The 71027-nt window shown below is 44.3% G+C and overlaps 3 protein-coding genes and 1 pseudogene across 3 annotated transcripts; all 4 read right to left on the reverse strand.

Moving 5' to 3' along the window:
- Positions 1-8063: 8063 nt before the first annotated feature.
- Positions 8064-9041, reverse strand: LOC122755317 (annotated as a pseudogene).
- A 6130-nt stretch (positions 9042-15171) lies between these two features.
- On the reverse strand, positions 15172-23366 carry LOC122755318 (5-hydroxytryptamine receptor 3C-like). The gene is made up of 9 exons (XM_044003628.1): positions 23300-23366; positions 21615-21781; positions 21094-21138; positions 20488-20597; positions 19862-20031; positions 18158-18318; positions 15928-16132; positions 15511-15726; positions 15172-15401 (listed from the first exon to the last, which is right to left on the reverse strand). The coding sequence occupies exons 1-9, from the start codon at positions 23355-23357 to the stop codon at positions 15172-15174; spliced, it is 1362 nt and encodes a 453-aa protein (XP_043859563.1). The 5' UTR covers positions 23358-23366.
- A 4857-nt stretch (positions 23367-28223) lies between these two features.
- On the reverse strand, positions 28224-37071 carry LOC122725763 (5-hydroxytryptamine receptor 3C-like). The gene is made up of 9 exons (XM_043963037.1): positions 37005-37071; positions 32497-32681; positions 32033-32077; positions 31078-31187; positions 30611-30780; positions 29675-29835; positions 28934-29138; positions 28531-28740; positions 28224-28429 (listed from the first exon to the last, which is right to left on the reverse strand). Exons 1-9 carry the CDS (start codon positions 37069-37071, stop codon positions 28224-28226), a joined length of 1359 nt encoding a protein of 452 aa, XP_043818972.1.
- A 7926-nt stretch (positions 37072-44997) lies between these two features.
- Positions 44998-57789, reverse strand: LOC122755319 (5-hydroxytryptamine receptor 3C-like). The gene is made up of 9 exons (XM_044003629.1): positions 57723-57789; positions 52805-52989; positions 51826-51870; positions 51107-51216; positions 50538-50707; positions 49723-49883; positions 46747-46951; positions 46344-46553; positions 44998-45227 (listed from the first exon to the last, which is right to left on the reverse strand). Exons 1-9 carry the CDS (start codon positions 57787-57789, stop codon positions 44998-45000), a joined length of 1383 nt encoding a protein of 460 aa, XP_043859564.1.
- Positions 57790-71027: the final 13238 nt, after the last annotated feature.

Raw genomic sequence — 71027 nt, forward strand, 5'->3', positions numbered from 1 at the left:
ATATTCCTAGGAGTTTTCCTTTTGGGATCTCTTTCTGGAGCTGATCGGTGGATTCTTTCAATTTCTATTTTACCTTCTTCTTCTAGAATAACAGGGCAATGTTCCCTAAAAATATCCTGGAAGATGATATCTAAGTTCTTTCCTTGATCATGGTTTTCAGGTAGACCAATAATTTTCAAATGATCTCTCCTGGACCTATTTTCCAGGTCAGCAGTTTTTCTCAGAAGATATTTCACATTGCCCTCTATTTTTTATTCATTTGTATTTGCTTTATTGTGTCTTGGTTTCTCATAAAGTCACTAGCTTCCATGTGTTCAATCCTAATTCTTAGGCAATTATTTTTATCAGCGAGCTTTTGTAGCTCCTTTTCCATTTGGCCAGTTTGACTTTTCAAGCTGTTGACTTTTTTCTCATGTCTTTCCTGCATCACCCTCATTTCTCTTTCCATTTTTTTCTCTACCTCTCTAATTTTATCTTCAGAGTCCTTTTTGAGTGCCTCTATGGCCTGAGACCAATTCATATTTTTCTTGGAAGTCTTAGATATAGGAGCCCTGACATTGACATCTTCCTCTGAGGGCACACCTCGATTTTCCTTGTCACTGAAGAAACTTTCTATGGGCCTCACCTTTTTCTGTCTGCTCATCTTGCCTTTCTTTTACTTGCCTTTTAGCTCCTTAAAGTGGGGCACTGTTTCCAGGCTGCAGTATCCCAAGCTTCAGAAGTCCCAGGTGGTATGAATTAAGGAGGATCAGGTTCTTTACTCGCCTGGCCTCTTCCCTGGTCCTTAGATGACCCAAAACCAACTTGCTAATCAACCAGCTTTGTGTGTTGTGGTTGTCAGCTCTGACAAGCCTGTGCCCCTCCCCCACCTGAGCCACTGCTACTCGAGCCTACCTCCTGGTTTTCAGTAGGGGTGTAAAATCCAAGTTCTGCCTCAGCACCAGCATAGACCCCTGTAGTCTCCTCCCCTACCAAGGTCTCAGCCCTCTCACTAGACTGTGAACTTAGTTCTGGACGACACTGGTGCTTCAGCTGATTCAGAGGCTCTGGGGGTCTGCTTTTCTGGTGAAGCCTTTCTGGGACTGGATCTGTGTCAGGGTGACTGTGGGGTTGGGCTTCACTCCTGTTTCAGGACAGCAGCTCCTTCCTTCTGACCTTTGAAGCTGTTGTTGGTTAGAAGATGATTTCAGCACATTCTTCTGTGGGTTTTGCTGCTCCAGGCATTGACCTATGGCATTATTTGGATGTTTTTTTGAGTGATAGTGTCATGAGTTCAGGAGCTCACTGCCTTTCCTCCGCCATCTTTTCCATGTTCTTCTAAAATCATTGAGCTCATCATTTCATATAGTACAGTAGTATTCCATCCCAATCATATATCACAAGTTGTTCAGCCGTTCCCCAGTTGTTGGGCATCCTTGCAATTTCCAGTTCTTTGCCACCACAAAAAGAGCTGCTATAAACATTGTAGAACATAGAGGTTCTTTTCCTTTTTCTCTTATCATCCTTAGAAATAGACTGAGTAGTGGTGCTGCCTCAATCCTATTTTTCTCCTGTCTGTCCTCTCTCTCCTTTTACCCTTTTTCTTCTCACTAGTGTTTTGCTTCTGACCACCACCTCCCTCAATCTGCCCTCCCTTCTGTCAGGTGCACCCCCCACTCCCCACCCCCACTTATTACCTTCCTTTTTTCTTACTTCCCTATACTCAATTGATTATGTATGTTATTCTCTTTTTGAGCCAATTTCAATGAGAGTAAGGTTTAAAAGGTGCCCCTTCCATTGTAATTAGGTCTTTTGTGCCTTTTCATGTGAGATAATTTACTCTACCTCTCCCTTCTTTCTGCTCCTAGTGGAGTCCTCTTTCTCACTGCTTGATTAATTTTTTTTCCAAGGCAATGAGGATTAAGTGAATTGCCCAGGGTCATACAGCTAGTAAGTGTCAAGTGTCTGAAGCCAGACTTAAACTCAGGTCCTCCTGAATCCAGGACTGGTACTTTATCCACTGCACGACCTAGGTGCCCCATGCTTGATTAATTTTTATGTCATTGCCTCAAATTCACCTTATGCTTGCACCTTCTGTCTATATATAGACTTCTTCTAACTGCACTATTAGTGATACAGTTCTTAAGAATTACAAGTGTCATCTTCCCATGTAGGGATGTAAACAGTTTAGTCCTATTGAATCCCTTATGTTTTTTCTTTTCTTTTTACCTTTATATGCTTCTTTTGAGTCTTGATATTAAAAAATTAAATTTTTTGTTGGTTCAGCTCTGGTCTTCTCATGAAACCTTCTATTTCATTGATGACCATTTTTTCCCTTGAAGGATTTTACTTAATTTTGCAGGTTAGGTGATTCTCGGTTGTAGTTCTAGCTCCTTTGCCTTCCAGAATATCATGTTCCATGACCTCCAATCCTTAAGTATTGCAGCTGCTAAATCCTGTGTAATCTTGATTGTGGCTTCCTGATATTTGAATTGTTTTTCTCTGGCTGCTCGAAATATTTTTTCCTTGACCTGGGAGCTCTAGAATTTGACTACAATGTTCTGGGAATTTTCATTTGGGGATCTCTTTCCAGGGGTGATTGATGGATTCTTTCATTGTCAATTTTACCCTTTAGTTCTATGACATCAGAGCAGTTTTCTTTGATAATTTCTTGAAGTATGATGTCCATTTCAGAATTCATTTTGGGGTGCTATTTTATAGTTGTTTGGAGATGAATATGGGAGAGTTCAGGTGATTTCCTGCATACTTCATTATCTTTGGTCCCAGACCAGTGCTTGAAGGGTCTTGAAGGATGCTGTGTCATTAAGAACTTTATATACCAGTACTCCCACTTTTTTTTTTGCCTGTAAGTTTCAAGACTTAGCTTGCTAAAGAAGAGCCCATATGTGTGAAACTATTTATAGAAGCTCTTTTTGCGGTGGCAAAGAATTGGAAACTGAGGGGAGGTTCATCAATTGGGGAATGACTAAACAAGTTATAGTAAATGATTGTGACAGAATACAACAGTATTTAAGAAATGATGAAGAGATCAATTTCAGAAAAACCTGGGAAGACTTGTATGAACTGATGAAAAATAAAATGAGCAAAAACAAGAGAACATACTACAAAGTAACAGCAATATTGTAATGATGATCAAATGTGAAAGACTTAACTACTCTGATTAATAAAGTGATCAACTTTTCAGTTTAATTTGCATTATTATTATAATTTTCTCCATCATTTTCTTAAGTCTAGAAATAAACAAAACAATAAATCAAGCCCTGATTTATGGTGTTTGCTGCTTCCCAAGCTGTAGGTGCTTACACTGAAAATTTAACAACCACCTCCCTTCAGCTGGTTTGATCTGGGTCTAGCACAGTCCAGCTCTTCCCATGACAACCAGAGTATACATTCACTGAAAGCAAAAGATAAGAAAGATAACAGCAAAATAGCAAGGCAAATAACAAGGAGAACTCCCCAGTTAATACAGGGGCACAACTTTCCACAGTTTTCCATTCTAGCAGCAGTGGTTCAGAAGGAACACTCCCCACCCCAACAGTTGGTCCTAGCACTGGGTCTCCTCTGTGACACTTCTCTACCTCCCAAATACCAGCTCACTGCTTCCTTGAAGAGCTGTTACTGCCACCTGCTGCTTCTCTGCTGAAATGCTGCTACCTACTCGCTCACCTTAACTATCACTGGGCTGTTTCTTCCCAGAAAGGAAAGCTCTTTGGGGTATTTTTTTTTTTTTGGGTGAGGCAACTGGGGTTAAGTGACTTGGCCAGGGTCACACAACTAGTAAGTGTTAAGTGTCTGAGGCCGGATTTGAACTCAGGTCCTCCTGACTCCAGGGCCGGTGCTCTATCCACTGCGCCACCTAGCTGCCCCTCTTTGGGCTATTTTAGATCTTTCGCAAGTCATGCCCAAAGTCATACCCATCCAACAAAGCACCTCTGGTCAAGCCTGTCTTTTTGCCAATCTTATTCTCCCTCTGAGAGAATTCTCTTAAGCTGATTTGATATCTGGGTTGGGGATGAGCAAATTCCTCTTAGCTAGGGCCAGGGCCATTCAGATGACCATGGAACTTCCATCAATACCACTGGAAGGGTTGGGTGGGACTACTGGCTTGCTTTACATTTTTGTCGTCCCTAAGTCAATCAGTCAACAAACACTTACTGTGCCCCTAAGATGTACAAAGGCACTGTGCTAGATACTGGGAATACAAAGAAAGGCAAAACCAAAACAAAATAAAACCCAGTTCTTGCTCTCTAAGGACTCCTAATCTAACGGTGGAGATGACACGTAAACAACCAGATATAAAGAAGACATATCCAGAGATAAAAACTAACAGAGGGAGCGTTTATATGGTGCTTTAGGGCTTGCAAAGCCCTTCACATAAATTATCTCTTTTATCCATACAACAACCCTTCAAATTGCTACATCCCCACAGCAGCAGTTGCTCCTGCCTGGCCAGATCTCTGTCAGAAAGTTGGCCGAGGCCTCTGAGCCTATCAAAGTTTGAATCTGGTGTGCCTGATGTACTAGAAGTTTCAGGTCGATGCTCAGCGTCCTGGATTGGCAGGAGGAGCAGGCGGAGGATTTGATTGATTTGAATGGGTGCCCCCTTACAACGTCCCTGGACATTGGGCCAACTGCTTCACTCTGTGATGCTTTTGAAGTCTCCGGTAGAAGCACTGCTCTGATCACTTTGCCCTCCCTACCCCTTCCAACATCTCCCTTACCCTCACTACATCATGGGTCAGGAGGTTACTAGAACAATCTCTTTTTAGGGGTAGAAGAGGTATATGTGGACCTGGGAGAAGCAATAGGTGACCTGGTCATGAGTTGGGGGGGATAATGAGGTTTCGAACTACATGAAACCTCAGGGCTAACTAATTCAAACCCCTCATTTTACAGTTGAGGAAACTGAGGCCCATGCAGGTTAAGTGACTTGCCCAAGGTCCCACAAGTAGTCAACATCAGAGGGTGGATTTGAACCCAAATCTTCTGGCTCCAGAGCCAGGACTCTTTTCCATTCTTCTTCCTAGGATCATGGAGCTAGATCTGGAAGAAAGAGTTGGGAGAGGACTAGCCAGGGGTAGAAAGGACTGGGTAGGCTGTGATTTCAGAGCATCATTGCAGCATGTTGTAGAGACTACCAATCTTGAACAGGAGCAATACTTTCCATTACATCTGATCACTATAATTCTATAGGGAGAGAGGGAGGAGCCCAGCCTGTGGTTTTATTGCTAAAGGGAACGCCTAGATGAGGAAACTCCATCGGCCAGTGTAGGTAGGAACCTTCTCTACAACTTCTAGTCTTAGAGGGTTATCAAGAGCAGGGGTCTTCAAAGTGAGGGCCCATGGCTTGACCACAAGGAATTTATGATCAGCCAATCAGAGAATGAGAAGATGGATCACATCCTGCTCTTTCTCTTAGAACCGATCACAGGGATTTTCTCTAACACAACTACACCTACCCTTTATCCATTACAACCCAACGTTCCATTCCCAATGCTACCTAAGGCCATAATTTTTTTTTCTGAGTCAGCCATTGGCCTTTCAGGGCACTTATAACCTAACCCGAAACACCACAGCTATAATGACTGATAGTAGTGTGGGATCAAAATAGTTTGGAAACCACTGCAGTGTTAGATAATTTGCCCAGGGTCACATAATCAGCATGTGTCAAGGGTAGGATTTGAATTTGGATCTTCTAGTTTCATAGCTGACTCCGTATTCACTAGAGCAGTTGCCTTATTGCAGGAGTTCATGTATAGAAATCATGTATATAATCATGTGTTTGCCATTGGGGATTTTTGTGACTGTAAGTGCTGACCTTTCTCCATGAACCAAAATGAAATGATATTTTTTACTAAAGAACAAATGCAGGCATTTACAGCTATATGGTTTCATTGAATTTTTTTCTCCGAAACATTAGAATCCTTGTGAAATTCCCCCAGGATGCCCTTCCTGCCCTCTAAGTCAACCTTTGTTTGTAGAAATCAAAAGAAAGGCTGTAACTCCTTGGAGCAATAGCTCTGTTGTACTAATTGAGAAGCAGCTAGGTGGTTTGATGGACTGGAGCCAGGAAACTGATTCAACTTTGACCTCAGACACTTACTAGATGTATAACTCTGGGCAAGTCCATTAGCTTCTGTCTGCTTCAGTTCCCTCAATTGTAAAATGAGGATAATAATAGCATCTTACCTCTCAGGCTCTTCAAGCCCAAGAATATAAAACCTGACACTTCTTCCACTTCTTCTCCTTTAATTGCCAGGAAGTGATGGGACCACTTGCCCAAGATCTTCGTGTTTTTTACATTAAACATCAAGCCAGCTTTTGCACTCTCCTCTTTCACCATCCTCATCAAGAAGCTTCTGAATTCCTCTTTACTTTCTGCATCGGCCTGAGATTGTTGATAATCCTCCCAGCAACCTTAATCCCAGCTTTCAATTCATCCAGCCTGGCATTTCATATTATGTACTCTGCCTAGAAGTTAAATAAGTAAGGTGACAATATACAGTTTTGTCATATCCTTTTCGGACCTTAAACCAATCAGTGGTTCCATGTTTGGTTCTAACTGTTGCTTCTTGGCCCACAAAGAGGTCCTGTAGGAGACAAGGAAGATGATCTAGCACTCCCATCTTTTTAAGAACTTGCCACATTTTGTTGTGATGCTCACAGTTAAAGGCTTTAGTATAGTCAATGAAGCAAAAGTATTTCTTTTTTCTGGAACTCCCCTGCTTTCTCTGTAATCCAGCAAACATTGGCAATTTGGTCTCTAGTTCCTCTGCCTCTTTGAAAACCAGCTCACTCTTCTGGTAATTCTTGGTTCACACATTGCTGAAGCCTAGCTTGTAGAATCTTAAGCATTGTTGGCATATGAAATGAGAGATTTTTGGGGGGGTTGGGGCAATGAGGGTTAAGTGACTTGCCCAGGGTCACACAGCTAATGTCAAGTATCTGAGGCCAGATTTGAACTCAGGTCCTCCTGAATCAGCCGCCCCCCCATGCCCATTTTTAATGAAATTTTCCCTTGATATCTCTAATTTTCTTGAAGAGATCTCTTGTCTTTCCCATTTGATTGTTTTCTTCTTCTCTTTTGTTTTTTGAATCACTCATTTAAGAAAACCTTATCCCTTCTTTCTCTTCTCTGGAATTCTGCATTCATTTGTGTATACTTTCTTTTTTTTCCTTTAATTTTCACTTTCCTTAGCTATTTGTTAGACCTCATCAGACTGCAATTTTGCTTTTTTCCTCTTTTTTTCCCCTTTGGAATATGTTTTGTTGCTGCTTCCTGTACAATATTGCAGACCTCTGTCCATAATTCTTCAGACACTTTGTCTCCCAGATCTAATCCCTTAAATCTATTTTTCATTTCCACTTCATATTCATAAGGGGTGTTCTTCAGGTCACACCCATATGGGCTGATGGTTTTTCCTACTTTAGGTCTGAATTTTGCAATAAAAAGTCATGATCTGACCCACAGTCAGCTCCAGGCCTTGTTTTAACTGACTGTATAGAGCTTCTCCACCTTTGGCTGCAAAGTATTCAATCAATCTGATTTTGATGTTGATAATCTGGTGATGTCCATGTGTAAAGTCACTTTTAGGCTGTTGAAAAAGAATGTTTGCTATGATCAGTGAGTTATCTTGATAAAACTATATTAGTCTCTGCTTTGCTTCATTTTGTACTCTAAAACCAAACTTGCCCATTATTCCAATTATCTTTTGATTTCCTACTTTAGCATTCCAATCCCCTCTGATGAATGTGACATCTGGGGGGGGGGGTTATTTCTAGAAAATGTTGTAGGTCTTCATAGATCTGAGTGACTTTGGCTTCTTTGGTATCAGTGGTTGGAGTGTAGACTTGTATTACTGTGATGTTGAATCGTTTGCCTCGGATTTGGACAGATACCATTCTGTCATTTTTTAGATTATACTCCAGTACTGCTTTTCTCACCCTTTTATTGACAATGAGGGCTACTCCATTTCTTCTTTTTTTATCAAAGCACACACAAATGAAGCTTTAATGACATTGAGTCCCAGTAATTAAACCAAAACAGACTGGTTGTACACAGCCTACAAGAAAGCCATGATCTGGACTTGAAGTGGAACATGACTGAACAGGCAAGACGCAGATTCACCATTGTGTGTTCTCTGTATTGCTTCAGCCAATATCATTGAAATGTCAATAACCTGGATTTTAGAACAGTGTTTCATTTTGTCCTCTTGTGGAATTGTATTTGTGACTACCACCACCTCAAATGCAGCATTATTAATCCTGGAAATAACTGGTCCAGAGAAGATTCCGTGAGTCAGAATAGCATAAGCTTTGGTGGCTCTGGCAGAAAGTAACTTATCTGCGGCATGGCATATCATGCCACATCTATCAGCCATGTCACCCACAAGGATGGCTACACAATCCTTCACGTCACCAACCCAAACCATCCTGTCTACCTCATTTGCCTTCTTTTTTGCTTTGTGAATCAAAGCAAATTCCACATTCAGTCTGTCAGCAACTGATGTCACTCTTTTAGCTCCGCCAGCATCTGGAGACACAATGATACAGTTCTTCCACTTTGCAATGTTTTCTCAAATCCATTGTAAGACAACAGGTTCTGCATACAAGTTATCCACCGGAATATCAAAGAACCCTGTATCTGAGAAGCATGGAGATCCATTGTGATGAAATGACCAGCCCCAGCCACTGAAAGCATCTTGGCCACAGGTTTTGCAGAAATTGGAGCACAACTCTTGTCTTTTTTATCGTCTGGCATATGGAAAACATGGCATGACTGCAGTCACTCTGGATGCTGCTGCAATTTTGCAACCATTGATCATAATGAGAAGTTTCATCAAGTTATCATTCATTCTCCCACAGCCACTTTGGATGATATAGACATTTTCCCCTCTCACACTTTCACCAATTTCTAGAATGATCTCCTGGTTACTGAATTTCTTGGTAACCACCTTGCCCAGCTCCAGCCCCAGCCTGTCCGCCATTTTCTGGGACAGGTCCTGGTGCATGCTACTGCTGAACAGCACGATGTTGGGCATGGCGGGGGCTTGGCGTGGGGTGACTGCTGCTTCTCTACTCCATTTCTTCTGAGGAATTCTTCCCCCACAGTATTCAGTAGTATATTTAATGATCACCTAAATTAAATTCACCCATTCCCATCCATTTACATTCATTGACACTGACATTTAATCTTCCCATCTCCTGTTTAACCACATCCTGCTTACCTTGGTTCATAGCTCTTACATTCCAGGTTCCTATGCAATATTGATCTTTACAACATCGGCCTTTCTTTTCATCAGCAGACACATCCACAACTGAGCTTCCTTTTTGCTTTGGCCCAGCCACTTCATTACTATTGGGGCTACTTGTAATTGTCCTCTGTTCTTTTCCAGTTGTGTATTGGACACATGCTGACCTGAGGGGCTCATCTTCTGATGTCATCTCTTTTATTATTTTATTACTGTCCCTCAGCCAGATGGTGAGTGGTCAATCATTGAATAATTCAATGGCAAGTTGGAGGGAGTTTCCTAGTAGAAAACCCTAGAGACCTGTCCTTGGTCCTGTACTGTTTACCATTTTTATCAATGACTTAGATGAAGATATGCTTGTCCAATTTGAATATTATAAGAAGCCAAGTGGAATAACTAACATGGTAGCTGACAAAGTCTAGATCCAAAAAGATCTTACCAGACTAGAATAATGTGTTCAATTGAATAAGCTAAAATTTTAATGTCTAGAAATACTTGGATTTTGAAAATCAAATCCATAAGAGAAGGATGAAGACAATATGGCTAGGCAATAGTTTCAACAAAAATGATTTCTAGGTTTCAGTGGACTTGCCTTTCAGTGTGACTTAGTGCCCATACAGCAAATGCTATTCTAAGCTGCATCACCAGAGGGGCAGTATTCAGAATAAGCAAGATGGCTATTTCCCAATGTTCCACTCTGCTCAGGAAGCATTACATCTAAAGTGATGCATTCAGCTAAGGGTAATATAATTTAGGAAAGACACAGACAAAGCTGGCATATGTCCAAAAGAAGATGTATGGGATAGGAAGAAAGCTGAAGACCAGCCCTACAAGGATTGGTTGAAGGTCAAAATAGTAGTGACTTTTGTTTTTGTTTTATTAGTGAGGCAATTGGAGTTAAGTGACTTGCCCAAGGTCACACAGCTAGTAAGTGTTAAGTGTCTGAGGCCAGATTTGAACTCAGGTACTCCTGACTCCAGGGCCAGTGCTCTATCCACCGCGCCACCTAGCTGCCCCCATTAGTAGTGACTTTTTTAAAAAAAGATTTTAAAGACATCATTTGTACTCCAAGGCCAAACCTGTTGTTCCAACAAAGAGAGCTGGCCCAACATGGAATGGGCAGCCTCAAGAAGGAATGGGGTCCCTACCAGTGGAGGCCTTCAGGTAGAGGCTGGATGATCACTTGTTGGGAATGTTGTAGAAAGGATTCTTGGTCAGGTATGAGTTGAGCTAGATGGCCTCAGAGGTTACTTCTCAGTCTTAGAGCCATTGAATCTGGGAGTATGTCATCTCTGCTGAGCCTCAGTTTCCTCATTTGTAAGAATAGAAACAACAATACCAGCAGTGCTTTCTTCATAGGGTGGTTGTTAGGGTGCAGGAAGATAATGCATGTAGAGTACTTTGCGAAACTCAAAGTATTATATAAATATGTTGGGAACAAGCTAGCTCCTATGACTCCAGGGTTAGAAGACCTGAGTTCAAATCCTTCCTCTGATGCTGATTATCTGGGTGACTTTAGTCAAGTCAGTTGACCTCACTTGGCCTCAGTTTCCTCAATTGCAAAAAGAAGTAATTAGGCTGGATCCCTCATGAGATCTCATGAAGTTCTATATCCAGTATCTTCCTCATAGATGTAAGGCACAGCTCTGCCTCCCAAATCTGATTCACGCACAAGTCAAGACATCACCCTTGTGATGTTGGTCATTTTTGAGAATGAAGGATTAACAACAAGGCAAGTCTCCAGCTTCAGACTGAGCCCTAAATCCTGACTGGGGGGAGCAAGGTGCCATCAAATACAAACTGTTCATCGAGAAGGAAGAGGAAGCCTTGTCACCCACTGGACTCTGATGATGGGCGTGCATCTATGGGGTCATAGAAAACTTAGTCTTCTAGTTTGATCCTGAGGGCATTGGACAGATGAGCATAACTTTCAGATTGCATAGAAGCCTAACTCTGGGAAATGGGGATGTCCCTTTTTGACAACCAGGAAACTTCAGAGAAAGGGCATAGCCAATGGAACAAGACTAGGGATCAGTTGATTAAAAGCCTTGGTTTGGGAAAGGGGCAGCTAGGTGGCCCAGTGGATAGAGCACTGGCCCTGGACTCGGGAGGACTTGAGTTCAAATCTGACCTCAGACATTTAACACTTATTAGCTGTGTGATCCTGGGCAAGTCACTCAATCCCAATTGCCTCACCAAAAAAAAAAAAAAAAAAAAAAAAAAAAAAAGCCTTGGTTCGCTCTCAGACTCTACCAGAGGAAGACCTTTGTCCAGGAGCTCTCCAGGTTCCTGAATTAGTTTTTTTCCCCCCTGAAGCTTTTTGAGAAAGCTGGCCAGCCATTATTGCTTGTCTCTGCTGGCCTTAGATCTTCCCTTTCAGATGTCAACTGACCCATACATCGGTAACCTCTTTCAATCTGCCTTAGATTAGCCACTGTGTTTCAGTTTATTTCAAGACTGGCTATAAAAGGTCTTAAAGGTACATACATAAGAGGTGGCATGACAGAGTAGATAGAGAATAGAGAACGGGTCTCAGAACCAAGAATGCCTGCATTCAGAGGCTGCCTCTGATCTACATTGAATACATGGCCCTGGGCAAGTCAGCAGATGGCTCAGTGTTCCAAGCAACTCTGGAAAACTGGAAGTGACAAAGGTGACAACCTGCATTAGTAGAGGAAGTCTCTTTACCTGGAAGTGCCCTATACCAATAAAATCATAGGTCTAGTCTCTATACCTTTAAATGTATTTATTTATGTATGTAGATATATATGAATATATACATACATATGCATGTGTGTTTGTATGACTTCCCAGAGCCAGCCTGGCTACATTGTGTCCTCAGGGGTACCATTGAGAAGTTGTGGTATTTCTTCTGTAACGCTATTGATTCAAGCATCCATTACAGTGTGATCTGCCTCCTGTTAGCTGTCTGTGATTAGCACTCCCAGTCAATTTAACCAATTAACACCAATTAGGGTTTTTTTTAGTTTGTTTCTTTTTAACCAATTAGATTTTCTTTCTGTTTTTTTTTTGTTGTTCTTGTTTTTTGGTGGGGCCATGAGGGTTAAGTGACTTGCCCAGGGTCACACAGCTAGTAAGTGTCAAGTGTCTGAGGCCAGATTTGAACTCAGGTACTCCTGAATCCAGGGCTGGTGCTTTATCCACTGTACCACCTAGCTGCCCCAACCAATTAGGTTTTACAAGAGATATTTACTTCAAAGAAATAACAGGAACAGAAGGACAAAACCAACATTTCCCCCACAAACAGCAGGGACACATTTCCTCCTTTGCAATTTCAGTCCCTGGGGAGAGTGGGTTCAGACTTCACATAGTTTTGTTTTGTTTTGGGGGTTTTTTTGTGAGGCAATTGGGGTTAAGTGACTTGCCCAGGGTCACACAGCCAGTAAGTGTCAAGTGTCTGAATCTGGATTTGAACTCAGTTCCTCCTGAATCCAGGGCCGGTGCTCTATCCACTGTGCCACCTAGCTGCCCCCTTCACATAGTTTTGCATAGCATTGGTGCAGACTCTGCTTCTGGATCTCCTGGTGGCTTTCCCTCCTGACTTCTCAAAACTAACAAGGTTGTGGCCTGTAATATCCTTCACCAAAATAACAAATCGAATCCTGAGGCAAAGAACCAAGGACATTTTAACAGACCATAAGTAAGGCTAGGATGGGGAGGGTCCAAGGCCCTTCCCTTCACAGCATGGTCTCTCTTCTTTTAGTAGGACACAGACCAGAAGAAGTAGATGATATTCTGGTTCACCAATGCCTTTAGAATGCACCCTAGTTCGGGCTTTGTGCCAGTCGAAGAGAGTCCTCTGTGCCACGTAGTTACCAGAACGAAATCAGTTACAGAAAGGTGATGTGCCTGTGACAGCCGAACAATCTGCATATGCTAATTAGGACTGGGCTCATTAACCAGTACTCCATTATACCCAGTGTGTACTCTTGGCTTGGTGGTGCTGGCTCAAGGAGAGGGGCAGTCCCCTATTACACATATGCATATATGTGCATAGAAACACATATATTATATATGTATATGTGCGTATACATATACACACATCACTCCTACTGCCTGGGCCTTGGGAGGTTATGTATATATACATACATATAGATACACGTATACACATATATTATATATACGTGTTTCCAAATATGTATACTGTATAGATACAAATATAGTTTATATATATACACTCATATATTATATATATTATACTGTAAGTTTGTATATCACATATGTGTATGCACATGTATGTATGCATTACATATGTACACATACACACATGCACGCACTCAAACCCCCTAGGTAGGTGGAGGCAGGTCAGGGCAGGTTCCCTGAAGGAAAGCCCTCTACTGCTCTACTCTTTGGATGTGGAAAGAGATGGGACTCTTGATTATTGGAGAGCCCTTTGAGCCCTTCAGGCTAGCTGTGTAGAAAAACTTCATAGGAAAAGTGAGACAAGTTGAGTTTTAGATTGATTGATGGAGGAGGGGGCGACTAGGTGGCGCAGTGGATAAAGCACCGGCCCTGGATTCAGGAGGACCTGGGTTCAAATCCGGCCTCAGACACTTGACATTTACTAGCTGTGTGACCCTGGGCAAGTCACTTAACCCCCATTGCCAAAAAAAAAAAAAAAAAGATTGATGGAGGGATGAGTGAGAAGCAAGGTGGGATCTTTGGAATGGCTTGAGGAAGTCAGAGCCTGTGGGTAGCTGGAGGAGGCGGCCCCACCCATGACCACCACCTGTGCTCCAGACTTCTCTGAGCAGACTTTCCTGGTGATGGTCTCTCCTTGATTGAGTTGAGATTTGATCTTGCTTCCGTGTTGAAGAGCTTCTTGACTCTCATGGATTCTATCATCTATGCTAATCTCAGAATTTCCCTGATTCCTGTTTAACATTTGCTTAGATAAATATGTTTGCTCGGTCTCTGAGATTATTTTGGGTACAACCAGCATTGGGTTGGAGGAAGCTAAATAGATGGAGAGGAAGTTACCTGGTTCCCTCCCCTTCAGAGAGACCAGGAAAGTGGCTTTTTTTCTGAACCCTTAAAAGAGAATGCAATGGCCCTAGGTAACAAATATATGAAATGTGACAGACAGGGGTCATTCTATTTTTTCAAAAGTTTTATTGATGTGCTTAGCTTTTCTATTACAAACATAGATCACTCCCACTTCACGAGAGGTCTCTTGTAACAAAGAAAAAAAGTTAAGTAAAACTACTAATATATTGACCTCATCTCAAAGTAATGCAACATTTCAAATCTTTCCCCTCATCTGAAAAATGAACATAAATCTATTTTCTCTCCCTCTCACACCAACACCATTGTAAAAAGGGAAAAAACCTATTCCTGGTAACAGATATGCATCATCAAACCAAACCAATTCCTTCAATGGTTGTATATAAAAATCTATGTCTCACTGTGTACCCTAAGTCCATCACCTCTCTGTAACGGTATGTTTCATCCTCTGTCCTCTGGAATGATGGATGGACATTGTACTGATTCTAGTTCTTACAGCTCCAGAGTGATTTGTTTGGACAGCTCTGTTGCCAGTATAAGAATTGATCTCCTGGTTCTGCTCATTTTATTTGTACTATGAAAATGTTAATCCTCTAGGCAAAGCGATTTATTTAAAAATCCTACTGAGGACAAGAAATTGTCCCCAGTGGGTTGGATGCTTGAACAATAAGGGAATTGGAGATAAAGAGAAGGGCTGGGGAAGCTGGAAAGGATGAGAAAAAGCAGCTGCATTGGGGGGTAGACAGAAGTTTTCTTATCAATAGGACTGAGTTGGGCGTGTAGACTAGGACAGGGGCCTGGGAGGTCATTTGGAATGGGTTGGGCCATGACTGGCTACTGGAGCAGAGCTGAAGCTGAAAGGTATCATTGGCAGGTGAAGGGGGAAGCCCTGTTTCTAGCCTTTCCAGAGGATGATGATTGTGGTTAAGGAGGAGGACATGAATGACAGGTAAAGCCAAAAGAGCATCGTGTCCAGAGCGAGGCTAAACTTCACCCACATATCCACAGTCCTTTGCCTCTGGTTCTGCTGTTCAGGCTCTGTCCATGGGGATTGTGGGTCTCCGTTCAGCCCAGCCTTACCTGGGCCTGGCTTCCATTCTGTCACCACCACTGGGTCTTTCAGGCCTATAGCAAGGATAGGGGCTCAGACACCACCACTGGAAAGAGCCCAGCAGAGGGGCTGAGGGTGTTGGGCCAAGGGGACATTCTGAGTGGGGCTAACGAGGCTGCTTACCCGGCAGATGGATGGAGTTGGGTCCAGGGCCCTTGTTCTCTTTCTGGGACCTCTTGTTGAAGCATTCTGTAGCTTTGATGTATCTTAGCACAAGTGAATAGAGCCAGTGTGGCATGGGAGGGGGCTGTGTAGTGACCACGTGCAAGAGATAGGTGAGGAAGACTGACTCCAACAGGCTGGTTACCATCAGGGTCAGACACAGAGCAAAGTAGACACCTGAGGGTCATAGAGAGCTGCAGTGAGGCAGGGCTAGAGTGACTTTCAATTTTCTCCTTTGTCACCTTGCCCCAGTACCAACATGGGGAGGACAATGCTTTCTCCCAACAATCCCTTGTCCCCTTGAGCTAGTGAAATCAAACACTCCCCCTTCTCTTTATCATCCTCTTTTTCCCCTCTCACCAGTGGAAGGAACCATACTTATCAGAGGGATGCCACTGGCAGGAAGCAAGTCATTCATCATGAGTAGGAAGACAGTGTATCCCAGAAGAAGGGTCATCTTGAATGGGGCTCGGTTCCCACTTTCAACTGGCAGAAGGAAGCTCAGAGCATCGATTGCTATCAGAAATCCACTGGGCAACAGCAGGTTTACCACATAGAGGCCAGGTCGGCGTTTAATAGCCACCTGGAAGTGAAGGAGAAGGAGGAAATGGGGTATTTTGAAGAAGCTGAGCTTGATGGGAAGAATGATTTCCTTTAACATTTGTTTTCATAAGATTTTTAGTTCCAAATCCCTCTCCCTTCCTCCCCCCTCCCCAAGACAGAAAACAGTCTGATATAGGTTATCTATGGACAATCACATTAAGCCCATTTCTGCATTAGTCATGTAAGAACAAGATTTATTACAGAAGATAATGGCCTCTTCATCTAGAGCCCCATGGGAGTATTGCTTCAGACTGAATCGAACACCAAGTGCACACATATGGCTCTAAGAGCTCACAGACCACATGACAGGTCTCAGGAAAGGCATACAGTTTAGGGACCCAGGACAGAGCAGTAGGGGCATCCTTGATAGGAGAAGCTTTCCAGGCAGAAGAAGAGTAAGAAAGACTTCTGGTTAAGGTGGCAACTAGAATATTCATAGAGGAGCCAGTTCTCTGATACAAACCCCAGCTAATATCTGAAAAGGGCCCCAGATAGACCGGTAACAAAGAAAATTGAAGAGAAAAAAAGCTGATTCTCCCAACCAGCCCAGAACCATAAAAATATATATGGCCAGCAGCCAGCAGAGACTGGTAATACACCAGTGAAGCCAGAGCAAACTCTGGAAAATGGGCCAGAATTTGGGAGAGGCGTTATACATGGGAAGCCAGTACTAACTCCTATACATGGACCTGAAGCAAGGCACTGCTCTCAGTGAGGGGATGACAAGCCAGTGGGAGCTCCAGTAACTAGGTGACCTGAAACCAGACCCCAACCCTGGTTTGCCAGAAGAGGAGCAGGGGACAGTGCCAATCTCCATACAGGGAGACAAGGCTTGACTATGCCCTTCTTTGAGCACTGGGAGCCACAGCAGGAGACTAAACTGACTGGATTCCTTGGCATAAGTACAGGGTGGGAAAGGGGGTGCTGTGCAAAAAGATAGAGAATTAAACCAGCTCCTGAACGGTGATTGGGCAAGAAGGGGACAAGACCAAACAAGGTCCATCCAAACACTCAGAGGAGACTGACCAGAGCACAAAATCCCAATCGAAGAAGGGAAGCTGGAAATACAAGTAAACAAAGGAAACCACTAAACATGGTGAATAAATACTGTGGGTTAAGAGAAGCCCAAGAGGGAAGCCCAGGAGAAAAGAATAACCCACAAGTATAAAAAGCCTCAGAGAAACAAGTGGCTTGGCTATGGGGGACAATTAGGATGCTATGACTACAGAAGTGGCTGGAAAAAACAAAGTAAGTGACACCAAATGAAAGTTTAAAGGAAATAAGATGTGGAGAGTAAAAAAATTGAAAGGAGAATAAATAGCTTAGAACACAATACAATGATCCAAGACAATCCCAAAGGACTAATGATGAAGCATACTATCCACCTCCAAAGAAAGAAGTAATATTGATTGAACACAGACTGAAGCCTGTGATTTTTCACTTTCTTTCATTTTTTCTTTTATTCAAGTTTTCTTATACAAAATGACTAATATGGTAATGTTTGACTTAATCATACATGTATAACCCATATCTGATTGTTTACCCTCTGAGGGAGGGGGGAGAGGAAGGAGGGAAGGAGGGAAAAATTTAGAACTCAAAACCATAAATAAAAATGTTTATTATTTTAAAAAATAAATAACCTAGAAGAGAAAGTGGAGAACTTTACCCAAATAATGAACTCCCTTTAAAATAGAATGAAGCAAATAGTTTCTATGAGAAATGTTTCTATGAGAAAACAAGACAAAGTCAATAGTTTAAAAGGAAGAAGACAATAGAAGATCTCTACTATTAAAAAAAAAAACTGACCTGAAAAACAGTCCAAAGAGGGATATTTTAAGAATCATCAGACTCTCTGAAAACCATGAGCAAGTAGAAGCAAAGATGTCTTAGTTTACAATCTATGAAGCTCAAAAAATTTTTGGTTTAATAAAGATTTCAGATAAGGGTGGTGCTTGGGTGAATATTTATGATGGAGGTGGGTCACAAAATGGGAAACAGGGCTTACGTGAAACATGATCTGGTCATAAAGGCTGGACCCCACTGACATCTTTGGGGTTGCTTTGTTGATGCCCAGGAGTTCCCACTCCCCTTGGGTCATGATAAGATTCCGTGATGTGTCTACAATCTCCCACAGTTCCTTTTCCATGCCCAGCAACATGTCATCCACTGTAAGGGAGAACCAACCAGTCAATCAATCAATGAGAATTTGTTGTCTACTATGCACCAGACATTGTGCTATATGTAGGGCATACAAAGACAAAAGTAACACAATTCCTAACCCTAAGGAGGTTATTTTTTAACACAGGAAACACCATTTATAAGTACAGGACAAATACAGAATGAATACAATCACAGCCCAAGATCCATAGGTTTGGATAATTTGATTTTACAAGAAGTTTTATCTAGTGTCTTTACTAAGGCTCATGAGACAATTCTTTGCACTTATGAGGACCAGTCTGGATTTTCCCTGCTTCTCAAATGACCGAGAAAAGAACTGAGTGCTACCACACAACCAGTTGTGGTTGTATAGTTGACACATGCTGTGGTAACCCTTCAAACTACTAGAGGCTTTTGCTTCATAATAGTGATCATCTTGACATCATGCACAGCAGTGATTCTCCTCAGGTCTCCCTTTCCTCATCTTGTTTCCCACCAGAAGTCAAGTTGTTTGGTGACTGTGATATCATCTGCATTCTTTTCAGTGGCTTCTATCATCATTGCTCTGCTGGTTTAGTTTGTTTTGTGGTTGTGTTACAGGATCGATTACATAGATGTTGAAGAAACTGTGTCCATTTTAATAGGATTCAGTGTTTTAGTATAAGCAAATGTTAAATTAAGGGCTTAGAAACAAATACAAATCCATCCCATTGTAATACATGGTAATTATGTTTTTAACTTTATAAAAAATTGATCCACAAAGGGCTTTTCCAGAATGAATTACCCTCCTCAGGCTGATGGGCCAGGAAAGACTATACAAGGGAGCTTGGGGAAAGGGAACTAGGACCTGACCTTTATGCACAAAATAGGGTGTGAGCTGTCTTGCTAGAAACAGAGATTCCCAGAGGTTCTAGGAGGGAAAGGAGGAGTGCATTCCAGGCACAGAGGTGAGGCTCAGCAAAAACACAGGGACTGGGGGGGGGGGCGCACATCAAGGACACCGTGTCTGCGCCCCTCTATGTCTGCATGGAGGGAAGTAATGTGGGAGAAGGTGTAGTTTTAGTGCCAAACAGAGGATCTAATATTTGATTCTAGAGGTGCTGATCTCTCTAGACCTCGAAGATCTTAGGGAGCCACAGGGAAGTGACACTGGAGACCTGAACTTTGGGACAATCCCTTTGGCAGCTGAGTGGAGGCTGGATTGCAGTGGGGCAAGAAGGCTGAGATAGGAAGGCCAAATTGTCTAGTGCAACAGTCCAGGTGCCCACAGGGCCAAACATGGACTTCTTCCTTGTGCTTCCAGGGATACTTTCTTTTCTCTCCTGAACCAATAAATTTGACGGACACTTTAGCCCCTTTGTTGTCCATCCATCCGAACTATCTGCTGCCCCCCCAACTGGCCTTTGCCTTTGCCTTTGTCATTGTTTCTGCTTCCTTTTCAGAACCAGGTTGTGCACTCTCTCTCTCTCTCTCTCTCTCTCTCTCTCTCTCTCTCTCTCTCTCTCTCTCTCTCTCACACACACACACACACACACACACACCTCCTACTCACCTGTGTAGAGAAAGGAGCTAAAGGTCAGAGTGCAGTTCTGCTGGTCAAAGGGGAAGCGGAAGATGTCCAGGTTACAGATGCTGGTCACCCTCATTGGTTTCTTATACTTGATGCGACCTTCATTACTCACATACGCAGTGAGACCTGTTGGAGTCTGATCCACATCTACACTGCATGTAAGAGGTTGCCGAAAGTAAGAGCTATGAATTCTTCCTTCCTTCTTATCCCATGTCATCCCAATGCTGGGCTCCCTATCCTCCCCTTTCATGCTCAGCCCTCATGGCCTCCCCTATAGGGCATTGAGTCACTCAACCTGTGCTTCTATGAAAGCCATTCAGAGGGGCAGCTATATGGCAAAGTGGATAGAGCACCAGCCCTGGAGTCAGGAGGACCTGAGTTCAAATCTGGCCTCAGACACTTAGCACTTACTAGCTGTGTGACCCTGAGCAAGTCACTTAACCCCAATTGTCTCACTCGGGAAAGAAAGAAAGCCATTCAGTTTGGCTTCTGTCTATTTCTCTATTGTTTCCTCCTTGTCCCAAAGGATGCCCTGCTGAAATGCCCTGCCCTCCTCTGCCAGGGATGGTATGGGTTTCCTTCTGGGTTTCCCTAGGTCCAATACGCACGACTCTATGATGAAGATGTCTGGGAGCCACAAGTTTTGTGTTGTCACAGAGATTTTCTGAATGCCCCCACACTCCTCTGGGTTCCAGCTGATGAAAGCATTGTCCCAGACCTAGAGACCAGGGAAGCAAAGATATAATGATCTTGGAGGCAGTCTGCTTATGCCTCGCCTCTCACTTTGTATTCCCTTTTAAACTCTGATTTTTCCATCCTCTCACATCCATTCTTCCTGAGGAAGGTCCTCTTCCACTTTCTATCTAACAAGGTCTCATTTGTCATCCCTTGCCTCCTCGTTAGCCTCTTCTCTAGGGAGATCTTGAGTATGGGCTTGGATGTTTCAGAGCAGAGCATCTGTAGTTACTTCTTAACTTCCTCCCCCAGAATCCCCTTCCCCACGTGAACTGCTTTTCTTCCCTCTGGGATCCCATTTCTGCCTTCCCAGCTGGCTTGCTGCCCAGGAGCCTTTGCGCCCCCAAAGATGGACCAGTTCCCGGTGGCCTAGTCGAGTTCCCAGGATGCTGTCAATTCTACAAAATATTATTTGAGAAGCAAGAATAGAGGAAATGGAATATTCAAGGGAAGGCAGAAGGAGGTTGAATTTGCCATACCATGTCCAGCCACAGGAATGAAGTCAGAAGCTGGAGCTGCTCGTCCTGTTAAAAGAGATTCCTGTTCTAGACATATGGCTTGGTACCACATAGGTCCACCTCCATATTATTCTCTGTTCTATCCTCCATGGTACCCTCAAGGAACACTTGGAGCTAGAACATATGATGGAGCAGTGAAAAAAGCCACATGGCACTGAATACTTCCAGTTGAGGGAAGGTGTGGCTAGGCTGACACTGCAATATTTTCAATGGCTTACATACTGGTGGAGAGTTCAGGACCTCAGGACAGGCTACAAGGTGAGCCCTCTGGAATATGGCTTTGACTGTGGGCTTTCCTGCATTATATCCTTATCCTAAATTGTACCAACTCAGTCCTTTGAAGGCACCAGGAACATTCCTAATCTTAAAATGGTCCCTTGTTATTAGGGTCTTTGTGGCAGTTCGGGGGGAGGGGAAGGGGGAAGGCAAGAGCTTCACTAGGTTATGGGGCCCAAGAAAGGGCTTCAGGGCTAAACACTCACCACATCCAAGATGGAGGACATGGTGAAGGAGATGTTGACATAGGTTGGGAAGCTGTAGTTGAGAACTGGACGAAAGTCCTTTCTCCCAATCACAGAGGCAAAGACAGTGGGGTCCACCCCTCGGTAGTCAAATCCCGAACAATTGATGGTAAAACCATGCCCCCTGCCTGTTTAGGATGAGCCAACTGTGAGATGTACAATAGAGATTCCATATTCTGTACATGATAGAGATGCTAGGAAGCAGGTTGTTGTTGAACCCACTCAGGGAATACTGGGGCAAGAATGGGAACCCCTTCTTCCTGTTCCCCAATCCAAATGACCAGAGAGTTAATGTCCTGGGGCAGGAAGTAAGGAAGTGATTGGTAGGGAAATGACTGATGTGGTGAGCTCAATTCTCAGTTCCACTGGGTTGCCGCCCCCATGCAAAACTTGCCCAAATCTGCATGCAAACTCAGCCCTGGGACCAGGGACAGCTCCTTCATTGACTTTTGGCCCAAGGACCCCAAATGGAACATTATCAGTTGTTACCCTCCCACATGTTCTTCCCAAATTTGCACTCCTTAGTTCAGCTCCCTGAACCTTCCCGTTTGGAGTAGCAGGATGACTGCCTCAGTCCCTTCCCTTTGACATTTTCATCTTTTAACAGGGATTTATGAGGTAGGGAGTGTGGAGAGGGAGAATGAACATGAGCCTCATGGCTTCTTATTCACGTAAGATGCCCAGGTGGCATGGCTGTCTTATTCATTCCCAGGTATGGGTCCCACAACCATCCAACAAGTGGCCATTGTTTGCATGACCAGGTCACAAAAGCTATGCTGGTTCTTGGGTCAGACACAGAGAAGTAGGGACTCTACTTTGTCCACCCACTCCCCCAAACCACCTCTGATCCAATCTTTTTTTCTTTCCCCATTTTGCTGAGGCCGTGTAGCACTACAACAGAAGAAGTAAGTGATGCCCTTTAAGGAAGGGGCTATTTAGCTTTTGCCTTGCATCTTTAGGACTTTGCATACCATTGGTGTTTAATAAGTGTTTGCTTAAATCAAGCTCACTTCTTTCACACAAGGCGTTTGTCATTCTGGTATCTTTCCTGCACTTAAAATCATAAGATCATAGATTTAGAGCTGGAAGAGACCCTAGAGGTCACCTACCCATCCCCTTATTTGACAGATGAAGAAAGTGAAACCCAGAGAAGGGAATTGATTTGCCCAAGATCAGGCGAGGTAACCAGTGAAAGGGCTGACATTTGGACCAAGGTTTTCGGATTGGGGGTAATTTGTTGTAATTCAAAGAGTTGTAGGAGTCAGATAACTTGGTTCTGAATACTGGTTCTGCCACTTTGTATCTGACCTTGGATGAGTCATTTCACCTCATCCGTGACTCAGTTTCCCTCTCTGTAAAATGACTTGGACTAGAGGACCTCTAAGGCCCACAGTCCTATGATCTGAAGACCCTAAGCATCATAGAAGTATTACTGCTGAGGTCATTGGGCATGTGACTACTGTGGGGATAGAGGCATAGGCTATTCCTTCAGTTATCAATAATCATTTACATTGCCTTATGGAAACCACATTATAGAAAAATCAGAGGGCTCAGAGTTGGAGCCCTATTCAACAATCTCCAGTGACTGGAGACTGAGAGAGGGTACCAAGTTTTCCTCCAAGGCCATCCCTCTTCCCCCACCTTACCTGGCAGTAGAAAGCTGAGAAAGAGACAGATGAGAAATCCCAGGGGCCAGTGCTGCATTCTGCTGTTCTCTCTCCTACTCTTTAGTGATTTGCCTGGAACCAGAGCTCCCTTAAACACCTGAGTTTGAAGGAGCACAGGCCACACCCCAAATCTCAGCTTTTAATATTCCTGGTGTCATGTGACCATTGGCTTGTCCCAATTCCCTGACAAGTCTTGGTGCCCAGAACGAACTTGGCCTTAGCCCAAATCTGGCAGCCTTTGAGACTCGAGGATGCTGGATGGGCATTCTCAGAGAGAGCCATTTCATTGGCTGAGGGGCAATCACAGCAGCAACCAAGGTCTCATCTTGAAGGGAAGAACTATTCTTCAGGTAGAAAACAGACAGTAACCAAAGAGGGATTGAGCAGTGGTCCCCAAGTGTATTGGCTCGTGGGGCAGCTAGGTGGTGCGGTGGATAGAGCACCAGCCCTGGATTCAGGAGGACCTGAGTTCAAATCCAACTTTAGACACTTAACACTTATTAGCTGTGTGACCCTGGGCAAGTCATTTAACCCATTATCTTATTTACATGAATAAGTTGTTTTACCCCAATTGCCCATTATCTTATTTACATGAATAAGTTGTTTTACCCCAATTGCCTCACCTCTCCACCCCTAAAAAAGTATATTAGTTTGCAGTTTGGGTATGTGAGTTTCAATGATAGAATCTTAAATTTTTCGGGGTCTTCCATTCCAACCTGCCATCCAATGCAACTATCCTTTCTACTGTGTTCCAGACAGGTAGCTATCGATCCTGGGCTTGAAAACTGCCATTTTTTTCAAATACTGATCCTGCAGAAATAGCATCTAGGTGTGTGTGTGTGTGTGTGTGTGTGTGTGTGTGTGTGTGTGTGTGTGTGTGTGTGTGTGAGAGAGAGAGAGAGAGAAAGAGAGAGAGAGAGAGAGAGAGAGGGAGAGAGAGGGAGAGAGAGAAAGGCAGATAGAGACAGAGAGACAGGGAGAAAGAGACAGAGAGAAGCAGATAGCAAAGGCCAGCCCAACCTGCTATACAGAACAGGTAAACAGGTAAATATCAGAAGTCTATATAATGGAACCCCCTTACAGCCACAGAAATGCCTTGATGTGGGGTAGGAGGTTGTGCCGCTGCTTGCCCTATCATGTCTGCAATGTTCTTAGGGAGTACAATCTCTAGGAAGAAAATATGGGACCAATCATCTGCTGCTGCACTAACAACATGATTGTCCTGTTTGGATGCTCCTAGAAACTGCCCCCACCATGAGTGCAGTTATGTATTCAATGAAAAAGAATAGGGAGCTTGGTTGTAAGATGCCACAGCTCAGGACAGGAATTATTTTCTACTCCTCTTCATTGGATGCACTTATATCTGTTTGGTTCTTATGTTCCATCTCCACCCACCCAAAAGAAAGGAGTTGAAGACCTACCTAGATTATAGGGGCTTGAATGCAGGTATGGCTCCAAAATGGTCATTGCTGCATGTTCTGAACTGGCATCTTGTGGGAGGATACAGAACAGAAAGATCTCTCCCCAACTGGGGAATGTATAACCCGGTGTGAAGGGGAAAGAACAATGGCCTCACGATATTGTCATGCTTTGTGAATGATAGCCTGGTGACTCTCCTAGATCAGAATGTTATCATCTCTTCAGAGGACATCTGGAGCTTTCTTTGGGACTTTATAGGGCACATGAGAAATGTACAAGAGGTCCTCTAGACCATGGACTGTATTAAAAGGCAGTGAAGAGTCAGTTCCACCAGATCTCTCCATCCTTTCTAACAGCCACTCCAAATCCAGAAAGGGCTACAGAGACACCCATGCTCTGTCTTAGCAATTTGGACATGGATGCCATCGCATCCTTAGGAGCATCAGCATTTAGCAGCAACCTATTCAGACCAACTTCACCTTGACAGAGTCCTTTTCCTATCCTATGAAAGAAGAGAACTCTGGGTTAGGATGAGACTTTGATGTTTTTACAAGGGGATCCTAATGAGAGGGTCATTTATATACCTTTCATTCAGCTATAAACATTCCTTATTTGTGGCAATGGGGTCTGCCAGGAAAGAGGTCAGGTCCAGTGCAGTTAAGCTGGGCAGGTGAACTATGACCTTGGGGTTCAGGCTGGTCACTCTCTGGACTGCTTTATAGTACCCAATGGGTGTGGGAAGGTGGATAGCTGAGGTGGAAAGAAGAGATCAAAGATGTAAAGGGGATTCTGTCCCAGACTGAGAAAATCCAAGTTTAGTATTAACTCACAGTGCCTCCCCTCCTATTAGGGGGTACCTCCACCTATCCCCCTGGTTGAGCTCTGATGGGAGGGATGTGTGGATGGATTCTGCAGATGCTTCTGGCCTATAGCCCTTACAGTCTCATTGGTAACTGAGGTAATCCTGTGTCGGTCAAGGGGATGTTGGAGAAGAAACCACTCTGTTCATTCTGGCAGAACAAGAACAATATAAACACAAAAAGCATTGTCCGGCAGGATTCAAGGTTGGAGAAATATGAAATACACTTCTCATGAGCCACTCCGAGTAGCTCTGGGGACAGAGGGGATGCCAAGCAGCTTGGACCAGCGGCTATGGCATGCTAAATCTGAACGGTCCAGCAGATGGCGCTCAAAGCTTGAGCGATACCCGAGGATTTCCAATTGGGCAGGTGCCTGCCCCAGCCTTTCCCAAGGCCCCTGGGTTCTATGTTTAAAGCCCAGGGGAAAAGACTGTTTCCCCAAATAATTCCCAACCTTTTGGCTCACGTGCCCTCACCCCTTGAAGTTCCAGGCTGACTTTTCTACTCAGCCTAACTCCAAAGAACTCACTCTCTTGGCATAGAAGCCAAATGTGTAGAGTATAAGAAAATCAAAAGCAAATTGCAATAAATCAATAACCATTTATTAAGCATCTACTATGTGACAGACATTACGTTAAGTGTTGGGGAAACAAAAAGAAGCAAAAGACAGCCCCTGCCCTAAGCATGGGTTAAGCATGCTATTCCTAGTAAAGTCTGAATTTCCAAATTCAAAGTTCCACCCTTTCATCCTGCATTTAGCCTCTTAATTTAATTTTTTTTGTGGGGCAATGAGGGTTAAGTGACTTGCCCAGGGTCACACAGCTAGTGTCAAGTGTCTGAGGTCACATTTGAACTCAGGTCTTCCTGAATCCAGGGCTGGTGCTTTATCCACTGCACCACCTAGCTGCCTCAGGTACCTTTATTTTTGAATTGTTATTCATGTCTTTTGCTTTTACATCATCTTCATTTCCTAATGGGTTTCTCTCCTTGCCCCTCCCAGAGGGCCATCCCTTAGAATAAAGGAGAAAAAGAAAAAAAAAGAAGAAAAACCCTAACAGCTAGTATTTATATAGCACACATTATGCACCAGGTACTTTACAAATAGTGCCTCATTTTATCTTCACAAGCCTGGGAGGTAGGTGCTATTGTCCCCAGTTTATAGTTTAAGGAAACATAGTTTGTTTCTAGCTTATTGCTATGAATATTTTGGTATGCATAGTTCTTTCAAGAAAGAAAGAAAAGGAGGAACCTTTTTTTGCAGTTGCTAGATCAAAGGGCACACTTTAGTTGCTTTCCTCACATAATTCTAAGTTGTTTTATAGAAGTGGTTGGCCCAATGTACAGTTCCACTAATGATGTGTGAATGTATCTATTTTTTTCTTTCTTTTTAAATTTTTTTTTTTGGTGAGGCAATTGGGGTTAAGTGACTTGCCTAGGGTCACACAGCTAGTAAGTGTTAAGTGTCTGAGGTCAGATTTGAACTCAGGTCCTCCTGACTCCAGGGCTGGTGCTCTATTCACTGTGTCACCTAGCTGCCCCAATGTGTCTATTTCTTGAATTTCTCTATCTTTGCCACCTTCATGAAGATGCTACTTTGATAAGAAAAAACATTTTCCGAGAGCTCTTCATGCTAATAGTTAGACAGTCTTCACTGACTGGGAAAATACACAACTGGAGCTAACTCTGTGGTCTTTGGGGATCTCTGGCTCACACAGATTGGGAGTCAATGTCCAGAGAGGTTTCTACCTTGTTAGAGAGATTCTCCATGAAGGATTTATGGAAGGATAATGACAAGAATTATGCAGGATGAAGAGAAATTGATGGGCCAGAATTTGTATCAGAGCACATGACCACATTAATTAGGCCACAGATTGATTCACATTGAAGAAACAATTTTTAGAAATTTAAAAAAGAAGCAATACCAGGGCAGCTAGGTGGCACAGTAGATAGAGTACCGGCCCTGGAATCAGGAGTACCTGAGTTCAAATCCGGCCTCAGACACTTAACACTTACTAGCTGTGTGACCCTGGGCAAGTCACTTAACCCCAATTGCCTCACAAAAAAAAAATAAAATAAAATAAAAAAGAAGCAATACCACAGGATCCCATTTCTTATCCCTGCTTCAGTATAAGAAGCAACTATATTGCTTAACATCTGTGGGGCAATTTATTTAAAATCAGTTTTTACAATTAAAATTCGATTTTTAACTCAGAACTAGATGGTATGAGTCTTTTTTTTTTTGGACTCAGTTGATCTGTATCTGTCTGGAATAATTGAGCTTTGACTGGATGTAAGAATTGTCTTTACCAGTAATATAATATCCCAAGGAGCAAATACTCCCTGCAAAGGGACTAATTAGGCCAATTCAATTACAGGGCAGCCGAGGCTTGGGGCTGAGCTGAATCACTGGGCTGAAGGAAACCAGAGGAAGTCAGAAGAAAGGACACTGGCGGAGATGGGGTGGAGCCAAAGCTGGCTGGAAGGAAGGGATGGAGTTGTGTTCCCTGCAGCAGGGATATGGGAGGATGATGGAGCTCAGGTAAGGGGATGAGTTCTGGCAGTCTGCAAAGTAGGGGAGAGTTGAAAGCTGGTTGGCATGTGCTGGTGGGGCCGGGGGCATATTTCTAGTTGACCCAGAGGACAATGACTGTGATGAGAGAGGAAGTCATGAATATCAAGTAGATCCAGAAGAGCAGAGTATCTAGAACAAGGCTGAATTTCACCCAAATGTCAACTTTCTGCTGATGTTCCAGCTCTGCCCAGGTGGAGTGTGATTCTCCATTCAGCCAAGCCTTAGCTGGGCCTGCCATCACCCCCTGCTCCTTCAGGCCTGTAGAGGAGATGAGGACTGAGTCCAGCATTGGAATGGACACCCCTGGGAATGGGGAAGTTTGGAACAAGGGAGGCAGGGGTGGTGCTGACAGCACTCACCAGGTAGGTGGATGGGGTTGGGCTCAGGGCTCCCATTCTCCTTTTGGGACTTCTTGTTGTAGCAGCCTCCGAGATAGCGCAGCAGCAGTGACTGGAGCCAGGGGGGCATGGCTGGGGGCTCGGTAGCAATCAGATTCAGGAGGTAGGTGAGGAAGACAGCCTCTAGCAGGCTGAGCACCATCAGGGACAGGCACAGAGCAAAGTACACACCTGAGGGTCGTATGGGGAGGGGGCTCAGTAAGGAAGGGTTAGAGGCGCCCCCACCTCCTCCTGCAGCCTCTTTCCCCAACCCCAATCCTGGATAGTACTGGGAAATCCCTGGGAAAGCCCAGGATCCCTGGCCCCCAGGCCCTCCCACTTCTCTCCTCCCCTCCCTTCCTCTCCACAATGGAGGGAGCCATACTGATGAGTGGGGTGCCACTGGCTGGCAGTAAATCATTCATCATGAGCAAGAAGACAGTATATCCCAGGAGCAAGATCATCTTGAAAGGAGCCCGGTTGCCACTCTCAATTGGCAGGAAGAAGCTCAGGGCATCGATTGCTATCAGAAATCCACTGGGCACCAGAAGATTTATGACATAGAGTCTGGGTCGGCGCTGGATGGCCACCTGGAAAAGGAGAGGGAGAAGGAGGAAATGGGGAATGAAGAGGAAGCTGCTTGACATGAAGAATGATGAGACCACCCTCCTCTTTGACCAGAACTCAATGAGGATATTGTTGGGATATAAATTGAATGAGATACAACATATGGCTAGTCCCCAGAAGTTGCCTTCGGATGCCCAAGGGACTTAGGCTGTGCACAGTGGACCTTGGGGAGGGGATAAAGTTTAGTGCCCTAGGGTAAGGCAGTGTTGAGATGCCTTTGGTGGGAGGGGAATCTGGTCCTAGGCATGAAGCTGTAAGAAACGCTGACTGAAAGTTTCTGGGACTTAAGGGGCTGATTAGACTGTAAATTCCTTGAGGACAGGACGGTTTCCCTTTTGTTTCTGTATCCTCAGCACCTAGCACGGTGCCTGGTGCATAGTAATTGCTTAATATATGCTTGTGGATCGATTGAAGAGGTACAGGTTTGGTGAAGATTGGTGAAGATTTCTGGCAAGGGTGGGACTTGGGTATTTGTAAGGTGGCAAAGTTGAATCCTCACATAGAACATGAGCTGGTCATAAAAGCTGGATCCCACTGCCAACTTTGGGGATGCTTTGTTGATGGACAGCAACTTCCACTCCCCTTGGGACTGGACGAGATGGCGCGAAGTGTCTGTTATCTCCCACACTTCCTTGTCAATGCCCAACAACATGTCGTTCACTGCAGAAGAGATCCAACTCATTCAGTTTCTCACATCACCACTTCCCTGTGGCCTAGCTTCTCCCTTCTTTTCTCTCCTCAAGCAGGAAACTTGACAAACCTTTTACCTTCTTTGTTCTCCCTCCATCTAAACCTCTCCACCGACCCATCCAATCTGTTCAACCTTTGCGTAGGGTTTTGTCACTGGAATTTTTCAAATTAAATTTTGGGTTTTTTTAATGAACAAACTTGATGTTTGGTTAACCACTTTCTCTTCCTCCTACTGCCTCCCAAAAACACACAAAGAAAGCAAGAAAAACAACCCATACAATAAATATGAATAGCCAAGCTAAAGAAATTCACACATTGGTCATGTCCAAAAAAGTGGGTCTCAATCTGCACCTCGAATCCATTACTTCTTGGTCAAGAGCATTTGTCATCAACTTTGTCCAAAATACCCCTTGCTGCTTACCACTCCCCATATATAAAATCTTTGGGGGCAAGTACTATCTTTGTTCTTATATTTGTATCTCCAGCACTTAGCATAGTGCTTGGCAAATAGATAGTGCTTAATGAATCCCTTTTCATCCATCCATCTATCCATCCATCCATCCATCTATCCATCCATCCATCCATCCATCCATCCATCCATCCATCCATCCATCCATCCATCCATCCATCCATCCATCCATCCATCCATCCATCCATCTATCCCTCCATCTGTCCATCCATCCATTTCCTCTCAATTCCTCCATAGGTCACCTTGATTCAAATGGCCATTTCAACTCTAGCTCACCTGTGTAGAGGAAAGAGCTGAAGGTCAGAGTGCAGTTCTGCTGGTCAAAGGGGAAGTAGAAGATGTCCAGGTTACAGATGCTGGTCACCCTCATTGGTTTCTTGTACTTGATGTGACCTTTACTGTTCACATAGGCAACGAGGTTCGATGGAGTCTGGTCAATGTCCATGCTGAATGGATAAAGTAGCTAGTGGAGGTTTCTTCTCTTTGCCCCTCCAATTCCTCTGATGGATGCCAACTAATCCCACACCTTTGGTTCCTATCTCTGCCAATGACTCTCCCTTATCTCCCTAACACTTAACTATTCTAGGCTAGGTTTTGTGGAAGTAAGCTCACCATGAGTTAGCCTCTTACGTATGTCTAGGGTCTCATCACTGTCCCAATATGTTGGTTTTTTCCCTGGCCTTATGCAAGACTCTTTGCCTGGGGATAGTTTCCTTCTTGTTTGTCCCAGCTCTGGTACTCACAACTCTACAATGAAGATGTCTGGAAGCCAGAGGTTCTCAGCTGCCACAGTGAGCTCCGTGATTCCTCCACACTCCTCTGGGTTCCAGCTGATGAATGGATTGTACCAGAACTAGAATCCCAGGCAATGTAGAAACAGGTGCTGAGGAGTGGCTGGAGTCTAGGGTTCATCTGGGAAAGTAGCTTCTCCCTTTTCCCTTCCTCTTTAAACATGATTAGAATCACAGAATTTTAAGGGATGGACAGAAACTATCAGATCTCTCTAGTCCAACGGGACCTTAGGAACCATCTAGTCCAACACTCTTATGTTTAAAGAGGAAGAACCTGAGCCTGAGAGAGGTTAAATGATCTGCCCAAGGTCACACCTTGAATTATTGACAGAGTTGGGACTAGAAACCTAGGCTGTTGACTCCTAGCTGAGTATTCTTTCCACACAGCCTCTACTCCCTTCCCCTTGCTCATATCTCTTTCTGGTGACCAGAGCATTCCCCCTTTCTCTGGTGTGATCCTGTCTACCTTCCACTGATCCCTTAAACGGCCTTTATCATAGAGAGCCTCGAAGTATTACACATTACATGTGAGCCTCATCTTAGCATAATGCTCTAGAGCTAAAAGATTATGCATGCCCTCCCTCTAAGGTTTCTGCCACTGCCTTGCTAGCTGCCCAGAAACTTTGTGGTCTCAGATCTGAACAGACTTGTCTAATTTTCAGGGCACTAATAATATAAAGTGTGACTCGATATTAAAAAAAAAAAGCCAAAGAGGAGGCAGCTAGGTGGCACAGTGGATAAAGCACTGGCCTTGGATTCAGAAGGACCTGAGTTAAAATATGGCCTCATACACTTGACACTTACTAGATGTGTGACCTTGGGCAACTTACTTAACCCTCATTGCTCTGCAAAAAAAAGCCAAAGAAATTTAGAAGAGAGGGGACCACGGGAAGGGGTAAGACCTTACCAACTCGAGCCAGATAAATGACGTAAGGAGCTGAATCTGTGCATTCTGACAAAAGAGATCCCCATCCAGGAATGTTAGGTCAGTAAGATCAAGTCTAGCCATCCTTCCCCATGCCCACCCTAGGTTATCTCTGAGACAATTTTGATTTCCAGTGATTAACCAGGAGAAAAATGTAGGTTCAAACAAGGAAGGTATGGGAAAAAGAAGGAGGGTTAAAGAAAAGTAGGCTGACCATGGGGTATGGGGACTGGTGGAAGATTTCTAACATGTTCAAATAGAGAAAAAATTCATTTGCTATAGAAATGCCACCTTAGATGATCTCTTCCTTAAGTTTCAGAAAAATCCCTTCAATAGAGTAGGACCCGCCAGGTCAATGCCCAACATTGGATGAAGGGGCAAGAGGGAAGTGGGATCTGGATTCTGTGTTCTGAGCCCCTGGCAGCACTAAAGGGCCCAGGACTCACCACCTCCAGAATGGCAGATAAGGTGAAGGAGATGTTGACCTTGGTAGGGACATTGATGTTGATAACTGGTCGGAAGGCCTTTCTGTCAAACACGGCCTGAAAAGCGATGTGGTTCAATCCATGCACATCGAACCCTGAGCAGTTGATGGTGAAAGTATTGCTGCTTTGTGTGAAGGCAGGAGAACCTACAAGATAAAAGAGGTTGTTCTTTATGGGGGAGGGGTGCCAGGCACTTGGACCCCTTCTATTCAGACTCTGGAATCTTCTTTTCAACTATGGACACAGACACTTTGAAAGGCAGATAGCTGTGCACGAAAGACAAAAGGGACACACTGTTGTCCATAATTATTGATTGCTCCTCGGACTATCAAGGTGCTAGAACATTATCCTGATTCTGGTGATAGATGGAGTAGGTGTGTTGGGAAGCCAGTATGTGGGTGTCTGAGATCCATTGGAGAATCTGAGTGTTCCAAAAGATGGAAGGTTAGTATTTGGTTTGTGATGTGACTGAGGAAGAGATGAGCAAGAGTGAAGGGTGGTGCTAGGTGCCACCCTCGAGAACATTTGAGGATTCATTCCAGGACTCCGGGTGAGTTATCTAGACCTGATTCTGTGTTCATAGTGGCTGAGTCATTAGAGTTGTGGGAGCAAGTAATGGAGATAATTGGAGGTGGGAGCAGAGATGCCAATCACCATGGAGAAATATGAGCATCTGTGGGCACTTGTGATGACCCTTGAGAGATGGTAAGATAATTAAAGAGATCTCAGTCTCCAGTCATTTCTGTCCTGGAAAAAAGAATGCCCATGGGGATGCAAATGAACTCAGAGCTAGAACATCTAGTGTGTTTGAATGGGTACATGACCCCTTCCTGCCTGGACAAAGAAGATGGGATTGGCTGGTAGGCAAATGGCGGAAGGTGCTGTGGTCTGTGCTCAGACCTTACTTCCCCTTAAGTTCCTGCCTGTATGTAAAACTCAGCTACATGCAAACTCAGCCTTAAGCTAGTGACAGCCCCTGAACTCTTCCTTTCCTTCCTTCCTTCCCTTCTCTTCAATTTCCCAAGCCTTGTCTGCCATCCATCTCTCTACTCTGCCCTAAGCCTTCCCTCCAAGTTCAATATAAGTCTGCCTTGATTTCCAAGTCCTCCACACCCTAGAAAGGAAAGAGGCATGAAGCAGTCATGTCCTGGAAGGGTGTGAGATGGGTGGGAGGCTCAGTAATGCCCCTCGTTCAGTCGCACAAGTGTTTTCCAATCCTTTCTCTCCTACTCACTGGACTTCCCAGACTCCCTGACCCCGGTCTTGGCTTTCATGTCAGATCCCTAATTGTTTGTCCAGCTTCTAGGTACCCGACTGCTTGCTGGGGCATGGAGCAATGGCCTCACAGGCATTCCTGTTCTCTTGGTGGCAATTTCTGGCTTCTCTGGGACCTTCTGACTCCCCAGTGGTCCTAGTTAGTATCTCTGTATCAGGATTCTCGCTACTCAGGCTTGGAAAGGACCGCAAAGGCCACTTGGAACCTGATCAAGAATCCCCCTGTGACATTTCCGGCCAAAGGTCATCCTCATACCTCCGCTAGGGGGTAGCCCACTCCATCCTCAGGCTGCTGCCTCTGTTTTTGGACAGCTCGGTTCTTTCTGGATCTGCCTGCATGGTAACTTCCACCCACTGGATCATGGGACTATATGGTTTAGGGCAGGAAGGGATCCCAGAGGCCACCTGATCCAATCCCCTCAATTTCCAAAGGGGGAAATTGTGCCAAGAGAGGTTAAAGGCCTCGCCCAAGGTCACGAATGGAGCGTCAGAGCTGAGAGGAGAACTCTAGTTTTCTGACTCCAGATCTACTCTCCTCATTGTTCCACCATCACTTCTTGTTGTGTCCTTTGGTACCAAGCAGAACCAGTCACATGACAGTCACATGACAGCACTTTAAATCAATTTAATTTGATGAACATTCATTAAGAGTTGGCAGGACCCACAGAGCAGACATAGACCAAAAAAGTCCCTGCTCTGGAGGAGTTTACACCCTGGGGGGTGGGGTGGGGGAGGATACAGCATGTATATAAGTAGTGTTACAGAATAATTAAGACACAAAGAGAGACAGAGATTTAGAGGGGGCTGGGAGGGGGAAAGAGACAGACAGACAGAGAAACAGAGAGAGGGAGACAGAGAGAAAGGAAGAGAGAGAAGAGGGAGAGAGAGAAGGAAGGAGGGAAGAAAAGAGAGGAGAGATTGCTAATAATTTATTGGTGATGTGAATAGAAGGGGACATCAGGAAAAGTCACTTATAGGAGGTGGCAGTGAGACAGCTCAATGGATAGAGCACTGGACCTGGAGTCAGGAAGAGTTCAGAGTTCTGAGTTCAAATCTGGCCTCTGACACTTCCTAGCTGTGTGACTCTGGGTGAGTCACTGAACCTTGGATTGCCTGGCCAAAGGATCAACTGGAGAAGGAAATGGCAAATCACTCTAGTATCTTTGCCAAGAAAATCCCATGGGCAGTTAGTTCATAGTTAGGGTCATGAAGAGTTAGGGTTATCATAAGTTGACTGCTGTTGGGGGAGACACTGTATCTGGAGAGAGCTATAGGTGTATGCGGACAAAAGGATGCAAGGGGAGAGGTCCCTAAATGGAAGGAGGGCTGGGTGAGCCAGTGTACATGTGGGCAAGGGATAGGAGAGGTCAGAGGGTAATTAGAAGACCAGTAGCTATGTGTTTCACATGATTGCACATTTATAACCTACATCAACTTTCTTACCATCTTGAGTGGGGGAGGGAAGAGATGGAGGGAGAAAATTTGGAACTCAAAATTTTATGTAAAATGAATGTAAAAAGAATAATAGCTAGCTCTTATATAGCATTTTAAAGTGTGCAGAATACAAATATAATCTCATTTCATCTTCACAACAACCCTGAGTGGTAGGTGCTATTATTATCTGGATTTTACAGATGAGGAAACTGAGGCACACTAAGGTGAAGTGACCTGTTCAGGGTCACACAGCTGGTAAATGTGTGAGACTGGATTTGAACTCATGTCTTCCTGATTCCAGGCCCATTAGACTACTTAGCTCCCACTAGCTACAGAACAGTTGGTCTGTGGGATAGGAAGGCCTAGTGAGAAAGAATATACTGGAGGCCCAAGTCTCAACCCTCCTCACACTTACTACTTCTGCGAGTGTGAAGGAGTGGTGGTGTGGAAAGAATGGCAGCTGTGAAGGCTGAGGAACTGGGTTTGAATCATACTTCCGCCACTTGCTTGTTGTTTGACCTTGGGCAAATCTCTGGGCCTCTCTGGGCCTCTGTTTCTCTTTTTTTTTTTTTCAGGGCAATGGGGGTTAAGTGACTTGCCCAAGGTCACACAGCTAGTAAGTGTCTGAGGCCAGATTTGAACTCAGGTCCTCCTGAATCCGGGGCTGGTGCTTTATCCACTGCGCCACCTAGCTGCCCTGGGCCTCTGTTTCTTTATCTGTAAAATAAAAGGATCAGGTTAGATGCCCTCTGAGATCCTTCCTTCCTCTGGACATCCCTGATCCCAAGCTCATCCAGACTTTACTTGAATGTCTCTGCTCAAGAGGAACCCACTACTTATGATAGCGACACTGCCACGCCTTAGTTTCACCTGTAAAATGGGCGTGATGATATTTTTTACTCTCTTTTAAGGGCTAAAATTCTAGCTAAACTGTCTAAAATATCTAATGAGTGGTCACCAATAAATTATAAGCTTTAGCAAGAGTTAGACTTTTAAGCATTTATTAAGGAGAATAAGAATTTGGTAAAGAAAGGCCTAGATTCCTATCTATTAAAGGGAGAGCACATTTCTAGCTCCACTCTCTACCAGAGTCCAGAGGAAAGAGAGTGAGACTGAGCGCCAGTCTCTTCCTTCCTCCTCCCACTAGCCCGCGTCACTTCCTGATGCCAAAGAAAAGACTCCTGGTCTTGCCCTCAAAGACCTTTGCTTCATGGGCGGAACTCTTCTACAGTAAGTCTCCAGCAGGTGGCGTCATTCCAATCGTTACATCTCTCAGGGTATTTGTGAGGAAAGTGCTTTAAAATTCTTAAAGCCTCATAGAAGCATTTGTTATTATTCTCATTCTAGGTTTTCTTCTTTTTTCGAGGCTCAGGCATCCATTCAGAGCACGTCAAGTCAATCCTAAGCATGCTCCTTGACCTGGTGGCTGAGGGAGCTTCCTGGGTGTTCCCCAGCAATTCCTCCTCGCTATAACAGCAAAAGCACTGGCATTTGAGTCCGAGGACCTGGGTTCAAATCCTACCTTTGATGCTTACTATTTGTGTGACTTTGGGCAAGTACTCCTTGAACTGTGGGTCCCTTACCTGTAAAATGTGAGGGTTAGCGATCCCTTCCAGCTTGAGATCTATGGTTTTAGGATCCTATGAGATTAACCACCCTTGGCCCCAGTTTTTCTCAGCTGTCAAATGAGTGGGCTGGACTGGAGCTCCCTTTCATCTCTAAATCTATGATCCCATGTCACATACTCGACCCCAACTTACCTTGAAGCAAAAGGCTGAGAATGAGACACAGGAGCCATCCCTGCTGGTGGGGCCAGCCTCCTTCCATCTTTTGTTTCTTGGCTTATCTGGGGACTCAGGCACAATTCAAGAAGCCTGGGGCTTAAAGGACAGAGGCCACACCTTGAGTGCCAGCTTTGAATATTGCTGGTTTTAGGTGACCACTCCCTGATGCGTGGCCTTAGTGGCCGGAGAAGGTCACAGAAAGGAGGCCTGACCTTGTCCTCACTTTGGACTATAGCCCTGGCTCTGCTCCAAGATGGAGGGGAGTCTGGGCCAACGCCGGGCCAGTTAGACCTCTTTCTGGCAGCCCTGATCACCAGACCAAGGACAGAGCCTGATTCATTATGACCCTGAGCAACTGTTCTTGGGGGGAGCAAGCAAGGAATGCAAAGGAAGGACTGTTTGAAGCTCCCCTACCAGAGGGCCCCACAGCTCCAGGGAGGTCACTGCATGGATTGGCTTGACTTTAGACATGCAGCTGTATCGTCTACCTTTGTACATAGGAGTCCTTGCAAGAGATTACTTTTGTTGCTTGATAGGATTTTTAGCATTCATAGAAACTGTGTCAGTATTTAAATTTATCCATGCCCTTCTACAGTCTTGCAATACCTCTCCTGCTCTCCACAGTCCCTCAGATAACACAGATGGTGGCTCAGAAATCATCCCTCCCCCCAGTACTTTAGGACACAAGAACATGGTTCACCTGGGCCAGGCCACTTGAATTCATCAGGGGCCACTCAGCTCTCTCTTACTGTCTCCTTCCTTAGCTTGGGTGTCTATTCCTTAATTAGGATTTTGTTTTATCCCTTCTCATCCTTGGCCAAGAACACAGACACAAAATAAAATTGAGCAATTCTATTTTCTCTTGGCTCCTGGCCCTCACCTTCTCATCTGCCCCAAGAAGTGGCCATCTTCTTTGTCTGATACTTCTCTTTGCCCTAAGACAGCCTTAAAAAGACCCTTTCTTTGCTGTCCCAGGTCCTCCTGCCTGACCTCTGCTCATTCTAAGCTTTAGCATCCCTGATATAATAATTTTTTTTGTGTGTGAGGCAATTTGGGTTAAGTGACTTGCCCAGGGTCACACAGCTAGTAAGTGTTAAGTGTCTGAGGCTGGATTTGAACTCAGGTACTCCTGAATCTAGGGCTGGTGCTTTAACCACTGCGCCATCTAGCTGCTCCCTCAAATACTATTCTTATTGGGCCATGCCATTCATGTGTCCATCTTATGTGACACAGCCTGGCATACATCTTCACCAAATCACAGGATTTTAGCTTTGAAAGAGACCTTAGGGGGCAGCTAGATGGCGCAGTGGTTAAAGCACCAGCCCTGGATTCAGGAGTACCTGAGTTCAAATCCAGCCTCAGACACTTAACACTTACTAGCTATGTGACCCTGGGCAAGTCACTTAACCCCCTTGCCCCGCCAAAAAAAAGAAAAAAAGAAAAAAAGAAAGAGACCTTAGCAGCCAACAAGTTCAACCCCAAAGCCCCAGAAGGATTCTCAGCTGACAGCTGATTCTCATTGCCTGATTATCTCCCACCTTTTGCCTATTGCAGCAGCCTTCCCATCAGCCTCCCTGCCTAAAGGATCCTACTCCAATCCCTCTCCCACACAGCTGCCAGAGAGATTTTCCCTAAGTACAAATCTAGTCATATCCATTGTTTAAAAAGCCCACAACTTGGGTGGTTTCCTATTGACTCTGAGTTCATGTGTTGACTCCTCTCTTGGGCTTTGAAAGACCTTCACAATTTGCCCTCCACTCATCCTATCTTTCCCATCCCATTGGATATTATTATTATTATTATTTGTAGGGCAATGAGGGTTAAGTGACTTGCCCAGGGTCACACAGCTAGTGAGTGTCAAGTGTCTGAGGCCAGATTTGAACTCAGGTCCACCTGAATCCAGGGCTGGTGCTTTACCCACTGTGCCACCTAGCTGCCCCCAGACATTATTCTTTTAATCACACTCTCCTGTCCAGCCATTTCAGCCTTCCCTCCATGCATTACACGATGATACTTTATCTCCTGCCTCCACCTTTGCCCTGGCCACTTCCTAGTGCCTGAAATGCACTCCTCCTTCACCTCTGCCTCTTTGTTGTTGCTCAGTTATTTCTCAGTCACGTCTGACTTCATGCCCTGTTTGGGGTTTTCTTGGCAAAGATACTGGAGGGATTTGCTGTTAGAATGAGTCTTTTCCTGTGAGTTGCAACATCAGGGTTTCTCTCATCTCCCCAGTTGCTAGTCCTGCTTCTTGCCCCACCCCCAACTACCCTGTATTTATTTAATTTATCTTGATTCTGGCTACACTGAGAGCAGTACTCGTTGTCTCCCTGGATAGCATTTATGAGAGTAGGGGTTGTTTCCTTTTTTGTTTTTGTACTGTCAGCACCTAGGACAGTGCCTACCACTTTTTGTTGTTGAGTTACTTCTGTTGTGTCTGACTCTTTGTGACCCCATTTACAGTTTTCTTGGCAAAGATAACTGGAATGGTTTGCTATTTCCTTCTCAGTTTATTTTACAGATGAGGAAACTGAGGCAAACAAAGTTAAGTGGCTTGACCAGGATCACAAAGCCAACAAATGTCTGAGGTCAGATTTGAATTCAGGTCTTCCTGACTCCTGACCCAGGGATCTATCCACTGCACCACTTTGCTGCCCTGCCTAGCATATAGTAGGCAGTTAATAAATGTTCACTGGGTGGTTGACTGTTATGGATTATACTCAAGGTTCTTTGCCATTCTGGTTGCTCTCCAGTTTATCAATGTCCTTCTTAATCTGTGGTACCCAGAATTGAACACAATATTCTAAATGTGGTCTGACTGGGATAGAATACAGCAGGACTAGCACATCCTTGGGCAGCTAAGTGGTGCAGTGGATACATCACCAGGCCTGGAGTCATCAGGACCTGAGTTCAAATCTGACCCCAGACACTAGTTATATGACCCTGGACAAGTCACTTAACCCTGTTTGCCTTGATATTCCTTATCTGTAAAATGTGCTGGAGAAGAAAATGGCAAACAGCTCCAGCGTCTTTGCCAAAAAAAACCCAAATGGGGTCACAAAGAGTCAGACATGACTGAAAGGACTGAACAACAGCAACAGCACATTCTCACTTCTGTAACCTCTGCCTCTCCAGGCAGCCCTAAATCCCATCAGCATCTTTCAGTTGCCATGTCATCCTGCTGACTCATACTGAGCTTGCAGTCCACTGAAACCCCCTAGATCTTGTTTCAGGGAAAATATCATCAAACTATGCCTTCCCATCTTGTACCTGTGAATTGATTTTTTTGAACCTGAATAGAAGACTTTAAATGTGTATCTATCGAATTAAATCTTCTTAGATTTGATCCAATATTCTTGCCTGTCTAGATCCTTTTAGATTCTAACCAGAGTTGGGCTGGAGTCAGTTTGAACCAGCTCTCAAGGGCCATTGTTGAATTTTCAGTATGAATACTACACCAACAGGCAAATGTTACAAAGCTAGACTTGATTTATTTTTGTTTTTGATTGTGTAGATTTAAGAAAGTGCTGGACAAAATGTTAATGATGCAGATTAAACTTAAATATTCATGTGTGTACATTTTCTGAGAACCAGCTGTTAAATATTGGCCAGCATACCTCTGATTCAAACTATCTTATCCAATATGTTAGTGATTCTTCTCAGCTTTGAGTCATCTGTAAATTTGACAAGGAGAAAGAGAGAGAGGAGAAGAAGGAAAAGGAGGAGGAAGAGAAGGGAGAGAAACAGAGACAAAGAGACAGAGACCATGAGATTGTGAGATTGCTCCAGCAGATGTCAGGGCAGTTTAAATCCCCTGACCATTACTATTAATATCATGCCTCAGGGCAAGGCTTGTGATCTGCTTCCTAAACCAATTTCCTCTTTCTAGTCAGGTGGTCTGTAACATACTCTGATGTCAAAACTGCACCACTGACCTTATCTAAAAAGCTCTTTCCACTCTCCTTCCTAGATTTTCTCCCTTCTACAATACTCAATGCTCTACCACAAGCACTCCTCCCTTCCTATAATTAGGGGACAGGATTCTACTTAAGCCATCAAATGACCACAGCCCTTCACAGTGGAAGTGTAAATTAAACTGAAGTGTTTGAACATTGCTCTTCCTTGCTGTGAAAGCTAGCTTACGTTGGTATTTAGCAAGATGGCTAGTGATCGTCATCTGTGGACCAAAAATACCTACATGGTTGAGATCCCAGATTTTTCAACACAGTGGAGGCTCTGTGCCCACAGAGCTTGGTCAGAGAGTCAGGTGTTCTGTTCAAATCCTCTTTGTTTATTCTTTGGGTCAGGGGGTGGGGAGGGAGAGGGAAGATCACAGGTGAGAAAACAGGATCATAGAGGTTGTGTCTTGCCCAGGTTCACAAACGGTAATTCGGAAAGCCAGGATTCAAATTCAAGTCTGTCTCCAAATACCTTTGAACATTTCTAATTATTAGGAAGTTCTTTGGGAGGTAGGGGGTTTCTCTCCAACATCAAACCTAAATTTGCCATTTCTTCTCACTTTTGCTTCTGCCTTCTGGGGTCAAAAGATGTCTATCCCACTTCCCCAAACACTCGGGGATGCTTCCCTGAGGTTCCCCTGAAGACTTCTCTTTTCTGAAACATACCTTCCTGATTACTTCAGCTGATATTTTAGACTTCCTTTAGCTCCCAGGTTTTCCTCCTCTGGATGTGTTTAATCAATGTCCCTTCTAAAATGTGATGCCTGAAGCAGAACACAATGCTGTGGATGTGGTCTGATCCAAATAGAACACCTCCCCTTCCAGACCTTAGTTCCCTTCCCTCATGAGAGCCTCCCCCACCTGACTTATCTGTTCCTAAAATGCCATCCAAAAGAATACTGCCATTTGACACCTTCCCCCTCCCTCTTTAGTGGAGGATAGCCAAAGAGCCTGGCTGCCCCCATCACATCATAGAGTAGTGATGGGAGCTCATAAGGAAGCCCATGGTCAAGTTCCTTTCCCTTGGTCTTGTGATAAAATCATGGAATGTGAGGGGAGCAGGGCCCAGGAGCTAGTCAAGACAGAAAGTGGCCATGAAGGATGTGACCTCTGGCAGTAGAGGAGAAAGCCAATTGAGAATTGAAGAGAGAATTAGAGCTGGCAGGTGGAGTTGTGGAGAAGGCCTAGGTAGCTTAGCTGAATGACCTGCTCAGCAGAGATAAGTAGTGTGAGGACACCGGGAGAAGAAAAAACAACACAGCCCTGCTGTGACTGAGGTGTGAGCTACATGGCCAACATGTGTTGTCCACATGTGTTTACCTGTCTACCTGTGTACTCTTTGGAAGAACCCACTCTTTCCACTGACACTGAAAGTCATTTTAGAAGAGTAGACCCTAGATTTATGTGGGTAATATTTTCTTATGATGTTATCTCTGTAAATGCCTTTGATTTGAGCTATTATTTCTTTTGGCAGCTAGGTGGTGCAATCGTTAGAGTGCTGGACCTGGAGCCAGGAAGACTGAGTTCAAACCTGGCCTCAGACACTTACTAGCTGTGTGATCCTGGGCCAGTCACTTAAGCCTACTTGCCTCAGTTTCCTTTTCTGTCAAATGAGCTGGAGAAGGAAATGGAAAACCATTCTTGTATCTCTCCCAAGAAAACCCCAAATAGGGTCAAGAAGAGTCAGACAAGACTGAAACAACTAAACAACAATAACAAAATTATACATATTGGCTGACTATAAAAACATTTACATGCATGGAGCAGGGAGAGGTCATGAGCTATATAGTTTTAGGAATAAGGACGTCTCAAGTACTTTAAGCCTGGGGGTGGTTGGCCCTCTGGAGTACCAACCTGTGTGTGTAAGAGTAGGGGGTAGTGCTCAGAAGGGGAAGTGGGGAGGAAAATACAATACCAGAGCCAAAAGAAGAAATGGGCCAAGTCCAGACAGCATAGGGTCCCTTCCAGCAAGAAAATTCAATACACATTGAGGTAGGTTTGGCTTGCTTTTAAAGATTTTAAACATGTATATCTATACATAAGTGTTTATGACATGCCTTTTTTCACTAGATTTGTGAGAACTAGCTGTTTCAGATGGAAGAGAAAAGAAAATAGGGTTCTCAATAGTTTTTCTTCAACATATATCATTCTGAAAAGTGCTAGTAGGGAAGGAGACTCAAGAGAGCTCAGGGCAAGTGTTATAGCCAAAGGCAAGGCAGCTAACCCCACCTCCCCCAACTGGGGTCCTCTATCCATTTTGTGCATGATCCTCCCTTGTAATTGGCTTTGCCTTTTTGGATGGCCTGCCTGAGTGAGGCAGCTCAGAGCCCACTGTTATGTGATAAGAGAGTGGGTGTTTCTTCCTAACAGGGAGGAACTTCCTAGCCACTACACCCCAGCAGATGGTAATAGAGATAGCAACAGCTGGACTTGAAAAAGTTGGCAAACTACAACCCAGTTGTGCTCAGGAGATCAGAAGTTAATAATAGCTAACACTGGTATCAATAGAAGATACATTCATCAGAGACAACAGGTTGCAGACACAATGTGTCCAGCAGATAGCAAGCTGAGAATTCTGTAAGCGGCCACCAGGGATTGCCCCAACAATGAATGGTCCTGTCCACACCAATTCTTGGTTTTTCGCTTCCCCAGGACTTCCTGGTCTAACATGTTCCCCATGTGGGTGCTCTCTATGCACATTCCCTGGTCAGGTGTGTCTGACCTCATGTCCACGTTTCCCAAATATTCTCTGCACATATTCCCCAACTCACTCATGATGTAGTAACTTGGAGAGTATGTGCCTCGTGGTGAATGGGGGGGACATCTTTTCTAGTCACTTTATTCACTATGCTGTTTGAATCTTTATTAAGTTTAAGTTGAATTTTTAATTAAAAATTAAAAGTTGTTTGAACTAACTCATCCTCTGAATGACTGGCATTGGTGGGTAGGGGCTCGTGAGCTATGTCTTTGTGCCTAGCCAGAGTGCCTTGAATGAGAGATAGGGAGGTTTCCTTTCCATGTGACCAATATGTGAGAAGTTACTCCAAGTTCTATATAACAAATAAATATAATGATCTATCTTTAAAATCCATCCTTTGCTTGTTTATAAGTCTCTTTCCTATGAAATCATGAAAACGAATAATCAGAAGAGAGACTGCTATAATGGCAAAAGCATGGAAGTAAGAGTTAAATAACCTGGATTCTAATTCTGACTCTACTCTTTACTGACTTGTGACCTTGGGGAAGTCATTTTCCCTCCTCTGAGGCTCAGTTTCCTTTTGTATAATAAAGGGGATGGATTGGGTAATCTCTAAAGTCCCTTTGATCCCTGACATTTCATGATTATAGTTACAAAGCAGCCCAAGGGATAGGTGAGAGAAGGAAAGTAAGTATAGAAAGGTCAAATTTGAAATTTACCCGAAAGTTGTGTACACTTGTAAGTACTTGATAGGAATTTTAAATTAGAACAAGACATTTGTTTTCCCAAGGAAAGTCTGGGCAAAAATCTGAGGAATGGAAAAAGAAGAAGAAGGAGGAGGAAGAGAAAGAACAGAAGAAGAAGAAGACAAAGATGATGATGAGGGTGATTCTCATTAGTCTGGGACAGCAGATATTTTGCCATAAAAAGTCGGCAAGACTCTCGCCCTAAGAGTCTCATCTCATCAAAATTCTCCTCACTAGCATGTTGCATGCTATAAGGAAATACTCTGAGGAAGCCATGCTCTCTGCAGAATGATTTATTAGGACTATTCAATGATTGGATGGCTTCCCTGGGCCGGATCCTCAAGGGCTGGATAGAAGAGGCAGAGGAAGCTTGGGTGGGTAGGAATGAGGATGATGGTTTTAAAGGAGTCAGGAAACCACCTAGGGCTGGGCCGAAGCTGGTTGGCAGTACTCAACTAAGGGTAAAGTGAGGCACGGGCAGGCATGGCCATTGGGACAGGGGACTAGGTGATGGCTTATTGTTCACCAAAATCCAGTGTAAGCAGAAGTTGGGGGCGGGTCACTCTACTTCAAGAGTTCCAGAGAACAATGATTGTGCTGAGAGCGGTGGCCATGAACAGCAGATAAAGCCAGAAGAGCATCGAGTCCAGAATCAAGCAGAATTTCCCCCACAAGTTCACTGTTGGTGGCCCCTGGGTCTGCTGTTCCAATGGTACCCTTGTTGATCCTGGGTCTCCATTTAGCCTGGCCTCGCTAGAGCCTGGTACCCGTGCTGCCATAACCACTGGCTCCATCAGCCCTAGAGAGAGAATCGTAGATTTTTAGTGTGTATGTGTGTTTGTGTATATGTTTGTGTTTGTATTTGTGTGTGTGTGTGTGTGTGTGTGTGTGTGTGTAAACCTCTGAAATAACTTAATCCAAGCCCTGCCTGAAGAACATCCCCAAGCCATTATCTATATGCTGTTAGAAGACTTCCATGGATGGGAACTCACTACTACCCAAGGAAATCTATTACAATTTTGGATGGATCTAATGCTTATGAAATGTTTTCTTATATCAAGCTGAAACCTGTAAATTCTAATCATTCTACTTCTTTCTTCTAGGCCCAAACAGAGCAATTCTATTCCATCTTCTACATGACAAGCCTTCAAAAATTTGAGACAGTTATCATGTCCCCACTAAATGAGATAGCATAATGTCGAGAATAGAGTTCTGGGCCCTGGGTTCAAATCCTGCCTCTGACACTTAATAACTTGTATGTGTGTGACCATAATCAAGTCATTTAAACTCTCAGGGCCTTAGTTTCCTCATCTGAAAAATGGGACTATTACCTGTACTGTCTGCTCCCAAGGATTGTTTGTGAAGCTCTGATATATTTTGTGAAACTTAACGGGCCAGGTAAATTCCAGCCACTTTTATTAATTGATCTCCCCACAACCATGATTTTGTGTCCCTTCCCCATTCTGGTTGGATCTCTGAGCTTTGTGCTTATCAATATCTTTCCTAAAGCATGGGATCCAGAATTGCCCAAAACATCCCTAATGTACTCTGACTACAGGAAAGTCAGCTTGAATGAATGCGGCATAAGATCATATCTACTTCTTGGACTATCTTGTCAAAGTGTTGATTCATATGGAATTTGTGCTCACCTAAGACCCCCAGATCTTTTTCATGTGAGTTATTATCTTGCCATGGCTCCCCAATCCTATACTTGTTCATTTGAGTTTTTTGAATCCAAGCATAGGGCTTTCCCTTTATTTGAATTGTCCCATTGTTCTTAGCTTCCTATCACCTTGAGGACAGGGGCTCAGTCATGGGTTGGAAAGGACATCACAATTAGGAACCGAGAAGTGGGACTATGTAGGATACCGGAGCAAAAGAAGACTAATAGTGTAGTTGTGTTGATGCCAATTACCAGGCAGGTGGATGGGGTCGGGGCCAGAACCCCTGGTCTCTTTCTGGGACCTCTTGTTGTAGCAGCCTCTGAGATAGCGCAGCAGCAGTGACTGGAGCCAGGGGGGCATGGCTGGGGGCTCGGTAGCAATCAGATTCAGGAGGTAGGTGAGGAAGACAGCCTCTAGCAGGCTGAGCACCATCAGGGACAGGCACAGAGCAAAGTACACACCTGAGGGTCGTATGGGGAGGGGGCTCAGTAAGGAAGGGTTAGAGGCGCCCCCACCTCCTCCTGCAGCCTCTTTCCCCAACCCCAATCCTGGATAGTACTGGGAAATCCCTGGGAAAGCCCAGGATCCCTGGCCCCCAGGCCCTCCCACTTCTCTCCTCCCCTCCCTTCCTCTCCACAATGGAGGGAGCCATACTGATGAGTGGGGTGCCACTGGCTGGCAGTAAATCATTCATCATGAGCAAGAAGACAGTATATCCCAGGAGCAAGGTCATCTTGAAAGGAGCCCGGTTGCCACTCTCAATTGGCAGGAAGAAGCTTAGGGCATCGATTGCTATCAGAAATCCACTGGGCACCAGAAGATTTATGACATAGAGTCTGGGTCGGCGCCGGATGGCCACCTGGAAAAGGAGAGGGAGAAGGAGGAAACGGGGAATGAAGGGTGTCTGGACTTGATGGGGTGGAGCAGTGAGGGATAGCCCCTTCCCTCTCTGACTAAGCTAGTCCCGCTCTCTCAGATTCACCACCAAAGGGCTGCTTTTCTAGGAATTAGCACCTAATCCAGTGCCTGGCAAACAGCAGGCGCTTCCTAAATGTTTGTGGACTGACGGATTCTCATGGTCTGAAACATATTTATCCTCTACTTTGGCCATCGCCTGCTTTTTGATCTTTCTCCCTCCAGTCCTGTCTCCACATAAACACCAGTGATAATGCTAAAGCCCAGATTGAACCAGGTCATGCTCGGTCAACTCCAATGACTCCCTATTGCCTTGAGGCTAAAACACAAACTCCTATCTAATCCTGAGAGTCCTATACAGTCTGGTTCCAGCTACTTTCTTTTTTTTTCTTTTTCCTTTTCTTTCTTTTTCTTTTATTTGGGGGGGGGGGTGGCAATGAGGGTTGCCCAGGGTCACATAGCTAGTAAGTATCAAGTGTCTGAGGCCATATTTGAACTCAGGTCCTCCTGAATCCAGGGCCAGTGTTTTATCCACTGCACCACCGAGCTGCCCCCATCCTGCCACGTTCGATTGGCTTGTTGCCCATCCTACCTTTCACCCACTCTATAGTGCATCCAGACTGAGCTATTTGCTGTTCCTTGGCTATTGTATCCAATCTCTAGGATCTCTGTCTTTGTACCAGCTGTCCTCTCCCTCCTCACTTCTGCCTCATAGGATCCCTAGCCTCCGTCAAGACTCAGCCCAAGCACCACTCCCTACTTGTGACCTATCCTAAACCCCACCCATCCAGGTGCTAGTATTCTCCTCCCCAAATTCCTTCATAGTTTTATTTCTAAATGCACTTTATTTCTTTATATAAACCCTATATCAAAAGCCTCCTCCACCGTGGCTTTAGAAACTATCATTGTCTCTTTAAGAAGCAAAGAAGAATTATAGTTATGACTGTCATTCTTTAAGGGGCTTCTCCCTATGGAGTGAAGAAAAGTTCACGTTTTAACTTTGATCTGTGAAGGTTTTGTAGAGAAGATGAGGAGAAGAAGCCGAGGAGAAACTTCTTTCCTATTAGAACCATCTTAATACTTATTTTATGAAGATACATTATCCCAAGAATTATATGAAGGGTGAGAGTGGAGGGAGACTCTTAAGAGTGAGGGCTTGAAAAAAGCTAAAGAGGTTGTTTTCCTGTCATGGAAGGAGAAAAGCCAGAGACAACACAAAGAAAGAAGATGAAGGTGCCCTTTGTTTCTGAAAGCATTGTAGCTTTTATCTTGTGAAGAAGATGAGGGGTTTTCTTGTTAAGACTTTGTTATCTTCAGCATACTAAATGGTATAGGATTATGTTCTCAGAAGTGAAGAGGAGTCATCTGCTGCTCCAGAGATGGTTTGAGAAGACTCTAGCTGCGATCGTTTATACAGTTAAAACAATTATTTTAAATAATGATATTATGAGAAATAATCATCTCTGTCTTTTATAATTGGTTGCATTATTAATAGGATAAGAATAGGAATCAGACCTGTCATCTTATTGGCATAGGAAACTACAAGATGAAGAAACTCCCTCTAACAATCAATGCTGGATCATACCTTCTCTTCACCTTGTGGGTTTAGAGATTTGCCTAGAGAGAACCCAGAGAAATTACGTGATTTGCCCAAGATTATACAGCACTATGTGTAGGAGGGAATACTTGAACTGAGGTCTTCCTGGACCCAAGTCTAGTCCTCTTTCCACTAGGACATGCTGCCTGCTGGCATTACAGAATTTGATATTTTGAGAAATATGAAAACTACTGTTAGGAAAGGTTTCTCTAGTTTATTTTGTGAACTGGGGTAGGGATTCTAAACTTATTTCAATGAGAGAGATGTTGAAATTTTGTTAATTAATCCCTGGATTACCCTATACCTCAGGATTATACAATTAAATATGGGAATAAATTCTTCAGGACTCCATATGCCAACCTCCTAAATTGAACATCTAATCTATGGTGGTCTGCTGATAGGCAGAGCTATAGATCCCTTATAGATTACTTAACTAATGTCTGTCCTCACTATGGCTTCTGGTGACTAACCCAGAACCCTGGACTTTACTAGTAACGGAGAGAGAGAAGACTGTGCTTGTCTCATACCATTTAGTACACTTAAGATCACAGTCTCTTGACAATAACCCTCATCCTCACCCTCTTCATGAAATGAAGGCTACAATACTTTCAGAAACAAAGTGCAACTTCATTTTCATTCTTTGTTTCTTCTCCAGCTTTTCTCCTGTCATAAAAGGAAAACAAACTCTTGGGATATTTTTGGGGGGACAGACAGGAACTCACTACTTATATAATCTGGTGATAAGTTTTTAGTTTCATAGATTTAGAAAGGACTTCAGAAGTCATCCAGTCCAGCCCCTTCATTTTATTTTATAGACAGAGAAAATATGACCACAGAGCTTAAGTGACCCATGTGACAAGAGTCTGGACTTGAACCTAGGACCTCTGACTCAAAGCATCTAGATGGCCAGCTCCATTCTGGACATTTGTGCTGCTTTTAGCCCCTCCCCATACTTTCTGCTCATCTGCCAGTTCTCCTCCAGCATAGATGGGAAGGAGAGTGTGTTTAACTCATGACACCTGTGAAGATGGATTCTAGCCCTCTGTTGGGTGCCTGAGGAACAAGTCCCAGTAGCATCACATGGGGAGAAGGGATCAAACAAGGATATCTGGACTCACATAGAACATGATCTGGTCATAAAGACTGGAACCCATTGCCAACTTTGGGGTTGCTTTGTTGATGCCGAGGAGTTCCCACTCCCCTTGAGTCCGAATGACATCACGCGAGTTGTCTGTGATCTCCCACACTTCCTTTTCCATGCCCAGCAGCAAGCTATCCACTGCAGAGACCCAAATGAATCAGCAGAGCTGGGGAAACAAGCTAGACCAACATTTGGGGGCTGTTTACTCAGGAAGACCTAGAGAGGCATTTCCAAATACCATTTCATACAAATGCACATGCTCTTCATGCCAGAAAGTGCCACTGTCCGTGGCCTACAGTATTCATCTTGGGGACAGTGGGGTCCCCTGCACTTCAGCGAAGCATCCAGTAGACAGAGACAAACAGGGGTACAGATTTCATCCTTGTTTTAGAAGGCACAGGTGCCTGGCTCCCCATCTGCAAATCTGTTTCCAAAATCTCTTCTGGCTCACCCACCCCCACCGTTTCAGGCCTTCCTCTTCTCATTTCCACAACTCCCCTTCAGCTAATTTTTAATATCTTCTCTCAAGCCCCTTTCCCAGGTCTTTATCATCCCTTGTGATTTGGAGAGTGTCAACCAAGAGTAATAACAACAACAACAAGAAGATGATGACAACAATGACAAGAACGACAACAGCTAACATGTACATAGGGCTTTAAGCTTTGCAAAGCCCCTCATCCCCCTGCAATCTCATTAGATTGGACCAGTCAGCCAATAAAGATTTAAATGCCTACTATGTGCCAAACACTGTGCTAAGCACTAGAGTGTCTATGGGAATCCCACCACACTTACCTGTGTACAGGAAAGAGCTGAAGGTCAGGGTACAATTCTGTTGGTCAAAGGGGAAGTAGAAGATGTCCAGGTTGCAGATGCTCGTCACCTTCATGGGTTTATCATATTTGATCCGGCCGTTGCTGTACACGTACGCAGAGAGACTGGTTGGGGTCTGGTCCACATCCATGCTGCATATGAGAGGTGTGGAAGGCGGGGCCACAGATCTAAAGCTAGAGCTGTATGGGAGCTCAGAGACCATCCAGCCCAACCCCCTCCATTTTACAGATGAGGAAACTGAGGCTCAGGGAGATTAAGGGACTTGTCCCAAGCATCAGAGGTGGGATTTGAACCCAGGTCCTCTGACTGCAAAGCCATTGTTCTATTATTTTGTTCTACTTCCCTTCTAGTTCTTTCTGCCTTTCTATTTTGGCCAAGGCATCATACCCTGGTCATACCGTGCTCCCCAGTTCTCCCCCACCCTCTCTTCCATCTCACTGTTCTAGTCCTGGAAGACTGCACCCTTTGGATGTATTCTCTTCAGGGCCTTGTCCTTCCCTGAGGGTTGGGGAGGGGTCTTCAATACCCACAATTCTATGATGAAGATGTCCGGGAGCCAGAGGTTCTTTGCTGACACGCTGATCTTCGATAGGCCCCCACACTCCTCAGGGTTCCAGCTGATGAATGGATTTTCCCAAATCTAAAGTCCAGAGCAGTGGAGAATGGGTAAAAATCAGACCAGGGCCTGATGTGTTTCTAGATAAGTATCTCCTTCCCTTGTCATGTCCTCTTAAACTCTAACCTCTCTACTCTCTCACTTCTAAAGCCTGGACTCATAACAATCTCCTCACTATTGAATAAGGTCCCACCTGTCTCCCCAGTGGCTTCAATTCCAGGGAGACCTTGAGTGTGGTTTCCAGTGCCCTGGAGTTGAGGGCCTGTACTTACCTCCTGCCTCCTGGCTCCTTGGTCTGGGCCGTCCTCCCTCTCTGGGCCTTTCTTCCAGCTCTGCCTTCTTGGCTGGCTGTCTGCCCAGGAAACTTTGTTTGCCCAATCAACAAACATTGGTCAAGCCCATGCTTGGTACCAGGCACTATGCCAAACTCTTAGAGATCCCAAGAAAAAGCAGAAGCAATTCCTGCCCTCAAGGAACTTACATCCCAATGGGGGAGACAAACTATACAGGAAGAGGTCTGGATAGATACAGACAACTGACTCAACCTTGTCTAATTCCCTGGGCCCCACCAGTCACGGGAAAGGTGATCCAAGAAACAGAAGGGACGGAACTCAGCAGGGAAGTTGGCCTTACCATATTCACCCAGAGAAAGGACGTCAGGACCTGAATCTGGGCATCCTAAGGGAAGAAGTTCCCATCAGGGTCAACGAGCCCAGAAAGACCAGCTCCATGCCAACCTCCTTTCCTGTTCGTAAGTTCCCAAGCTATCTATCTCATGTAACAAGTATGTCTTTCAGCCATAAGCCAGGGAATAAAAATGAATCCAGATGGGTAAGGAAGCCAGAGAGATGGGAGTAGAGTTTGGGGCAGGGGGAATGAGAATCACACATGGCATACCTGTAGCATTTAAGTTATGCATGGTATGCTTTACAAAGTGTTTTATACCTTTTACAGATGGGGAAACTGAGGCTGGAGAGGCCCACATAATGCCTATAAAGGGCTCCACACATGTGGATATCCTTACAACATTCCTGGTGAGGGAGGTGCTTTGGTTATTACAATTCCCATTTTTTTTTTTTTGGTGAGGCAATTGGGGTTAAGTGACTTGCCCAGGGTCTCACAGCTAGTCAAGTGTTAAGAGTCTGAGGCCGGATTTGAACTCAGGTCCTCCTGACTCCAGGGCCGGTGCTCCATCCACTGTACCACCTAGCTGCCCCTACAATTCTCATTTTATAGATGAGCAAACCGAGTCTCAGAAATATCAAGGAACTTGCTGACTGTCACGGGCCTAGTGCCAGAGGCAGGATTTGAATTCAATTGCCATCTTGACCCAAGCCCAGTGTATTATCCACTGCCCCATGGAGACCATTGGGTCTGGGCTGATGATGGAAAATTCCTGATTAGAATCAGACTTGGGAGAAATTGAATTCTTTGCATAAAGGTCATCTTGGGCTAGAGCTATGTAGGACTTGTCCACCATCACACAGGTAACAGGAAGGCCAGGCAATTGGCAATGGCAGTGAAATTGGCCTCTGACATCAAGACCGACACTCTCCATTCTCCTCCCTCCATATCTGGGGCCCAGGGAGGCATGACAGGGCTCAGGACTCACCACATCCAGAATGGCAGAGAGGGTGAAGGAGATGTTGACCTGGGTGGGAATGCTGTTGTTGATAACTGGACGGAAGGCCTTTCTGTCAAACACTGCTTGGAAGGCAGCAGGGTCCACCCCATACAGGTCAAACCCTGTGCAGTTGATGTTGTAGGCATGACTGCTTCCAGGCTGGGAAGGGGATCCTGGAAGACAGAGAATGCTCTCCTGTGCTTACCTACCCGAGAGGAAGGCCCTGGATTGTGCTGACCTTTTCAGAGGGGTGACTGGAAGGACCAATTGGGGCACCCATGCAAACTCTTCCCAGTGTCCAAGTGACCCCTGATTGACGATGACCGGCTTCTCGGTGTCCTTAGATCAGGGCACAGAAGATTGTCTAGTAGGCAAATGGTGGAAGCTGATGTGGTCACTTCTCAGACCTCACTTCCTCTAGAGTTCCTGCCGCTATGCAAAACCAACCTAAAAAGTCAGCCCAGGGCCAGGGACGGCTCTTTAACTGTCCCACCCCCAACCTGCCAAGCCTTGTGGGCCATCCCTACCATGTTCCGTCTTGCCCTAGACTTCCAGACAGGTCAAACAGGAATCAACTTGATTTCCCTTTACCACACAGGTGCAGGAATGGAAAGAAGCAAGGATGAGAATACCTGGGCAGCTAAGGCATCCCTAGATGCTCTTCTTCTTATTGTTACAATTCAGGGTACTATTTGTTATTCAGGATGTTGTCTGTGCCATGCACTTAGAGAATCCCATCTCAGAATGAGAAGGGGCCTCAAAGGGCATCCCATCAGTCCTCACTGAAGCAGAAACTTCTCTCCATTTTCTTTTCTTTTCTTTCTTTTTTTGTTTTTGGTGAGGCAATTGAGGTTAAGTGACTTGCCCAGGGTCACACAGCTAGTAAGTGTTAAGTGTCTGAGGCCGGATTTGAACTCAGGTCCTCCTGACTCCAGGCCCAGTGCTATAGGCATTGTACCACCCCATCTCCTTCAGCATATATCCAAATGGGCAGGAGCCCATTTTCTCTTGAAGCTGCCCACTCTACTTCAGGAGAGCTCTGATTGTTAGGATTATTTTTTTCCTGCTGTTAAGTTTAAAGCTGCCCCTCTGCCTTCTCTAGTCATTTCCTCCAACTTCTACTCTCTGGGATGGAAGAAAACAAATCTAATCTCTCTTCCACATGATAGCCTTTCAAATACTTGAACCCAGTCACCATGCCCCACCCTAAATATTCATAGAATCATAGAATAAGACTTGGAAAGGTGGCCAGAGTCCAACCCCCTCATTTTGCAGGTGAGAAAGCTGAGTCCCAAATAAGAGGTGAAGTAGCTAGCTCAATGGGTGGTCAGTGGATAAGGGGCCTGGAGTCAGGAAGACTTGAGTTCAAATCCAGTCTCAAACACTTATAGTTAGATGACTCTGGGCAGGTCATTTAACTTGGTTTGCCTCAGTTTCCTCATCTGTAAAATGAGCAGAAGAAAATGGCAAACCGCTCCAGTATCTTTGCCAAGAAAACCCCAAATGGGGTCATAGATAGTCAGACAGGACTGAAAAAATGACTCACCAAAAATTTGCTCAAGATGGCAGCACACTTGGGATTTGAACCCAGCTCCTCTAACTCCTGACTGTGCATTCTTTCTTCTCCAGGTTAAAAGTGTCTGCTTCTGGGCATCTAGGTGGCGCAGTGGATAGAGCACCGGCCCTGGAGTCAGGAGGACCTGAGTTCAAATCCAGCCTCAGACACTTGACACTTACTAGCAGTGTGACCCTAGGCAAGTCACTTAACCCCAATTGCCTCACCAAAAAAACCCCCCAAAACAAAAGTGTCTGCTTCCTCTACCTGACACTTCAACGACACAGTCTCCAGGCCCTTCCCTTATCCTGGTTCCCCTCCTCAGACTGTGTTCTGTCATGACTTTGTTCTTTCTAAAATGAGGCAGCCAGAACTGAATACAACACTCCTGGAGGTAAGTTGGCCAGGGCGATTAGAGCAGGGATGTCACCTCCCATCTTCTGGTCCCTGAATTTCACATAGCCTCCACTTGCATTAGCGTTTTTTGACATTGGTGACATGCTGTGGATTCAAGTTGCACTAGACCCCCAGCTCTTCTTCACATGAATTGTCTTCTTGCCATGGTTCCAAGGTGAAGTTGGCATTTTGAGTACAAGGGTAGTATTTTGTATTTATCCCAATTAAATGTATTTTTTTTCTTATTAGACTTGCCCCATCCTTTTAACCCACACCAAGATCTTTTGGGAACCCAATTGTGTCATCTAACATATTAGTGTCATTTCGTCTATGAATTTAATGAGTATGTTATCTATTCCTCCATACAGTTACTTGTAAAGATGGTGAAGAGATCACCAAAGGGAAAGTCTCCCATTGTCCCTTTAGAAGTTTCACTCCATGGGGTTTCCAGACTCAGTCATCTTCCCAAGGATCTATGGACATCATCATCACCAACATCTGGGGCCCTCCCTGACCAGTTACTCTGTGTCCAATTCAATGGAACTCATTCACTGCCGGCTCTGTACCAGGCACTGTGTTGGGTGCTGGACTTACAGAGACCAAAATGAGACAACCCCTGACTTCGAGGAGCTTCCATCCTGCTATGCAGAGGGATCCCATCCAATGAACTGCAGATCTACCCTCTTCTTGGGCCATGGGCAGAATACATTCAGGGGACATCTAGTGGTGTCTGTTAGCATTTCCCATTTGATATTGTCTTTGACCCTTCTCCTGCCACATCCCCCTACCCCGTTGTAATATGAATGGCAAAAAAGATCCCAATAGGCAGGACGGGATTCTAGTACCATTCAGAACAGAAGTAAGAAGAACAAAGGGCAGCTAGGTGGTGCAGTGGATAAAGCACCAGCCCGGGATTCAGGAGGCCCTGAGTTCAAATCCAGCATCAGACACTTGACACTTGGGCAAGTCACTTAACCCTCATTGCCTTACCAAAAAAACCCAACAACAACAACAACAACAAAACCAAACCCCAAACAAAAAACCCTGACTTGGAGACTCAGTTTTTTCCACTTATTAGTTGTGACCTTAGCCATCAATTTCTATTACTCTCCATATCTCACTTTTCTGATATGTGAAATAAGGATAATGAGACCTGCACTACCAGCTGCACAAGGTTATTTATTGTGAGTAAAGCACTCTGTAAATCACAAAGTGTTTGGGCTAGAAATGATACTGGACTCGGAATTTCCTCAGTAAAGGGAACTCCCAGGTGAGTAAACTCCTTCTACCAGTGCAGATTGACACCTGCTCTGCAACTTAAAGTCTATGATGTTGATGAGGATATTGAGAGGCTGTGACTTGCCCAGCGTCACACAGTCAGTATATGTCAGAAGCTAGAGTGGACCCCAGATTCCAAAGTCTGAGGATGGCTCTCTCTATTCTTTATGCCATATTGTCTTTCATAAAATGCATAATAAATATGGTAAATAAATTTGTAAACCAATATATTTGTAACTGTCCTCTCTGAAGGAACAAAGAACTGGAAACAAAATAGATATCCCTTGGTTGGGGAAATGGGTAAACAAACTGTAGTACATGTAGCAAATGTTCATGTGTCATAAAATACAAAGAAGTATGACAAGACCTGTATGAACTGATACAAAGTAAAATATGTAGAACCAAGAGAACCAATATACCCAATGACTTCAACAATGTAAACAGAAAGAATCACCACAACCCATCTATTGAAACTGAATGCTGCAATGATTATAGTGACCAACCTTGGTCCCAAAGAGACATGAGAAGGCCCTCTCCCTTCCTCCATACACTTCTTTGGCTAGGTTGAGAACTATGGATATGTAGTTTATTTTCATATTTTGGGGGTATGTTGATTAGCATTGCTGATTCCCCCCCCTTTTTTTTAAATCTTTTTTTTGAGGCAATCAGGGTTAAGTGACTTTCCCAGGGTCACACAGCTAGTAAGTGTCAAGTGTCTGATTCTGGACTTGAACTCAGGTCCTCCTGAATCCAGGGCCGGTGCTTTATCCACTGCACCATCTAGCTCCCCCCTCCCCCCCTCTTTTAAAAACTTTTATTATAAAAGATTGCTCCATGGGAGAGAGAGAAGAGGGATGGGTTGTTGTTGTTCAGTCATGTCCAACTCTTTGTGACCCCATTTGGAGCTTTCTTGGCAAAGACATTGGAGTGGTTTGCTATTTCCTTTTCCAGGTAATTTTACTGATGAGGAAACTGAAGTAAACAAGGTTAAGTGACTTGCCTAAGACCACATAGCTAATAAGTGTCTGAGATCAGATTTGAAGTCAGAAGATGAGTGAGTCTTCCTGACTTCAGGTCTGGCACTCTATCCACTGTTACACCTAGCTGCCTCTCTAGAGGGATAGACACATTGGGAAATAAAGGTGATATAAAAATAAAATATATCAACAAAAGGTTTTTTAAAAATATATTTTACACAGTAGATAAAGCACCAGCTCTGGATTCAAGAGTACTTGAGTTCAAATCTGGCCTCAGACATTTGACACTTACTAGCTGTGTGACCCTGGGCAAGTCACTTAACCCTCATTGCCCTGAAAAAAAATAAAAAATAAAAAAATATGTTTTAGTATCATTTAACCTACATCTCTTGTCTCCAGAAGTCGGGAGATGGCATGATGCAGGTGCATTAGTTTTAATGTCAGTCAGCACCTGGATACTGTAGGTATTGGCATGAAATGAGTGAAAGAGAATTAGAGAGGTGGACAGCAGAGATGAAGTGGCTAAATGGAAGCAGAGGGAAGTGGGCAGGAAGGTTCAAGGCCCAGCATAACTACATTTCTATCTGGGACAGAAGCAAAGTCAAGAGATAGGTACGATGGGGGAAATTAAAAAGAAGGGGCTAGGAGAGCTTCCCGAAAGCTGGCTCTGCTCCATCCCCTTCCCCTCCTCCTGTCTTACCTTGAAGTAGAACACAGAAAATCAGGCAGAGGAGAAATCCCTGCTTGGAATGCTGCCTCTCTCCCATCCTTCTCTTTTCACAGCTGCTCTGGGGACTTGCCAGGGGTCAGGGGCGCAGCAGAAAGAAAGCACTACCTGCCACACCTCACGTTCTGCCTCTGGATGCTTCTGGTGTCAGGTCGCACTTGCCTCCTCATTGGCAAGTAAACTTGGTGGCTTGAGAGCGTCACCAGGAGAATACCTCGCCCTGGGTTTGCGACTCAGGGGCCAATAGGAAGGTGGAAAACCAAGGCAGAAAGCAGCTCGGCTGAGGGTTATATGGTTATTGGATCGTGACCAACTGGTGGCACAATGAATAGAATGCTTACAGCTAGAAAAAATAATAACAAAAAATTCATCTGGAAAAACAAAAAATCAAGAATATCCAGGGAAATAATGAAAAAGAATTCACAGGAAGGTGGGTTAGCGGTACCAAACCTGGAGCTTTACTATAAAGCGGCAGTCATCAAAACTATCTGGCACTGGCTAAAAAATAGAGTGGTAGATCAATGGAATAGGCTAGGCTCAGGAAATGCAGTAGTAAATGACACTAGTAATGTAGTGTTTGATAAACCCAAAGACTCCAGCTTCTGGGATAGGAACTCAGTATTTGACAAAAACTGCTGGGAAAACTGGAAGATAGTATGGCAGAAATTAGGCATAGACCAACATCTGACACCTTATACTAAAATAAGGTCAAAATGGATACATGATTTAGACATGAGGTGATACCATAGGTAAATTAGGAGAGAAAGGAATAGTCTACCTATCAGATCTTTGGAAAGGAAAACAGTTTTTGACCAAACAAGAGATAGAGTATATTATAAAATGCAAAATGGATGATTTTGATTATATTAAATTAAAAAATTTCTGTACAAACAGAAGCAATGCATTCAAAATTAGAAGGGAGGCAGAAAGCTGGAAAACAATTTTTGAGGCCAGTACTTCTGATAAAGGCCTCATCTCTAAAATATATAGGGAACTAAATCAAATTTATAAGAATCCAAGTCATTCCCCAATTGAGAAATGGTCAAAGGATATGAACAGGCAGTTTTCTGATGAAGAAACCAAAGCTATCTATTCCCATATGAAAAAATGCTCTAAATCTCTAGATTTAGATTATGATTAGAGAGATGCAAATTAAAACAACTCTGAGGTACCACCTGACACCTGTCAGATTGACTAAAATGACAAAAAAAGAAGATAATAAATGTTGGAGAAGTTGTGGGAAAATTGGAACACTAATCCATTGTTGGTGGAGCTGTGAACTGATCCAACCATTCTGGAGAGCAATTTGGAATTATGCCCAAAGGGCCATAAAGCTGTGCATACCCTTTGACCCAGCAATACCACTTTTGGGTCTTTTTCCCAAAGAGATCATGGAAGGGGGAAAGGGACCCACATGTACAAAAATATTGATAGCTGCTCTTTATGTGGTATCAAGGAATTGGAAGTTGAGGGGGGTGCCCATCAATTGGGGAATGGCTGGACAAGTTGTGGTATATGAATACAATGGAATACTATTGTGCTGTAAGAAATGATGAGCAGGAGGAGTTCAGAGAAACCTGGAGGGTCTTACGTGAGCTGATGATGAGTGAGATGAGCAGAACCAGAAGAACATTGTACACAGTATCATCAACATTGAGTGTTGACCTACTGTGATGGACTATGTTCTTCTCACCAATGCAATGGTACAGAAAAGTTCCAGGGAACTCATGATAGAAGAGGATCTCCAAATCCAAGAAAAAAAAAAAAAGAACTGTGGAGTATAGATGCTGATTGAACCATACTATTTCTTTTGTTTTGGGTGCTAATGTTTTTTTTTTCTATTTTGAGGTTTTGCATTACTGCTCTGATTTTTTCTCTTATAACAGGATTAATGCAGAAATAGGATTAATGTTATTATGTGTATATATATGTGTGTTGTAACAATTGGAATGACGCCACCTGCTGGAGACTTACTGTAGAAGAGTTCCGCCCATGAAGGGACGGTCTTTGAGGGCAAGACCAGGAGTCTTTTCTTTGGCATGAGGAAGTGACGCGGGCGAGTGGGAGGAGGAAGGAAGAGACTGGCGCTCAGTCTCGCGTTCTTTCCTCTGGACTCTGGTGGAGAGCGTAGCTAGAAATGTGCTCTCCCTTTAATAGATAGGAATCTAGACCTTTTTCTTCTCTCTTTACCAAACTCTTATTCTCCTTAATAAATGTTTAAAAGTCTAACTCTTGCTAAAGCTTATAATTTATTGGCGACCACTCATTAGATATTTTAGACAGTTTAGCTAGAATTTTAGCCCTTAACAGTGTGTATAGATATATCTATATCTATATCTAGATATAGATATAGATCTAGATATAGATATATAGATATAACCTATATCAGATTACCTGCTGTCTAGGGGAGGGGGGAGGGAGGGGAGGGAGAAAAATCTGAAATTTTAAAGCTTGTATAAACAAAAGTTGAGAACTATCTTTACATGTAACGGAAAAAATAGAATACCTTATATGTAAAAACAAAAAACCCCAAAACCCCCCCAAAAAAACCCACTATGGTAATACTATCCAAACGATGGGTAGGCTGGTGGGATATTTATTTTGCAATTAAAGATTAAAGGAGCCAAAAAGAAAAAAAAAACCAATGAATAGAATGCTGAGTCTGGAGTCAGGAAGAGCTGAGTTCAAATCCATCCTCAAATCTGTTTGCCTCAGTTTCCTCATCTGTAAAATGGGGATAATAAGAGCACTTCCCTTGAAGGGTTGCTGTGAGGATCAAATGAACCAGGTAGATCCCATAGAAATGCTTATTCCTTTCCCCTTCCTCCAAATAATGGCCTCTATGTACTTGACAGTCACATATGAAGTGTGGCAACAAAGTCAGGGAGCAGGGCATCTTAGGCTGAGAGTCCAGTTAGTTTCCAGCTAGTTTAACTTGACTAGGAATCCACCCTGCAACATCCTGGCAGGTGCTCCACTAGCCCTTGCAAACATCTGCCTTGGTTCACTGGCCTTGCTCCCACTCTGCATTGTTTCATGAACTGGCATTGCTCACACTCTTCCACCATGCCCTTTTGTCTTGTTCCGCAAATTAATTAATATTCCAAATCCATTTTGTCCTTGGCAAAGAGATCAAGTACTCTTTTATAATTTTTCATGTATTTAGAATTTTATTTTTCCCCAGTTACATGTAAAACCAATTTGTAGCATCCACTTTTAATTAATTCTCTTCTTCAAATTCTCATCTTTCCTCCCTCCCCTCTTAAGAAGGCAAGCTTTTCAATATAAGTTATACATGTATAGTCATGCAAAATATTTCTATATTAGGTTGTGAAAGAAAACAGACAAAAAACTCAGGAAAAATAAACTAAAAATTATGCTTCAATCTGTATTCAGACACTATCTGTTCTTTCTCAGGAAATGGATTGCATTTTTCATCATAAATCCTTCAGAGTTGTCTTGGATCATTGTACTGCTGAGAATAGCAAAGTCATTCACAGCTGGCGATCAAGTACTTCTTGTTGGCTGGGTTGTTTTCTGAACTCTTTTGACTTCCTTGTTGTGAGGATTGCTTTCTATCAGTCATAGGACATGGTCATATTTTGTCTGGTTCTTTTCCTTGTATCCATTTCCCCTTTTTTGGTAACAGTAGATTTTTTTGGAATAGGTCAGGTTAAAACTGCTGTAATTTCACCCAATGTCTTCTCATGTTTATCCTTTCTTCTGATTCACTATTAATTTTTGAAACTATACTCTCCAAAAATAACTACCATATTGGTATCCTGTGTTTCCTGTCTGTTAAGATATAATCCAACATTTGGGGAAAGAGGGTGATGAGGTTCAATATTCATGGTATGCAGTGTCTTCTGACTTTCTTTTTGAAGTATGAAGCTTCTGGGCTTTATATTGAGCCTCAAAGTCATCAACCGCTAAAGGCCATTTCTTAATTCGTACCCATATATATATATATATATATATATACATATATATATATATTTTTTTTTAGTGAGGCAATTGGGGTTAAGTGACTTGCCCAGGGTCACACAGCTAGTAAGTGTTAAGTGTCTGAGGCCAGATTTGAACTCAGGTCCTCCTGAATCCAGGGCCAGTGCTCTATCCACTGCACCACCTAACTACCCCCATAGTAGCATCTTAATGAATGTTTAGTGATTAACTGATTGAAGTTATTATTATTTAATCATCCACAGAGGATCATCTATAACTAGCAAGTAAATGGTTGGTTATCTCAAGGTGAGACCCTGATCCACTGACCATGGAATTGAATCCTACTGGAGAAACTGAACCATAGTACATTGAGATTCACCATATCACTGAGTCTGAAAGACAAGGAAGTTGCCGGCAAAGGGAAGGGTAGCTTGAAGGTCCTCTCTGAAGAATCTAATGAAAGATTTGGCAGTTGGCTTCATTATGAGGCTGAAGAGAACAAGAAGCATCATTTCATGGAACACTTGGCCTTCCATCTTGGCTTACAGAATGCATCATTAGCATAAGTAAATAGACCACCAAATGTAGCTGCTGTGCTAACATTTGCTGCAGAGGATGACTAGGCTGAGAAAGTCCATCAACATTTTTACTCAATGATGTCAATACAAAAAGATGTTAGAAAATATGGATGGGGCAGTTAGGTGGCACAGTGGATAAAGCACTGGCCCTGGATTCAGGAGTTCCTGAGTTCAAATCTGGCCTCAGACACTTGACACTTACTAGCTGTGTGACCCCGGGCAAGTCACTTAACCCCCATTGCCCTGCAAAAAAAATAAATGTAAAAATTTGGGGCAGCTAGATGGCACAGTGGATAGAGTACCAGCCCTGGAGTCAGGAGTACCTGAGTTCAAATCCGGCCTCAGACACTTGATACTTACTAGCTGTGTGACCCTGGGCAAGTCACTTAACCCCCATTGCCCCACCAAAAAAAAATCATCATAAGTGATAGGTCAAATGGCCCTGCCTCTGACTAGAAGACCCTACAAGCTTGGCATGTGCCAACACTATGATATGGCAGCAGAGAAATTGAATTCCATCTCACTCTGAATTAAGAGAAGAATAACACACATTTCTTAGAAGGCGAGATGGGTAAAGAAGGAAGACTTAAAGCCTTACTTTGCTCCACCTGTGCTCCACATCTGGAGTATGGTGTTTGGTTCACAGGAAGTGACCTAAAGTTAGTGCTGGAAGTAACCTTAGAATTCATAGAGTTCAACTCCCTTCATTTTACAGATGAAGAAACTAAGATTTAGAGACATGAAGTAACTTGGACAAAAGGAGTAACTGTGAGAGCCAGAATTTGAATAAAAGGTCTTATGACTCTAGACAGTTGGGTAGTGCAGTGGATAGAGCATGGGGCCTGGAGTCAGGAAGACCTGGATTAAAATGTGATCTCAGGCACTTACTAGCTGTGTGATCCTGGGCAAGTCACTTTACTCTGCCTCAGTTTCCTCATCTGTAAAAATGAGCTGGAGAAGGAAATGGCAAACCCCTCCAGTATCTTTGCCAAGAAAACCCAAATGGGGTCACAAAGAGTTGGATACAACTGAAATAACTGAACAACAACAGCTTCTGATAATAAACATTTTTATTTAAAGTTTTGAGTTCCAAATTCCATCCCTCCTTCTCTCCCTCCCCTTCTCCACCCCTGAGACAATAAGCAGATATGTTATACATGTGCAATTTTGTAAAACATTACCGTGTTAGTCATTTTCTACAAGAAAACTCAAATAAAAGAAAAACATGAAAGAAAGTGAAAAATAGCATGTTCCAGTCTGTGTTCAGTCAATATCAGCTCTTTCTCTGGAGGTGGATAGTCGGCTTCATCATTAGTCCTTTGGGATTGTCTTGGATCATTGTGTTGCTGAGCATAGTTAAGTCACTCACAGTTCTTCATCCAACAATATTGCTCTCTCTGTGTACAAAGCAACAACAACTTCTGACTCCAAATCTAGGACACTAATTCTGGGGGCAGAGATTCCTTGGTCCCATATATACTAATGTATCATTATTGTCATCATCACCATCTAATATCAAAATGTTTATAGTAGCTTCTTTTTTTTTTTTTTTAGTGAGACAATTGGGGTTAAGTGACTTGCCCAGGGTCACACAGCTAGTAAGTGTCAAGTGTCTGAGGCCAGATTTGAACTCAGGTCCTCCTGAATCCAGGGCCGGTGCTTTATCCACTGCACCACCTAGCTGCCCCCTAGTAGCTTCTTTTATAATAGCAAAGAATCACAGGTAACCCCTAGCATTTATACAATAGCACTCTAATGCTATATCACTGCATTTATACAATATCACCATATTATATATGTACATATTGTATACATGACTATACTATCCATGTGATATGCAAGACCACTGTATTTATAGAATATCACCATATTATATACATAGATACATTGTATACATCACCATATTGCCTATCTGATACTGTATTTATACAATTGCACTCTAAGGCGACCTCCCAGGACTTAGCAAGGATGGTCATCAGACGACAGACACAAAGCCCATGCCCAGGCTTTCTCTGCTCAGTAGGACCTTCTGGAATCCATAGACTCTGACTCTAGAGTTGGAAAGGAACTCAGAGACCCTCTCGTCCCACGCTCTCATTTTACCCATAAGGAAACAGAGGTTCCTAGATGTTAAATAACTTGTTCACAATCCCCCGGGGTGGTAAGTAGCAGAGTTAGGGTTTGAACCCAAGCCCCAATTCTAATTCCAGTCTCCTTGCCTCTGTACCCCCACTTCCTATGGTATGCTCTGCTGCTATGATCTTCAGGACCTCAAGGCCCCCTCCTAGCCACTGGGAAGCTCCAGAGAAAGGCTTCTATAGAGGGGCGGGTCTCACTGGCCATCAACATTCGTCATTGTTCTTTTGCCCTTTGTTCTGCTACTGAATTGGATTGAAGTGAGGGAGGCCTTAACCTCACTCTCGCCTCCAGAGCCATCTGGGTCCAATGGCAAGATATAGATCAGGATGACTGGAGATGGCCCTGGATGTTTAAGGCAATTGGGGTTATGTGACTTCCCCAGTGTCACACAGCTAGTAAGTGTCTAAGGTGAGGTTTGAACTCAGGTCTTCTTCACTCCATAACCAGTGCTCTATCCACTGCAGCACCACCTAACTGCTTAAGGAAGCACACATTCTGTCCAAAACACTACAGTCTTCTCTTTTTTTTGGTTTGTTTTTGTTTTGTTTTTGGTGAGGCAATGAGGGTTAAGTGACTTGCCCAGGGTCACACAACTAGTAAGTGTCAAGCGTCTGAGGTCATATTTGAACTCAGGTCCTCCTGACTCCAGGGCCAGTGCTCTATCCACTGCGCCACCTAGCTGCCCCTATGTCTTCTCTTCTGTTTCCATCTTGGGGCAATGCATATACCAGGAGGTCAAGAACACCATGGCAGGTGCACTCCCCATCCCCCAATCTTATTTCCCAGTTGCCATGGCTTGGGGTTCACTGGTCTGTTCTCATGCAATAATGGCAGGGTCAATGAACTTCCCCAAACTGACCAGGGCTTTCATTCAGAGCCATCAGGGGTCACAGTCAGAGAATTCTTTATGGAAGCCCTAAGAGGGGTACGGTCACGCGCTAATGAGAAATCCCAGGTTCCAAAGACTGGACTGGAGGTCCATCACTAACAGATTTAGGGCTAAAAAGGACCTTAGGGATCACGGAGTCCAACCTTCTCATTTTACAGGTGAGGAATCAGGCCCAGAGAGCTTAGCTTAGGTTAAATGACCATCCCAAGGTCATCCAGACGCCAACGGCAGAGCCAGGATCTGAGCAGATTCAGATTTTGAGCTGGAAGGGACTTTAGAAGCCAAGGGTAACCCCAGATGAAGAAACGAGGCCCCGAGGAGTTCAGGGACTTGCCAGTGGCAGAGCTGTTGTTTGACCCCAGGTTTTCTGAATCCCAACCCCCGGGGGATTCTGATACACTAAAGAGTGCCGTCCCCAGCTCATTTTTGTCCACTGTCTCACAAGGACAACGGCGATCGCAGCAGGAGTCCAGACACTTGCTGGGCTGAGTGGGGCAGGATACCGGGACGCCCAGAACGGAAGGGCCGTGGTAGCCCCAGAGAGGAGATGGATGGAGCCGGGGGCTCTTGGCCACAAATCCTGCCCAGGCCTGAAGGGAAAAGGCTTTCTCGCTATTAATAAGGGGCAGTCTTCCCAAGCAGGGCCTTGCTTTCAGCCTGTGGGCCCTGGAGGAGAGTCCACAGAGATGGGTTGTTTTGATGCCAAAGGCCAAATAAGGCAGAGCCGGCCACTGCACACCCCGGTCCTGCTTTGGCCAGCAGGGGACAGCAGCAGCGTGGCGGAGTGCACTGTCCTGCCGCTGGAATAGAGAAGCAGTGAGGCTTCTCAGACTATTGCCCTCTGAAGCCTGGGGATAATGAACTGCTCAATGCTAGAGGTCCCCGAATCCCTGTGAACACAAAGCATTAGGGGCTTGATTTGTATTTAGTGCCAGCAAAATCGGCCTCAGCATAAGCAAACATAAGCTCTGAGCTGAATGAACGAATACGAGGTCTCACGTTTAGGGAGAAGGAACTACCCACCTCTCCCATGGCAGGTCAGCCCCTTCTCTCCAGCTGACTGTCAGATCCAGGGTGTGTCAGGGGATGGACCCGACAGATCCCAACCACATCACCCCTACTCTATAAGCTTCCGTGGCTCCCTTATACCTCCAGGATCTGACACAAAATCTTTTGTTTGGTGTTCAAAGCCCGTCGTAGCTTAGCACTATTCCCCTTCTACATACACACACGCACGCGCGCGCACCCTTTCCAGCCTTTCCTCCCTACCACATACTCGTACACGCAGTAACAATGAATCTTCTTCTTGCTGCTCCAATAAGAAGACATCCCTTTCTCAGCTCTGGACATTTTCTCTGCCTGTCACCCATTCCTGTATTTCTCCCTCCTCCTCCTCTGTCTCCTGTCTTCCTTCCAGCCCAGATCCCACCTTCTACAGGGAGCCTTCCCCAGCCCTTCTTCCTTCTGGCGCCTCCCCTCCTTCCATCCATCCCTACCTGATTATCCTGTACAGCGCTTGCTTGTTGTCTGCCCCATCAGAGTGTGAGCTCCTTGAGGGCAGGGCTAGTCTTTTTCCTCTTTTTGTATCCCCAGGATTTAGCCTGGCACGTAGTGGGTGCTTAACAAGTGCTTACTGGCCAACTGGCTGAACCCAGGGCTTCTGGACTGGGCATCCTCCAGCCCCTCCATGTGCCATGCTACCTTTCACACAGGCCTATGTAGCTGTTTTCCAAAGGAATGTTCATAGATTTAGAGCACAAGGAACCTGCAGAGGCTGTCGGGACCAACCCTCTCATTTTATAGTTGAGGAAACTGAGGTTCAGAAAGGGGAAGTGACTGCCCCAGTTCCCCAGACAGCAAGCGCCACAGGCAAAATTTGAAGCCAGTCCTTCCAGGCTCCAATTGCAAAGGACCTGAGTTCAAATCCATCTTCTAGATAATATCTGTTATTTTCTATATTATCAATTTTCTATAGTATCTATTATTATTGCAACCTTGGGCAAGCCACTTACATCTATCTATCTATCTATCTATCTATCTATCTATCTATCTATCTATCTATCTATCTATCTATCTATCTATCTATCTATCTATCCATCTAGCTATCCATCCATCCATTTATCCATGCATGGATGGATATTCTTGGAGCCTCAGCTTCCTTGTATCTAAAATGGAGAGAGGGGATGAACTAGATGACCTCCAAGGGGACTTCCACTTCAAAATCTCCTATTCTGTCCACTATGACATGTTAACAATCACTGATGTGGTCAAGCAGGGAGGATAGATAAGAATAGCATATCATCAGTAGGGTATGAGGCAGATTAATAGATAGAGGATAAAGGGTAGATAGATGATAGTTTGTTGTTGTTGTTTGTCCTTTGTTCTCCAAGAGGACCATGACATCGGGGTGATGTCATGACTTACACTAAAATGGGAGGGCGGGCTGTGAAAAGCCACCAATGTCACTCTCTCCTCCAGAGCCAAGATATAGATAAGGATGACTGGAGATGGCCCCTGGATGTTTAAGGCAATTGGAGTTAAGTGACTTGCCAAGGGTCACATAGCTAGTAAATGTCTGAGATGACACTTGAACTCAGGTCCTCCCAACTTCAGGGCCAATGCTCTATCCACTGTGCCACCTAGCTACCTCAGATAATAGGTAGATAGAAAATGGAAAGATAGATTGATATCTAGATAGATATACAAAGAGACAGAGATAGATGATAGATAGATAGATAGATAGATAGATAGATAGATAGATAGATAGATAGATAGATAGATAGATAGATAGATAGATAGATGATAGGTAGAGTCTAGATAGCTAGATGGATGGATAAATTGATGGATGGATAGCTAGATGGATAGACGGATGCATGGATGGATGGATAGATAGATAGATAGATAGATAGATAGATAGATAGATAGATAGATAGATAGATAGATGATAGGTAGAGTCTAGATAGCTAGATGGATGGATAAATGGATGGATGGATAGCTAGATGGATAGACGGATGTATGGATAGCTAGATGCATGGATAGAGGTTAGCTCGCTAGATATGGGTACCGCTTTCTTTGCCCCCAGTTACAAGCTCTTGAATGGAACTGGAGGAAATCATTCAATCATGCTCCCTGGGCCCAGATTACCAGTAGGTTATCTAATAACCATTGGCCCCTCCCTCCAGCAAGGCAAATGTTCTATTCCTCCCCAATCTATCCCCTCTCCCATTATCAACAGCAACTGTTCCAAAGCATTTCATTTTTTTTTTGGGTGGGGCAATGGGGGTTAAGTGACCTGCCCAGGGTCACACAGCTAGTAAGTGTCAAGTGTCTGAGGCCGGATTTGAACTCAGGTACTCCTGAATCCAGGGCCGGTGCTTTATCCACTGTGCCATCTAGCTGCCCCCCATTTCATTTTTCCTCAAGCCTCCTGGCACTCTTTGTCCCCACCCTTTCAGCTGCAGAACTCACTCCATACTTCACCAAAAAAAATGCTTACCATTCCCCTAGAACTCCTCCTTCTCCCCTTCTCATCATCGCACAGGATTCCGACTTTCCCTCCTAGTTCCTCCTCACCAATCTACAGTGAAGAGGTAGCCCTTCTCATCACCAAAGCTAGCCTCTCTACAGGCACCCTCAATCCCAACCACTATAGGCTTCTCCAGCAAATTGTCCCCACCACCTCCCCACTCTTTCTCTTATCTTCCATCTTCTCTATCACCAAGCACATTAAAAAGAAATCCTCGTTATATCATAACATACCACTTAACTATCTCCCAAGATCACCCATCCTCTCATCCTAGGCTAAATTACTTGAAAAAGTCACCTCCATTCAATGCCTTAACTTCTCCTCTCATTCATTCTCTTTGTGATGTCATCACCCAACTGAAATTTCTCTCTCCTAAGTTACTAAGGATTTTATAATTGCCAGATCCAGTGATCTTTCCTCAATCCGCATCATCCTTGACCCCTTTGTCACTGTTGATCACACTCGTATCCTGAATATTCTCCCTTCTTGGGGTTCCAGGACACTGCTGGCTTCTGGTTCTCCTTTCTTCTGAGTCTCCTTTGCTGGTTCCTCATAGGTTGGCCACCAACCCTAGGACTTTCTTCAGGCCCTTTCCTGGGCCCCCTTCTCTTTTTCTCTCTCTCTAACTAGACTCTACTATTTTGCTTGGCGATCTCAACTCCCATGGATTCAATGATCATCTTTAGGGTCTATACTCCCATCTGAAATGCCGTCTTGAGCATTTCACATCCCACATCACTACTGACTCATTGTACATTTAGAACTAGATGCCCCACAGACATCTCAAACTCCAATGTCCAGAACAGAACTCATTGCCTCCCCCCACCCCATGTTTTATTGAACTTCCTTACTACCACTGAGGACAGCGCCAACCTTCCCACCACCCAGGTTTATGATCTCCGTGTCACACCCAACTCCCTGTTCTTAATCACTCTGCATATCCAATCAGCTGCAAAGTTGGCCTTTTTTTTTTTTTTCCACCACAGACACTCACACAACAGTGACCATCTTTGGACCCTCATCACCTATTGCTTGGACTTTTGCAATAGCATATTGGATCTCCCTGCCTTGATCTCTCACTATTCTAAGCCGCCATCCACAGAGTTGCCAAAGAGATTTTCCTAAAATGTAGGTCTGACCCTTTCCCCCTTGCTTCCCACTCAGCTACAGCGACTTCCTGAATCTACAGAAAATCCCCCATTTGGCATTTAGAGCTCTTCAAACCCAGGGGTCCTTACTATCTTCCCAGTATTCCTACTCATTACTCCCCTCCACTGGCTCTGACATCTGGTCATCCCAGCCCACTTGCCATTCTTCAACTATGACCTCTACTCTCAGGGTCATTATACTGGTAGTCCCCCCTTACTAGAACACACTCTTTTCATCTAAGCTTCCTTGTCTCCTTTTACTTAAAAACCCATCTGAGCCACTGCCTTCTGCAGGAAGTCCATCAGTATTCTGCCCTCCCCCAGCTGCTACTGATTTTCCCAGGTTACCTTTCACCTGTACTGGGTGTGTCTTATATACATTTATTTACTTATAGTTGTCTGTCCTCTTGCAATGTAAGCTCTTTGAGGGCAGGAACTGGTCTGGCTTTGCCTTTATACTTCCTTCATGGTGTGCAACTTAGTCATTAGTACTTATTAAAGGCTTACCAAGGACCAATCCCAGTGCTAAGGCCTATGGCTACAAAGACAGGCAAAACCAAAAAAACCCCAAACCCAGTCCCTGCCATCTAGAAGCGTGCATTATAGAGCAGGAGACAGTAGGTATAATAAGGTATATGCAAGATTTTCAGAGTTAAAGAAAGGTCATCTGAGGTGGGAAGACTTTGGCAGCTGGGAAGATAGAGAAAGGCCTCCTAGACAAAATGGGATTGGAGCTGAGTGTCAAGGAACCCAAGGAAGCTAAGAGGCAGAGGTGAAGCTGCAGAGCAATCTAGATGTCAGTAAACATTTATTAAGCACCTACTATGTGCTGGGATATGTGCTAGGGATACAAAAACAGTCCCTGGGGCAGGTAGGTGGCACAGTGGATAAAGCACCAGCCCTGGATTCAGGAGGACCTGAGTTCAAATCCGGCCTCAGACACTTGAAACTTACTAGCTGTGTGACCCTGGGCAAATCACTTAACCTTCACCCACCCCCCAAAAAAAACCAAAACAAACAAAAAAAAGACACTCCCTGACCTCAAGGAGCTCA

This window comes from Dromiciops gliroides, chromosome 4 (assembly GCF_019393635.1).
Source record: "Dromiciops gliroides isolate mDroGli1 chromosome 4, mDroGli1.pri, whole genome shotgun sequence".
Taxonomy (NCBI): Eukaryota; Metazoa; Chordata; class Mammalia; order Microbiotheria; family Microbiotheriidae; genus Dromiciops; species Dromiciops gliroides.

Coding starts and splice junctions, on each gene's coding strand:
- LOC122725763 (XM_043963037.1), bottom strand. CDS start 37,071: ATGGAAGGAGGCTGGCCCCACCAGCAGGGATGGCTCCTGTGTCTCATT. Junction 32,682..37,004: donor TCTCAGCCTTTTGCTTCAAG/GTAAGTTGGGGT, acceptor TTTATCTTGTAG/GTTCTCCTGCCTTCACACAA. Junction 28,741..28,933: donor CAGTGGCACCCCACTCATCA/GTATGGCTCCCT, acceptor TACGACCCTCAG/GTGTGTACTTTGCTCTGTGC.
- LOC122755318 (XM_044003628.1), bottom strand. CDS start 23,357: ATGCAGCACTGGCCCCTGGGATTTCTCATCTGTCTCTTTCTCAGCTTT. Junction 20,598..21,093: donor CATTCCTGTGGCTGGACATG/GTATGGCAAATT, acceptor CCTGGTCTCTAG/GTCTGGGACAATGCTTTCAT. Junction 20,032..20,487: donor GACATCTTCATCATAGAGTC/GTGCGTATTGGA, acceptor TCTTACATGCAG/TGTAGATGTGGATCAGACTC.
- LOC122755319 (XM_044003629.1), bottom strand. CDS start 57,789: ATGGGAGAGAGGCAGCATTCCAAGCAGGGATTTCTCCTCTGCCTGATT. Junction 46,554..46,746: donor CAGTGGCACCCCACTCATCA/GTATGGCTCCCT, acceptor TACGACCCTCAG/GTGTGTACTTTGCTCTGTGC. Junction 45,228..46,343: donor CGACCCCATCCACCTGCCTG/GTAATTGGCATC, acceptor TTCTCTCTCTAG/GGCTGATGGAGCCAGTGGTT.